Genomic DNA, 72089 nt, shown 5'->3' with positions numbered 1-72089 from the left:
ACAATATTGCGTATGATTAGAAATTTAGAGTAACAGAATATAATGATTATTACTACAGTATTAAACATGTCTATAAATATACCCTAGATTATTGTATTTATGCTAAACTTAGGGATGCAAGATGCAACAGTCCCTCGTCCCAAACCATTACAGTAAGGAACAACAATGTAGCGTTATGCTAAAACACACCAGAAGAGAAACATAGTTTTCGCCGCATTAGATTACTCGCGGGATTTAACTTCGCATCATGCAAATTTTCTGCTTGAGTTGAATATTTAAAATTTGACCGTAAGACGCATTTGAGGCGAAGAGCGCGTGTTTGCTGCAATTGCGCTGTACAATTTCATTCACATAACCCACGTGAATTTGTGTTTCTTCGCGTCTTTGCATTGACTTTGTATGTAATTTTTTGCTCTAGTTGAATTCTTTTAAATTTGTGCAGAAGACGCGCCGTTGGCGAATAACACGTTCACAGCCATTTCGCCACCCAATTTGCGCAATTCGCAGCGCCCAGTGCAAATTCGCATCTATTTACGTCTATGCATTTGTATGTAATCTACTTGTGCAAATAGTTCAATTAGCTTCTGGTACGTACACCTCATAATAGGGCGTACAGACCACATGCAAAGCGTGTATTCACATTGCATTCCTCGCTCAAAATTACTATCGGATTTAACATCTGGTCAGGCAAATTTTCCACTCAAGTTGAATTTGAGGCGAAAAGCATGTGTTCGCAGCAATTGCGTCATCCAATTTGCATCATTCACATCGTCCCATGCAAATTTGCATCTATTCGCGTCTTTGCATTGACTTTGTATGTAATCTACTTACGCAAATAGTTCAATTTCCTTCTGGTGATACGCCCCATAATTGTGTATTTGTATATGTAGTGTATTTGCATCACATTTCTTGCTTTATATTATTTACTGGATTTAATGTTGGGTCAGGCAAATGTTTTCCCTCGGGTTGCATTTTTTCAACTTTTCTGGAAGACGCATTTGAGGCAAATATTGGGTGTTCGCGCCAGTCACGCTACACAATTTGTGTCATTTGCATCGCCCCATGCGAATTTGCGTCTATTTGCAAGTAATTTTCGCTCCAGTTGAATTATTTTTAAATTGTGCAGAAGACGCACCAATGGCGAATAACACTTTCACAGCAGTTGCGCCACCCAATTTGCGCAATTCGCAGCGCCCAGTGCGAATTCGCATCTATTTACGTCTATGAATTTGTATGTAATCTACTTGTGCAAATAGTTCAATTAGCTTCTGGTAAGTACACCTCATAATGGGGCGTACACACCACATGCGAAGTGTGTATTCACATTGCATTCCTCGCTCAAAATTACTATCGGATTTAACATCTGGTCAGGCAAATTTTCCACTCAAGTTGAATTTGAGGCGAAAAGCATATGTGTGCTGCAATTGCGTCATCCAATTTGCATCATTCACAATGCCCCATGCAAATTTGCATCTATTCGCATCTTTGCATTGACTTTGTATGTAATCTACTTGCGCAAATAGTTCAATTTCCTTCTGGTGATACGCCCCATAATGGTGTATTTGTATATGTAGTGTATTTGCATCACATTTCTTGCTTTATATTATTTACTGGATTTAATGTTGGGTCAGGCAAATGTTTTCCCTCGGGTTGCATTTTTTCAACTTTTCTGGAAGACGCATTTTGAGGCAAATATTGGGTGTTCGCGCCAGTCACGCTACACAATTTGTGTCATTTGCATCGCCCCATGCGAATTTGCGTCTATTTGCAAGTAATTTTCGCTCCAGTTGAATTATTTTTAATTTGTGCAGAAGACGCGCCGTTGGCGAATAACACGTTCACGGCAGTCGCGCCACCCAATTTGCATAATTCGCAGCGCCCAGTGCGAATTCTCATCTATATACATCTATGCATTTATATCTACTTACGCAAATAGTTAAATTAGCTTCTGGTAAGTACAACACATAATGGGGCATATACACCACATGCGAAGTGTGTATTCACATTGCATTCCTCGCTCAAAATTACTATCGGATTTAACATCTGGTCAGGCAAATTTTCCACTCAAGTTGAATTTGAGGCGAAAAGCATATATGTGCTGCAATTGCGTCATCCAATTTGCATCATTCACAACGCCCCATGCAAATTTGCATCTATTCGCATCTTTGCATTGACTTTGTATGTAATCTACTTGCGCAAATAGTTCAATTTCCTTCTGGTGATACGCCCCATAATGGTGTATTTGTATATGTAGTGTATTTGCATCACATTTCTTGCTTTATATTATTTACTGGATTTAATGTTGGGTCAGGCAAATGTTTTCCCTCGGGTTGCATTTTTTCAACTTTTCTGGAAGACGCATTTTAGGCAAATATCAGGTGTTCGCGCCAGTCACGCTACAAAATTTGTGTCATGTGCATCGCCCCGTGCGAATTTGCGTCTATTTGCACGTAATTTTTCGCTCCAGTTGAATTATTTTTAATTTGTGCAGAAGACACGCCGTTGGCGAATAACACGTTCACAGCAGTTTCGCCACCCAATTTGCGCAATTCCCAGCGCCCAGTGCAAATTCGCATCTATTTACGTCTATGCATTTGTATGTAATCTACTTGTGCAAATAGTTCAATTAGCTTCTGGTACGTACACCTCATAATAGGACGTACACACCACATGCGAAGCGTGTATTCACATTGCATTCCTCGCTCAAAATTACTATCGGATTTAACATCTGGTCAGGCGAATTTTCCACTCAAGTTGAATTTGAGGCGAAAACGAAAAGCATGTGCTTGCTGCAATTGCGTCATCCAATTTGCATCATTCACATCGTCCCATGCAAATTTGCATCTATTCGCGTCTTTGCATTGACTTTGTATGTAATCTACTTACGCAAATAGTTCAATTTCCGTCTGGTCAATACGCCCCATAAAAGTTTTTGTATATGTAGTGTATTTGCATCACATTTCCTGCTTAATATTATTTACTGGATTTACTGTTGGGTCAGGAAAATTTTTCGCTCGAGTTGCATTTTTTCAACTTTTGTGGAAGACGCATTTGAGGCAAATATCAAGTGTTCGCGCCAGTCACGCTACACAATTTTTGTAATTTGCATTGCCCCGTGCGAATTTGGATCTATTTGCACGTCATTTTTCGCTTCAGTTGAATTCTTTTTCATTTGTGCAGAAGACGCACCGTTGGCGAATAACACGTTCACAGCAGTTTCGCCACCCAATTTGCGCAATTCCCAGCGCCCAGTGCAAATTCGCATCTATTTACGTCTATGCATTTGTATGTAATCTACTTGTGCAAATAGTTCAATTAGCTTCTGGTACATACACCTCATAATAGGGCGTACAGACCACATGCGAAGCTTGTATTCACATTGCATTCCTCGCTCAAAATTACTATCGGATTTAACATCTGGTTAGGCGAATTTTCCACTCAAGTTGAATTTGAGGCGAAAAGCATATATGTGCTGCAATTGCGTCATCCAATTTGCATCATTCACATCGTCCCATGCAAATTTGCATCTATTCGCGTCTTTGCATTGACTTTGTATGTAATCTACTTGCGCAAATAGTTCAATTTCCGTCTGGTCAATACGCCCCATAATGGTGTATTTGTATACATGTATGTAGTGTATTTGCATCACATTTCTTGCTTTATATTATTTACTGGATTTACTGTTGGGTCACGCTACACAATTTGTCTCTTATTTGCATCGCCCCGTGCGTACACACCTAACGCGAAGCGTGTATTCGCATCACATTCCTCGCTCAATATAACCCGGTGGATTTAAAGTTGGGTCAGGCAAATTTTTCAGATCAACAGAATAAAGAAATTCATACAGGGAGTGTAAATGATGACACGATTTTTGTTTTTGTGTAAACTATCTTTTGGGTAAACTAACACAAAGATGTACACTTGTTTTGCCAAATAGTGCTAGGGAACTACCCTGTAAAAGCAGTAAAGCTACTACATTTTCAGTAGCATCAGAGAGACTGAAACTTTTCATAAAGTAGCATAACAAAATATTTTTCCCTTCTTAGTCCAACTATTTTATACCAGTGCTATCTTATATAATCTTATTACTTCAAATAATAAGTAGGGTGGCAAACTACAGTTTTTAAAGTAGCTTTCAACAGTGTTGTCAGCCTGACATTTATACAATTTTATACTGACATTTGCCAGACAAACAAAGTGAGATGTGATTCATCATAACAGACTTTGTACGAATGTCCTTTAAGCGCATGTGACGTAAGTTTATCTTCCCTGACTTGACAACCACGAAACGTACCAGAGCTCTAAAGACCCCATGGAGGATTTAATAACATAAACTGTGAGTGACTGAGTGAGTGCGAATGTATTTTGAGTACATGTAAGTGACAAACTGTGAATTGACTTGCAAACTAAAGAGGTTGTTGGTCATACTAATATGTTTCGGGAATAGCTGCCTTTGAACTTCACGAGTTCACTTTAAGACAGCGATACACAGCGTCGGAAATGTATTTTTTTACTATATGTGTACCTGACAGAGCATTCATCGCCACCTTGACAAGCTGACAAACGTTGACTCTAGCATGCATGCTTTTAGTATGCGTCGACATGTATTAGAAATGCCTTTAATATGAACTGATGCAAATATTTGCCTTCGCCGCCGTCGCACCTGCCTCGAAGAAGCCTCTCGGGGTGAAGTACGTGACAGTACGTGACGAAAGGCAGCACATGCGCGTCCTTCGAGACAGGGCTGCATACCATTAAATATAAGAGCTCTTATACTTGGGTGGCAACAAATCAATTCTGAAGGCCTTTCGAGAAAACCGTAATCTAATTATTGTTTGTTAAAGCTCCCACTGAGAGACCAATCACAGAGTGCGATTCATTGTCAACAGGAAGCTCGCACTACGCTACATTAAGGGTAGACAGTGCGACTTGATTAACGATTAATTAGGCAAGCGCTCACATTAATAACACGCAAGGCAAAACAGATCTGGCAAGGTGTTATCTGCCCTCATCACAATTGCCCAAAATAATGAAGTTCATAACTGAGTGCTGGCTGTTTTGATAGGTATGTTTTTGAGTTACTTTTGATGAGTAAAACGGTGCCGTCTTGAAAACAATATTTTTCAAATAAAAACAAAAATACGCACACACCCACAAGCTCTTCACTACTGACAAAGCTGAGTGATGTAAGGGAGGCAGGCATGGAAAATAAACCATGTAAAACTTTTATGAGCAATCCAAAAGGAAAAAAATCAGTCACTGGTAAATTTATGATATCTTCTCGGGTATCATAAATGTTTTGCAATAGCCCAATAACAAACCAACAGACTATCGTTTTCGCATTTGTATAATCTGCAATGACACCATATATTTTATATATATTACAACACTCGTTTTTATGACTATGGTGCAATACTTGTAAAGCTGCTTTGCAACAATGCAAAAAACTTCTGAATTTATACACTTTTATTTCACTTCAGATTGGCCGTCATCAGAGAAAGGGGCTTTTGGCATCCACATCAAATAGGTTTGACGTTTGCCCTATCCACACAGAAAGAGAAAAACATTGGATTAGACATTGCATTTTGATTATCTTGTTAATGTGATGTCACATTGATAAAGCCCCGCCCACGGCCACTGACTAACGGGATAATTTTTCTAAATGTGTTTGTTAGCATCCTGTAGCGTTAATGAGGCTAAAAATAATATTGTCTTAGACTGTATTTACAGGTATCAGATCTATTTTTAATCGGAAGTGCTCCCTGTCTATTGATAAGGGAGTGATGAGTTGTTGCTCATTTGCATTTAAAGATACACACGCGAAAATTACTTTTTTGCTTCAGCCCAAATAGGGGCATTTTGGACATTCTAGGCACACCTGAGACCAATATTACGGGCCCTATTTCAACGATCTAAGCACATAGTCTAAAGCGCATGGCACACAGTCTTAAAGTGTGTGTCCGAATCCACTTTTGCTCATTTAACAACGGGAAAAAATAGTTTGTGCTCTTAGCGCAAAGTTTAAAAGGGTTGTTCCTGTTCTCATAATGAGTAATGGGTGTGTTTTGGGCATAACGTGCAATAAACCAATAAGAGTCTCATCTTCCATCCCCTTTAATAGCCAGTTGCGCTCGCACCATGCCAATTCCCTATTTAGACGGCGAAATTTGTAAACTGAAAAGCGGAGGAAGAAGACCACCAGTTTAAGATTGATATAAAAAAATTATGTTTTTTCTTGTATTGAAATTTGTATTTTTTGTATTAAAACCTTTGGTTCTCTTTAAAAGTCATTTATTTCAATTTGTTTTATTTCTTTTCAAGTCAGCACGCCCATGGGCGCACAAATGGGCGGGCGCAAATGCATTTGCCATTTAAACAATGTGACGCTGAAAATGTAGAAACTAGCAAAAAACACTTGGGTCGCGCGTTGTGCTGCATTGCGCCGGATGTATGATAGGGCCCTACATCTTGTAAAAATGAGCATAAAATTGGCCCTTTAATATTTATCTCATGAAGCGTGATTTTAGGCCAGTCAGATTTTAGTGGGTGGTGCTACCCAACCCAATGTCACTTCTCCTGTCAGTCACGAATGGTTAGGATAAAGTTAGATGGACAGATTTTTATTTTTCATTTTACTTTACCTTATTTATCACATCATAAAGACACTTATGTGTTTACCTTACATTCATTACATTACAAATGCAATTTGTCGAGTGTTACATGTGTCTGTGTCATCCACACAACCAAAATCTAAGAAAAACTGAAATCTAAGAAAAACTGAAATACTTTATGCTGTCAATTAAAATGAAATATTTCCATACATGAAGAAATAGGCAAAGATGATACAGCACGTGTAAGATTATCCATGTAACTCTATCCAACTGTATTCAAGTGGAAGATTCAGCCGGAGACCCGGATGACAGCGTTTCTCTAAAGCCATAAGCTGTTTCTAAACCCCACCTTTCCAATTTCCCAGCGTACATGTATCAAGACACACAAACCCAATGACTACGCCAATCCTTTCACACTAGGAAATGGCTTTGCATGCTCCGGACCCGAAAGCACAAGGCATTCTGGTGTGAGAAAATGAAATATTTAAAACTTCCCAATAGCTTTCGTAACTGGATTGACGTGGCCATACATTTTCCTCTTATCATCACAAGCCACACTTTATTGCCTGGCTTACCTCAACGAAAATTAAAAGCACCTGGAGTCCTTTGATATGTTCATGGTTGTTTTAATATAATATATTTATATATACACACACTATATAATGTATATCATATACATAAGGCACAATATGCAAATGAGTTCCCTGTCTGTGAAATCCAGGCTAAAGTTTCAATTAAAATACGAGACTAGAAGAATCAAAGTCTGATTTCAATTATCGATATCATTTTAATTTCAATCTTTGCCATGACCTTACTCAGTCAATATTAAAGATATCAAGAATATATTTTCACAGAAAGATCTTTACATTACGTACTGTAGGTTACTTTTAGTAAACAGTAAAATTACTTTAGCTAGGTTTTTACAGGCAGGGTCATGTATTTTCATAAGTTTCCTCTCTTTTCAATTATTAATACTTTTATATTTTTAATGTGTTCTATGTCAATGTCAATCTAAAAGCTGTTGGTGCACAATAAAAAAAGATGCAATTACATTGATTCACATGGACATGTTTTTAATAATGGGGTGCTGGGGGGAGGTGGGTCTCCTCTTTTTTGACATATACAAAAATAAAGCAACAATACACAATAACTAAGGCACGTACTGCACACCCATTATTACAACTAGTCCTTTTTTTACTTGAACTATTACTTTTGCCCTTTACTTCCGCTTGAACTTTTAACCAGTTATACTTAAACAGTAACATGTATATTTAAACTTGTGGCTATGCTAGTAAGCTCAAAGAGTAGCAAACAGCCTACTGGACATAAACTGTTTACCTGTAAACCATACACTGCAAAAAAAATGACTTTCTTACTTACTATTTTTGTCTTGTTTTCAGTAGAAATATCTAAAAATTTCTTATATTAAGATGCTTTTTCTTGATGAGCAAAATGACCTAAGAAAATAAGTCTAGTTTTTAGACAAAATATCTAAAAATAAGTTTTCTTTTTTCTTTTTATATATTTTCCGTCTAAAAACTAGACTTATGTTTAGGTCATTTTGCTCCTCAAGAAAATAAATCTTGATTTAAGAATTTTTAGATTTAGTTTTTTTCAGCAAAAATAATATTACACTGCAAAAAATTATTTTCAAAAAAATAAATTTTTAGAATTTTTGTCTTGTTTTCAGTAAAAATATTTAAAAATTCAAAACGACCCAAGAAAATAAGTCTAGTTTTTAGACAAAAAATATCAAATTTAAGTGATTTTGTGCATAAAACAAGCAAAAAAAAATAATAATAATCTGCCAATGGCGTAAGCAAAAAAATCTTGAAATTTTTTCTTAAACACAAAATTTAAGAAAAATTCTAGAAAAAAAATGCAGATTTTTTTGCTTGTTGATATTTGAAATCACCTAAACATACACGCCCCGACCCCAATAGAATCTGGACTTTCTTTTGATAGACCCGCACAACACATATGCAACCCCAGGATGTCGGTTAGTAGACACGCCCCTTACTGCTTATTGGCTACAAGTGTGTTTTGGTAATCGTCCCCGACTCCCTTTTCCAAAGCGTTTTTTAAACATTGTGCACTCCGCCTTTAATTAAAGAATTTGTAGATATTTTTACTGAAAACAAGATAAAAATACTAAGAATTTTTTTTCTTGAAAATCATTTTTTGCAGTGTAAGAAAGTCATTTTTTGCAGTGTATTGGGAACTCAGATGCAAAAGCCGCTAAACGCCACCTCCGTCAAAAAATGAGATAATGATATCAACCGAATGCTCTTTGCACGTATACGCTCATCAAATACTCAAATTGCTCATCAAATTGCTCACACCGATATTTGAAGGCTCCCCACTCACTCAATTTTTTCCACATAAAATTAAATTGAACTTGGAATGACTAGACAGATGTATATTCGCTAGTAAAATGGCCAAAAAATCTTGATTTTTGCTTGTTTTAGCTCAATTTAATGATTGTTTTGTCAATTTTTTTATAATTTTAAGTCATCTTGACTGGAAATCTGCTGAGGCCCCCCTGTGGGCTCCGGCCCCCTGGTTGGGAACCATTGCCTTAATGCAAAATCCACTAAGAGTCTGATTTACAAAAAAAGCTTGTATGAAGGGTTATGCATCTTAGCTCTAAACTAAAAAAAAAAAAAAAATCTGTTGACAAGTTTGTTGCAAATGTTGGCTTATCAGCTAGCGACAGGGTAGCATTCTCTAAATACATGTAAATCATCCAACAACTGTTAACATAATATCAGCAGTCACTTTCAGTGTTTGCACAGTGAAGCTTATTTAATATAACTGCATGGACACTTATATGAATATGCATGCTCATATGACATGTCATCTGTTTTAATCTGATACTTAGAGCGGGAACATCTGCTTTCAATACATTTCCTTTACACGATTTAACAGTGCTGTGATATATCCATGACTCTTCAAAATGGGATATGGACCTTGCACAAATTACAGTATCTTTTCAACTGTGAAATAAACTTTTACGTTTCCAGCCCGAGGGCACGGGCAGGTGATCGTCACCTTCATTAGCTTTTCTGTAATGTCACTTATCAAGTCACTAAAATACTTCAGTGTTTCCTTAAAGTTGGATTTTGTAGTAATCACATCATTAATATTCAGATTTACAAGCTGCTATGACACATCGGAACTCGTGTGAATTACTTTTCTCTGTTTACAGTTCGATGAGTGCTGTGGATTCATTTTGACAAATTTTGCGAGTGTTTCATTTTGCGTTTTCAACACTTGGTCCCGTCGATCTGCCAGATAGATTTCAATATTACATAACTTATAATACTTTCTAAAGAATATTATAATCCTTTAAGAATAAACCTTTTTCTTTGTTTGATTATTTGTCAAGAATCACTTTCAGAAAAACAAACTAAGTGTGTAAAGTTTCCGGTACTTTAGGGTTAGATATTTTTACTTTTTCTTCGTGACTTGTCAATTGCAATTCAAAATCTACTGGATTTTATTCTTCATGCATTTGAATAAACTGTGAATATTTTAACTGATCATACAGTATATTTACGTAAAATAAAAAAATATTCATCTGTCTTTCATGAAGAATGTGTTTGTCACCCATATTAAACAGTGAAGAGAATAGTCACGTAAACCAAGCAGCACCGCAGTGAAACGTTGATTACGATACATGTTCCTGCGAGAAGCCTTTAATGTATTCTGTGCTTTAGGGATGAGGGTTCGAAAATTAAGATTTCATGGCTGATGACTTAGATTTAGATAAGCCCTAATCCCTATTTAATTCCACCATAATGACTTCACTATTGCACCTTATTGTATTTATTATTCGAGCACCACGCGTCTTGCCTTAGAACTAAAGCGGCGAGTTTTTAAACTAAAGTTCACAAAAGTCATGTAACACGGTAATAGGAACTGCTGGATCATTTTTAAACAAAGCCCGAGGACTGATATCCAGAGCTCAGATCTTAATAAAGTCTATTGAATTAGTGCTGTAGCATAAATCTCATCAGTTCCATATAGACTAGCATGCGGAGTGCAGAGTATGCATGTATTTTTAAGCATGCATGTGTCGGCCCTTTAACAACATTTCAATAAAAGCAATCAGTTTTTGTGGCACAGGTTAGGGCTATTGGGACTGTCCACATGCAGGGTTGCTGACAAGAAAATTATATTGATTCTTAAGTTAACTTGAGACCAAAGTAGGCAGGATAATAAAATGCATAGTCTGTGATAAATGATTAACAAGTTATTATCACCCTGCCCTGATTTGCCCTTTGTTTTGGCATGGAGCTGTGTAACAGACATTCATTTACCAAAAGTCAAAATAACAACAGAAATTACATAAGTGATTCAACCAAAGTGCTTACACACCCTTGAATCTTAAAATCATTGTTCCTTCTTAAATGTAGCTCATGTAGCAATGACAGCTTTGAGAGAAATAAAAAATTATATATCTTGAATGCACTGTAAATTATTTTATATCCAAGTGTCTGCAAAATGCATAAATGTACTGTAGATATATAGAAAAAAAGATATGTAGACAGACAGACCCTGGACAGACAGATGTAACAATGTGGAAAGAAAGAAAGAAAGAAAGAAAGAAAGAAAGAAAGAAAGAAAGAAAGAAAGAAAGAAAGAAAGAAAGAAAGAAAGAAAGAAAGAAAGAAAGAAAGAAAGAAAGAAATAATGAATGAATGAATGAATGAATGAATGAATGAATGAATGAATGAATGAATGAATGAATGAATGAATGAATGAATGAATGAATGAATGAATGAATGAATGAATGAATGAATGATATAGATAAACAGACAGACATGCAAGCAGGCAGATTCATAGAACTGACAGAAAGAGAGACAGATTCATAGATAGACAGACAGACACACATATTGATTGATTTATAGATAGATAGACAGACAGACAGATTCATAGACACAGACAGACAGACAGACAGACTGACTGACAGACAGATTAATATATATAAAGACAGACAGATTCATAGATAGACAGACAGACAGACAGACAGACAGACAAACAGACAGACAGACAGACAGACTGACAGACTGACAGACAGACAGATTAATAGAAAGACAGACAGATTAATAGACAGACAGACAGACAGACAGACAGACAGACAGACAGACAGACAGACTGACTGACTGACTGACTGACTGACTGACTGACTGACTGACTGACTGACTGACTGACTGACTGACTGACAGACAGATTAATAGAAAGACAGACAGATTAATAGATAGACAGACAGACAGACAGACAGACAGACAGACAGACAGATTCATAGATAGACAGACAGACAGACAGACAGATTAATAGATAGAAAGACAGACAGATTCATAGATAGACAGACAGACAGATTCATAGATAGACAGACAGACAGACACAGACAGACAGACAGACAGACAGACAGACAGATTCATAGATATACAGACAGAATTATATATTCTTGGATAGATTGATTCATCCCTAATACTGAATATTAATTTATTTAAAATCAACTTCTTGCAGTGCTTCTTAATGTTTATAGATTTTCTTTCTGTAGAGAAGGATAAAGTGAACACTGTACAAAGAAAATTTCTGCTCAGGTAGCAAAAGTCTCTGACCAATAATAATTGATTTTGGTCAGTAAGAAAAAGCAACAGAGGAAACACTGCCTGGTAGTAAATTTACCTCCACATTTCTATTTTTTCCCTTGGAAACAACACAAAAGAAAAGTTGTAGCCCTTGTTTATGAGAGAGTCACTGGCTGAAACGTGTACATTTTCTGGTGTATATTTCGGGAAAGGAAGCGATTGGGGACACTCGGACTGCAAAACCGAAAGCTGAAAAGAGATTGCTTAAGCCACTCCTACGTATTTGATCACGAAGGGTCTATTCATGAAAATAAAAATGGCTTCTTTGACAGTTTTGAGGATAACTTTGCCCGACGTTGCGTCTCATCTTTCAAAAGGCACAACAATGCCTTTCAGGACGGCTTTGCCTCAGCAGCTGGGCTTGTAGTTTATTCTTCAGACTTACACCACGTACTGGCTTCTCTCCACTTTCCGAGCCCTCTGTTCTCTTCGTGTGTTTCTGTTCTTCGAACAAAACCCTCGTCAGCAGCCTGGCAGAGATCACAGGTGGGGAGGTAATGAGATACATTTGCTTTCCTCTGCTCAGCTACCTGGCGTGGAGAGAGATGTAATTCATTATTGACTCGGCCCAGGAGACTGTTGTTGGGGTGGGAAACTGCGTGAGTGAGCGGCGGGACAAAAAAAGAGAGAGACAGAGCATCCTTTTAAAAGAGGTGACAATTACGACAGACGCAGACAGACAGATAGACAAATAGCTCGATTACAAAGAAACAAAAATAGCAAAGCATGATACATTTACACGAGAAACCATATTTAATCAGATTTATTACTTTTGTGGGCTGAAAGTGTAAATGTTGTTATACTGTGAATGCGTGGCATGAATAATCAATGTGATCTTGTGAGAATATGTGTGTATTTTTACGTAAAGTGGGGTTGTACCGCACATACATTTACTTATGTTTTAAACACACTGAAACGTATAACATCGATGTGTTGACAAGACTAATACATTAATTATTTACGTATTAACAGCTTTACAGATTTTAAACATAATTATTAATATAGCAGGCATTGGCTTTCTTACTCATATTGAAGACTTATTTATTTAAGACACCTTACTGATTTATCTATGAGTTTCCGAGTATTACATAATATTAAACTAGACTACATTTTAAAACTTCAAATGAATCACATTTCTGTAATAATTTAACCATTTTGTAATATATAGTTTGTTTGCAATGACACAAAAACACTTTTCTCCTATGCACCAGAATACAACATAAATTCACTATCATCATTTTATTAATTCACTTTAAAATTCATACAATTGCGAGAAACAGATACAAATACAAAAATTTTGCTCTTTATCCAGCGATCATAATTCCAGTTCTCATCACAACCGTAAACACATTTGCTGCGTCCAAAACCGCCAAACTATATAACACGCGGAAAGCAGTAGGAGGGGCGAGTAGTATGTCCGAATACATAGTATTCCAAAAACAGTATGCGAAAAGTACCCGGATGACCTACTACTTCCGGTTAGATTTTGCAGTGTGCATACAATGGACACTTCACTATCCCATGATGCCCCGGGAGCGGAGTTATGGAACGAAGAAGAAGAGGAGAAAGTGGCGATGAGGCTGTTTTCGCGCTGGTATAACATGATGTGATGACGACGTATGTCACGTGATGGCGGATGTAGTATGTCCGAATCGCATTTATACTACCAGCATTCATACTAAACAGTAAGTAGGTACCTTATCTCATTCAGTACGTACTGTACAGTATGCGGTTTCAGACGCAGTCATTGACTTACGGCACTGATATCAGACACTCATTGGCTCTTGCGTGCTACATCACAGATTTGTGAAATTTTCATCTTTCATTTTATTTATATTTAATGTTTTTAATGTTTTTAATTTATATATATTTAATGTTAATGTAATTGATTAAATATGGTATTTGTTGTTTTGGCCCTTTGTTTAACAGATCTTCTGTTGTGAACTGTGTACATATGGACCTCTGATTCTAAGGCCCTGTTGTTTTGCTTAAAAGGATTAGTCCATTTTCTTAAAAAAATCCGGATATTTACTCACCACCATGTCATCCAAAATGTTCATTTTAATGGACTTTAATGGACTTCAACACGAAACAGTTTCAACGGAGTTTCAAAGGACTCTAAATGATCTCAAGCGAGGCATAAGGGTCTTATCTAATGAAATTATTGTCATTTTTGACAAGAAAAATAAAAAATATGCACTTTTAAACCACAACTTCTCGTCTATCTCCAGTCCTGTGACGCGCCAGCGCGACCTCACGTAATGCATCATCACATCAAGAGAAACTCCGCCCCAGTGTTTGCAAGTGTGGAGAAAGAGGACCGTTCAGACATTGTTGCATGTCGAATGATAATAAATAGGTGGTTGTGTTTTATGAAAGTTACGTTTTAATACTATGTATTAACAATATGACAAGGCTGGAATAATTTACCAACGTGACATCATATGGTCGCATTACATGGACATTTCATTTTAATTTAACATGATTTCTGCTCTCCTTACACAAACTATACTGTCATTAAAGTCATTGGTGTTCGTAAAAAAAAAAATGTGATATTGTTGGTCGAAATAACAGGTTACAATAGTATTACTAGGTACTTTTTGTAATGCAAAACATAATGTACATTTAACATAAGTTTATTGTACATAGTTCTAAGGTATAAAAGATTGTCTGCTCAAGTAACAGAAAGACAGATGCATAGGTTAATCAAACGTAATCTCATGCAATTCGTACGTATTTTATGAGGTGGCTAAATCGTATTAATTCTTACGACCACCTTCAAACATTTCTGTATGATTTGCCTTGACCCCTGTGCCTTTTCGTGACTTTTTGCATTTGAATTAATATCATCATTAGCAAACTCGTAAAACATGTCCAAATTCTCATGAAATCAGTCTGGTTAATCGAGAAAGTAGATAAACGAATTGATAGAAAGACAAAAAGATAGATTTTGATAATTTGATTGACTGAATTACAGATTGATTCTGAGGATAGAAACTAAAGACAGATGATGTCACTGCGGAACAGATGCCAACTTTGTCCTGAGAGAAGATTCAGCCAATAGAAAGTGCCGACTTCCAGACCCTCACAGGTGTGATCCAGCCCAGTCCATTAACATCTTGAGATACGAGAGAGAGAGAGAGATGACAGAATACATGGCGATCGCCCATGCCAACCTTCCATCCAAATGAAGGTATTTGTGTATGTGAATGACTCTCCACAGGCTGCCCTTAATTACTCTTAGGGGGCAGTGTTAGGTTTTGTGTGTTTACCGGCCAAAAAGGAGGTAATAAGTGCTTATGTATTCCAGACGGCCTCTGTCCCTTGGCCACGCTTTATTCATGAGATAGTGTGAGCACTTATAAATGGATCAAAGGACAGAATCAAAGGCAAAGCTCATAAAGCTCTGAAAAACATCTTCTGTTCACAAGTTGAGTGCCTCATCTGCACATTTACCATGACCTGCACAAAAGCACACACCTGATTAAGGTGCTTGTCATGAATGGGGACCAGTCGTGTCACGGAAATAAATGAGATCAATTTAATATCTCAGATGTTTCTCCTAGTACTGGAGAGAGCTAACAGATCACGTTTGAAATTTGTAAGTTGTTGTGTTACAGAATTCATATTTTTTTTCCAAAGAAGGTTGGATTAAGCAGGTCAGTCAATGGTAATGAAACGTTCATGTTGAAAGAAATAATTCATTAAATGCAATGTAATATTCCACTGGAAATGTTCATGTAATGAAGGATTTGATAAATGCCTATGACTAAATTGCGACAACATTTCAACAGCTGAATCACGCACACTTTGGGTGGAAAGCTTGTGGCTGTGTGGGCATGTTTCTGCCAGTATGAATGACTTATAAGACTAAAAGAACAGATGGGTTGTGGGAGACGTTTTCAAGAATCCAGAGTGAGAAATAACAAGAAACGCTAAATGAGTGGGACACTAGCAAGACAAACCATCCTTGAAGGCAGAAAACAACCGGCATCTTGCTCACAGTGCACCTTGTTTTCATTGTCACTGTGGGTAGAAAATACCTCTAAACTAGCAGCTTGGATCTTTCTGATGGCACCAAAATGCTGTGGCTTTCTGAAGCAGGACAGAAGAACAGGGATGTACTGTATGTACTGTAGGGAGGACATGTCAAGGATATAAATCTAAGGGGAGAAGAATTGTGAGAGGATCCGAGACGCTGACAGTCAAAAGGGAAAACAAACATAAAGAGTAGCAGCCGAGTCTGTAGCAAAGCATCATGGGAGATGGCTGACAGGACGTAGAGGGAGATCATTAGAGATGGTAGAACAATAGAAGTCTGGAAATAAGATGGAAGAAGGGGAAGGAAAAGAGAAAGTTTTCAAACAGCGGATCAGAAATTTTCATGCATCTTTTTGTGTATGTAGATGTGTGTGTGTGTTTGTGATGGTGAGGTTACTGTCACAGAGGTGTCTGAACCATGACTTGGTAAACACGTTTCTTGAGAGAATCAGTTGGACTCGGTCTCTCTGGCTCACATCAAAAGACTAGCCTGGAGCAAGATCGCAGCCCAATGTGGACGAAAGATGTGGGAACCCTTCGCTTTTCTGAATTGTTTTCTTGTCCTTTATTAACACGGGTCACAAAGTCCATTTATGTTGGTTTTAAATCTTTTGTTTTATATTTACGTCGTGTGAACAAGTTCCTATACTTTAAAGGTGCAGTGTGTGATTTTTAGAAGGATCTCCTGACAGAAATGCAAAATAATATACAAAACTATATTATCAGTGGTGTATAAAGTCCTTTTAAAATGAACCGTTATGTTTTTATCTACATACACTGAGGGTCCCCTTACGTGGAAGTCGCCATTTTGTGCCGCCATGTTTCTACAGAAGCCCTTAATGGACAAACCTTTTTACTAAGTTGTCTCCAACGATGACATGTTTTTCCGGTGGCGGCTACTGTAGCTTCTCTATGCGTTTCAAAAGCAAGGGGTGAGCAGTGGACTGAGCAGTTGGTTGCAATTCGCAAACTCACCATTAGATGCTGCTAAAATGTACACACTGCACCTTTAAGTGCTACATAATTAGTCACATTTTACTCATGAACATGTACAAAACAACCATTAACTTCCAGTGTTAATGAGATAATCATTAATTTTAAGTTTCACTGAAAAGGTAGCAACTGGTAAGAGTTGTTTAGTGCGAATAAATATCCAGTGAACATTTTAAAATAAATACATTAAAGGTGCAGTGTGTAATTTTTAGAAGGATCTCTTGACAGAAATGCAAAATAATATACACAACTATATTATCAGGGGTGTATAAAGACCTTTTATAATGAACCGCTATGTGTTTATTACCTTAAAATGAGATGCTTTTATCTACATACACGAGGGTCCCCTTACATGGAAGTCGTCATTTTGTGCAGCCATTTTTTTACAGAAGCTCTTAACGGACAAACTTTTTACTAAGTTGTCACCGCGATGACATGTTTCTCTGGTGGCGGCTACCGTAGCTTCTCTATGCGTTTCAAAAGCAAGAGGTGAGCAGTGGACTGAGCCTTTGGTTGCAATTCGCAACCTCACCACTAGATGCCGCTAAAATGTACACACTGCACCTTTAACACATGCATGAACTACAAAGAACCATTAAAATTGCACTTTTTCACCATTTTTTGTTGGTACTTTATCGTTACAAATATGAAAATACTTTTTTGTTTTGTTGATGTATTGAATTAATCATATTTCCCTATTGGATCAGCTGGGATCCAAGTAAAAGTAAAAATGATTATGAGATGGAAATAAAATGCCGGTAACTATTTTGCTGTACATTTACTAGTCTCTTGTTTTTTTAAGGTGCCAAAGAATGCATTGCAATAATATATTCAATTGTTCTCTGATATCTACATAGAAGTTATGTAACTTTATTAACTCATTCGTCGCCAGCCATTTTTATTTTTAAAGTTGCCCGCCAGCATTTTTTGTGATTTTCACAAAATTTTTACAAAATGATTTCCAGGAAAAAAATCTAAAAATATATAAACATACAAATATTTAAAATGAAAGAACAGACCCTCTGCTTTTAAACAAACAATGAAAAAACAAACAAACAAAACGGTAAAAAATTTCATCCTTTCTATATTTTTTCTTATATATATATATATATATATATATATATATATATATATATATATATATATATATATATATATATATTTTAGAAAAAAGCTGAAATAACCGTATTTTTGAGAAGGAAATTTGTTAGAGATCAGATTCAGAATGATTATCAAAACATTAAAACAGTTTAAAATCAGTAAATGTTTTGGCTTCAGTTTTTTTCATAAATTGGATAAGTGTGCGGATAATCGCTGTATTGCAGATTAACATAAAAATTCATCAGGAACACATATTTTTTTTTACATTTTTTTAATGCAAATGTTTTCTCTCAATTCAAGAGATAACTTGTCAATGGCGGGGAAAGAGTTAATTTCAGAAAATATCCAGAGATTGTCTATTTACAACCCTAGGATTTGCCTTTAAATTAAATGGTTTATTATTACCTTATTTGAAAGGTGAATAATAATCTTAAGCTCTGCTCTGATTGGCCTCTGTGTGTGTCTGTTAACAGATCTTATGTTTGAGTCTGTATCAGACAAATATACAGAATTTAAGTAATAATAAATTATAAGGAGATTGTTAATAGACGTTTCTGAGTGGTAAGTTTGTGGGTTTTTTTTCAGTATGGAACTGCATATGGAAATGTAACTGTAACGAATAGTAGAACTTTAGCTTAAATGCTAGCATATAGCATTAACTAGCATATAGCGCTAATTCAACAGTCACAACTTTGTTATTAACACTGTAACAACATAGTAATTCATTTAATGTTCGGTGTACATCTCAAATGTCACAGCTGGTGTTATGTTAAGATTGACCTGTTTTTCAACAGTTTTTTGTATGCACAAGGTTTACATAGCCTTGTTTGAGCCTCACAACGTGTCATTACCATGAACAAGTTATTATTCATCTATGCCTAGATAAATTCAGTTTTATATTCTATGGCACATTTAATATAGATCTCAAATACTTCATAATGGTCAAATGACAGTAACATGGGTTGCGTTTCAAACTTTTCTTTCCCTATTTCTTCCCTACTTCATTGCGAGTGTACCATTACTTTTATACAATAGTTAAAGTTTAGGGCCTATGATTGTTTGTGCCAGAAATAAGTTATACATCACTCTGCAGTGTCTCATGCCCATAACATTGTGACGAGTTGCAACATCTCTTGGTGGGAGGCAGAAATGGGAGTTGCGTCATCTAAAATATTAATCGCAATCAACAACAGATGCATGACAACACCCATTTTGATTGCTTTCCAAATCTGGATGCATTCGGACTCATCATCTACGTCCTTCGTTCAGAGAGACGGTCACTCTGTGAGAATCTGTGATGAAGGGGTTTACATTGATGCTTTTATCCAGATTCAAGGAAGGCTTTACATTTTTATCAATAAGTGTGGGAATCGAACTCATAACTTTTCTTTCGCTAACACAATGCTCTGCCAGTTGAGCTACAGGAACATTTGCTCGCTGTTATATATATTAAAGCCTGTTTTCCAATGGCATTAGCATACACAACCACACTATGGATGTAGACAAGTGTAGTGGAATTAGTGTGAAGTCGAACATAATCTCATAAACTGTGGCCTGCTGTTTAAGCGTCCGTCTTCATTTAGCCTTAGACATGTGACACGCTTGAAAAACTATAAGTGCATTCACAATGCGTGGCTGGGCGAATTAGGGCAGAATACAGATTAGCTACCATTGCAAAAAAAAAAACAATTGCTAAGGCAAAACATGACTGGAAATAACACAATTTTGCTTTTAACATCTCCCGAAGGGAAGAAATACCAGTGGGTACACTGTCAGAAATAAAGGTGCAAAACTGTACCTTCTCTGTCACTGTTGTGGTACCCTCAAAGGTTCATTTTGTACAATATTATACCCTGAGGACCTATTGTGTACCTTTAAGGACCAATTTTGTACAAATTAAATGGTTTTGTTTTTTAAAGGAGCCCTATTTGTACGGTAATTGTAATCAGTTTTTACAATAACATTAAAATCGATAATTTGATTTTCAAAGATTTAATGTTTTTAAAAACCCAAAGATGTCATGTGAAAGTTTTAAACAGAAAATAATGGTTTTCATCTTGCCACTTTCTTGGTATAGAAAACTTGTTTTTAACGAAATTAGTCAAAATGGATTTATTGCGTTTTGGAACCAAAATCTTCATATACACTTTAGAGAAAGGGTTTTCAATAACACTAAAATAAAAATTGAGCATACAGGGTGAAATATTTCAAATGATTGATAAGATTCAACTTGTTACTCACATTTTACATGCTATGACATTACCTCAATTCACCTTCAAACACAGACCATAGTCTGGAAATCAATCAATCTATATAAACCATAGTATTTTTCATTTACATTCTTGCCTTTGGTAGATGCTTTTCTCCAAAGCGGCTTGCAGTGCATTACATTTTTATGTGTGTTCCCTTGAGATCGAACACATGATCTTTAGCACTGCTAACTTTACCCATCTTCAAAATATGCAGAGACGTCAGAAATTCATTTTCTTGTGTGATAGTAATCTGCTGGCCAGTGCTGTCTGATGCATAGTGCTCTACAGGGACAAGAGCTTCAAACGCGTGTAAATGAAATATGTGACATTTCCCAAGGGCCATTGGAGGAAGTTGTCTTAGAAGAGCAATCAATTTTTCCTTCAATCCAACAACAAAAGTACTCACTCATCGTCTTCAGCTTAATTAAGCAATCCATCATGTGACTGTCTGAAGAAGAAAAAGCACAAAACAAACACAGTTTGTTAAACAGTAGTTAGTTACAGAATATACAGCATAATGATGCTCGGCTGCTCCATTTAAAGGGGTCATATCGTGAAGGTGTTGGCATTGCCACTTTGTAGGTGTGAGCAAAAATAGGTCATTGAAATTTGGCTTTCATTATGATGTCATAAGGATATCTTATTAGAATAGTGCCGCCCCCTTGGTGTGCACTGTCCAACCACAGCACTGCCATTTGTGCAGAGAGAAAGAAAGAGATAAAAAATAATTGACAGCACAATTGAGTTTGAATTACAACAAACCACCATCATTGTGATTAGTGTTTGCACTTCATCGGCTCATTTGCATTTTAAAAGACACACCCAAAACGCCACATTTTTGCTCAAACCTACAAAGTGGCAATGCTAACATTTTCACGATATGACCCCTTTAATGCTATGCATGTACTGTATAAGCAATTTTTAAGATTTTCTATTGCAATGTTTTCTGAGTTCATAATGTCTCTCCAACAGGTTTTGTAGATGGAGAATAAAATGCTGATATAATAATAATAAAGTGCATTAACTATATTATACATTCATATCTATGGAGTGAGATATGTGTCTTTATTACATGCGATAAATTAAATGATCTGAGAGAAATAAAACTATTTGAAAGAAAAAGTTATCACACTGATAGCAAAGAAGCATTTCATGAGAAAAAAAAGAATATTTGAAGGAAAAAGTTTTCATACCAATAGCAAAAAATAATTATATTTGAGACTAAAATTTTTTTTGAGAGAAAGTATTTTCTCATGATAGAACATAAAAAATATAAATTTGAAATTTTTTAAATTATTTCTGAGAAAAAAAATCTCTCAAGTATATGTTTTTTGCTATTAGTGTGAAAACATTTTCTCTAAAAAAAAGTGTTTCTATCAAAACGCTTTTCTTTGCTCTCGATGCAATTTCTTGCTCTCGTGTCAGGATTTTGCTTTCTCTGTGAAAATTGTGTCATGGGCGGGGCCACGTTCCTATTGGCCAGTCGGGTAAGCATCGTCTTGTCTTGGGAATCGAACTGAATCATTACACCGTTGTTCGGTTCACCTAGATAGATGCCGTCTCTGCTTTTAGTTGAGCACGGACACTCTAATGTTTGAGTAAGATGATGACACACAACTCGATGGATAGCGGGCTGAGCAAGTTCATAGCACTGAAAATTAAACATTAAAAAATGAAATGGTACTCTTATTCATGAATGAATGTGTATTATATTATTAGCTTGCTAATCGCTAATTAGCCATCATGCTAGGTAAACTTGCAAATGCCAAATGAATGTTTTGATTCACTCCTTATTTAGTGAGTAGTGATCTAGTTTCTACTTTTGCACTTGCTAGCCTCAAAGCACCTGAAGAGTAACTGCTTGTTCATCATATACAACCTCCTGTACAACTTTCAACCAACGTTAGTGTGCATGGAAGGTGGCAATGCCACCTGTCCCGTGAAACACGGAATCGTCCCGTATTAACAGGCAAAATGACGCGTATCAAATCAATACGGGACGCGATTTGTCACGTATTTTACATACACTCTTAAAACGAATGTGTTAAACTGAGACATATATAAGGACAACACCTCTAGTGTTGTATTTACATGAACTCAAAATCAATACGAAATAAAACATAAAGTGTTGAATAGTTTAACACAAAACAATGTGTTAAAATTAACACACCCAGTGTTGTTACAAACATAACACATTATTGATGTGTTAAATTGTGACAAGTGACAAGAATTACATTTATAAAAAAAGTAGGTCTGACATGCTCCAATAGTCATCTCTAGTCCTTTCATTCATTTCAGAAAGCCTCTATAGTCTATTTTCCTTATACTTTTTTGAGTATCAAAGCATATGTTTAATCTATAATTACTAAGTTATGGATCTGTTAATTTAATAAGTTAATAAAAATATGGTTCACATCTCACAAGTTCCTCCAAAGCTTCTTTTTTGTGGTGGTGGTTGAGGAGATTCCCCCTTTTATATGTAAAGCGCTTTGAGTGTTGCAGAAAAGCGCTAAATACGTGTAACAAATTATTATTATTATTATTATTATTATTATTACTTTGTTGCCCTATTTATTATTGTCATAGCTGTGTATTGAATATGACCACTTAAGTTGTGATATTGAGAGACTGAGTGCATCTGTTCACACTGATTTCAATAGCAGCTATCTTATTATAATGGTATTAATGTTAATATTTTTATGAAAACAAAAAACACATTTAAGTTATGATATACCACCACTGGCACGTACGCCATCGGGACTGTGGTCACCGTAGCCCCGACGTGTGTGGCCCCCCGCGCTGCGGCAGCTATAGGCGTCCCTTATTTTTCTGTACTTCCTCCCTGCACACTAACGTTGGTTGAAAGTTGTACAGGCAACCCAGTCTCATGTAAAAACGTACCCTGACTACGTTGGTCCAATTTGCAAAACGTAGAGGAGTTACAATAATGGCCCTAGAATTGTATGACTGTTACATTTTTTTTCGCCTATTCTTTTAATGGCCCTTGAATTGTATGACTCTTACGTTTTTTTTTTCGTCCAAGTCACGTGACTTTCAAGCTACCGGCCGTGAGAACAAAAAACATGGCGGACATTCTCTCATTTTTAATGGAAAAATCTATATTTTGAGTTAGTTTCTGAATAAAAAGAAGTTTTGATTACATTTCTAGCGAGAAATATATAGTTTATTTACATAATATTCACTCAGTGAATTTACATAAACATCGCTAGCTCTATTTTACGCAGATTTTTAATATCTAGCCACAAAAATGTGAAAATGATACGATTTGGTTTCTATGGACACTGCCAGGGCTCGTCACATGACGTCTTTTAAAGACTTTATTAAAACCGCGTTCAGCTACAGGTAAAACAACATTCAGAGGTGATTTTAACAACGCTCCACGGCGCGTGAGAGTAAGCATTTTAAGCGTTTTCTGATCATGTAGGTAAGTGCTTTTATTAGACGTGATGCATGCTGGGTTTTTATCAAAGACTCGTTGATGGTAATTAATATAGATATGAATATACATTTTGCAACCCTGTATCACATGAAATACGTTCTGAGGAAACTATTTTGCAAATCGCAATTACGTTACATGCCAACATATAAGCAGTGCTATTACGTTGGTCCTTAACCTAATATGACCCGTCGCCATGGACACAAGGGGTCGGATATCTAAAGTTAAATATTTTTAACTTACGCGTGAAATGGTTGATTTTAAAAATATATATATTCTAAGTAAACAACAACAGCCCAGGTTTAGTAAACATTTTTTTATTGAAACTATAAATAAATATTCTGCATCCATTTTAGGTGTGCCACTGTGGGTGGCTCCCGCACACCCCCGTGGCTACGCCCCTGCCGTGACCCAAATCTCGTTCTCACATCATCGCGATGTTTATCATCTATTTACAAACGTAGCCAGTCGCCACATCTTTGTGAGTATACCATTAAATTTCTGTTTGTTCGATATTTAATTCATTATATGTTTTTTTATTAAGCCAGATCGGCTTCTAAATGTTGTCTGAATTGTATTGGTCATATTACATTCTTTTTGTTCAAAATAGTGATTAGCGCGTGATTAAAAGTCACCTTATGTTAGTCACCATTAACAATAACGTGACAGATCCTCGATCATTTTATTATATTCATATTTTTGGAATTAACTACCAATGTTCTTCTACTGTGGTATTTTGTGTTTATAGTACACAAATCATACCTTGTTTCTACCGCAGTTAGTTTACTTCTACTGTGGTATTTTGTAGTACAGTAACAGCAAACCTTATGCTTTTACCACAGTAGTTCAGCCTTTTTATACATAGTAAAAAACAGTAACAACAACAACACCATGCTTTTAATACATTTGATGTACAATTCAGAAATCTTTAGACATTCAGATCCTTATTTTTTGGTCAGTTTTAATCTATTGCCGTTTTATATAGTCTTATGATAGTGGGCGGATCTTGGGGTTTGTTGTAAATAGTTATACACATACAATGTTTAGTAAATAAAGAATTTTGAAATATATATATATATGGGCTGGGCATAGATCAATTTAGATTTGAGTATTTAGGTATTGAATGTGATGCTGGAGATTGTATAATTATTTTTCACTTTTCCTCAGTATAAAGTGTTTTATCATTCACATTTTTGTGTTGAAATAGATTAGCCTATCCCCTGTATGTCATCGATGCGCTACTTCAAAGATGTGAGGAAAAGAACATACACCTGCGAGTAGTCTGTTACATTGCCTGTGTTATTGCCTCACATTTGCAGGTAAGTACCCTTTTTTCTGTGTAAAACTGAATTATTGTTTTAAAGAAAAGACCTTTAACTTATTTATGTCATACTATGTTCAATCAGAAATCAGGGGAGGGCATATCACACAACATTGCATTGGCCGTACCAGCATTTCATGTTTATGGACACAAATTGCCCTGCCAGGTAATTCATTGACTTTATAGGGATATCAGGATAACACACATCATTCACTCCCTGTTTGGCCTCAAATTTTCCTGTCTATGCACTACAAAGCTAAAATTAGCCAGAAAGGCCTAAAATAATCTTTAATCTAACAATTTTCCAACCTGACGTTTGTCTAAACTTGTTTCAGAGATGCAATGTATAAGACAACCCGTTTATCTCAAATCTGTCTGGGTCAAACTAATCACTATAAGCAGAGGATTGTTATAACCAAATTGGTTTCCTTTGTTTCTTTTTATGCAGATTACCTAATTTGTATAATAATTACAGTAATATAAAGTAATAAAAAGAACAGCTTTGCTATTTTTACAAATTAAAAGATAAAATACCTTAAGATCACTATAAGCAGTAGGGTCATGCTTTGTGTACAGTATGTGATATTTTACCACTTTGCTTTAATCATAGATCAAGTACAGTACCAGATGGCTTGATGGGTTTGGGCTCACAGACGGGGAAGGAATGGAAAGGCTGTGGTCTTTCCTCCAAAGATTTGCCAGAGTCACAAAGGAGATGACTCCATCTCATCACCTTGACCTACTGACTGATTCCCTTTTGCATTAGGGACGGAGGAAATCAACTGACCTAGGTGTGTCTACTGCTGTATAACCTTTCAAAATTCTGTGCTGGTGGTTCAGTGCTTATACATTTTATATTTTCTGGAGTGAAGCCGATCACACACAAAATGGTAAGCATACTATAAGTAGATTAAACTGTCTTTTCATAGGTGCAGCTACTGCAAAGAGTAGACAAAGCAGAGAAAATATTGATTCTTGCTCAGGAAGATATCTCATGTCATCAGAGAGGCACCAGGTAAACAATGCACATAAGAAGCAGGTAACAATTAGTTGTAGATGAGAGAATATTACATTCCATTTATAAGTGCATTTTGCACAAGAGTATTTAGGATTGATGTGTGTCTTGTTTTCTGTTATTGTTGTTGTATAGTGTTGATTTCTGAAGGAGACATGGAGAGATGGAAAAAGCTAGCCCAACAGAAACCAATAAGTAAGGAACTGAAGTTAAAGTCTTAAATACTGTAAGAATGTCATGAATAATATTAACAAAGAATATTGCAAATGTAATACTTACCTTTCCGTGTACAGTAATAAAATATAATCATGTTAAGAAGTAACATGAAATGAATGACTTTATTAGAGTGGTAGTAATGTCGTCTTTTCTTCAGACACTGTCTGTAGATGGAAAAGGGACTACATCATCAGACTGATTCAGTTCTACAAGTTCAAGTAAGAGTTTAAGGTTTTTATGTAAGACTTTGGTAATTACAGACGTCTTTAAAGGAAAACACCACCGTTTTTCAATATTTTACTATGTTCTTACTGTAGCTCAACTTGGATGAATTAATGCATACCTATCTTTATTCAATGCATGCACTTTTAGTCTTTGTTAAGCACTTTGTGAATGTGTTGGCATTTAGCCTAGCCCCATTCATTCCTATGGCTCCAAACAAAAGTTTTATTTTGTGCCACCATACTTACACGTGTAAATACATGGAAGTGTTTGGTGGCTTCTAAATTCATCCCTGTTTGGAGCCATATGAATGATTGGGGCTAGACTAAATGCTAATACATTCACAAGAGATCAAAAGATTAAAAGTGTACAAAGATTAAAAGTGCACGCATTGAAAAAGATAGGTATGTATCAATTCGTTTAAGTTGAGGTAAGAACATAGTAAAACAGGGCTATTCAAATCTTACCCTGGAGGGCTGGAGCACTACAGAGTTTATGTACCATTAAACACCTGTGATTTTGTAGTGATCATGAAGACCTTGATTAGCCTGCTCAGGTGTGTTTGATCAGGGTTGGAGCTTAACTATGCAGTGCTCTGGCCCTCCAGGGTAAGATCTGAATAGCCCTGTAGTAAAATATTGAAAAACGGTGTTGCTGATGTGCTTCAACGTGTGATTTATAGTAATGGCATCGTTTTGAAGGAAACTGTCACTGGTGGTTATAAATTAAAGTATTGCAGCATTATTGCAAATCTTCATGTGGTGTAATTAGTAATCTATTACCACCAAGGCCTTACTTGTAACATATGTTTGGTCAGGTGTACCACGGTAATGCTTTCTGCTTGCTAGCTACTGAACTTTTGTGCTGTACTTTTTGTAATGTGTAGATATGGGACTCGTGAGTCACACAAAAAGGGTGAAACAGTAATCTGTCTGTTACTGTTCTCTGATCAAGTGTGTACATAACGTTTAATACTAATTATTTGCTAACCATTGTAGAATTGAGGACTCTGCTGAACATTGAGGAAAAAAAAACGTATCGGGAGAAGATGGCAAGAGTCTGATTCAAACTTCCAGTCTACCCTTAAAGATGTGGACCGTGAGCTCAGAGTCCAACTGTAAGGCTAGAACTGAATCAAGGGAGAGAGCAGTCGTCCTCCACCTGAGAAGAATATATCCAGGTATAGTGCTATAAGTGGATAAGTAGATACAATATGACATTATAGGTTTGAACTTAAAAAGGACTATAATACAAACTAATAGATTCATTTTTTTGCATGTGTGTTTCCTAGCTTTGCTTCAGATGGGCAGGGCATTGCCATTAGACTCTCCAAGCAGGTAGCCAATTGATTTTCAGGAATCATGTGATCCCTCTTGGCATGTCTACTTCTGCTTTAATGACACTGTAAGTATAGTTACTTAACCCTAGTAACCACACAGCAGTCACTCTAGTAACCATCTGACAAACTAACTACCTGCAAATCATATTAGAAACCACCTGGTAACATAACATAGCATTTTGTTTTCTTTTGTCTTCTAGATTGAAGAAGATGATGTTTCGAGGAGTCTAAAAAGGCGAGGGATTGATGCCTTACATATGAAGACTCGGGCAGCTGAGAAAAAGTGCGTGCTTTACCAAAATGAGAAGTCTAAGGGGCCAGTCACACCAAAAGCGTTTATGGCAGTTGCAGGCGCCTTTTTTGAATGATATTCTATGGGCAGGGCGCGTTTGCGCGCTGTTTATGAGCGCCTTGCTGTTTTTTGCCGCCTGCCACGCACGCATTTTTGAAGGAGCGCTGAGAGCGGAGAAGCGCCCGACGTCATTCGCGTCTTTCCATTGTCCAATCGAATGAGGGGAGAGGCGGGCCTTACGTTGTGGTGAGTGAAGTTTACAGTTGCTTTGAAGAACCGGAACCACTCGCTCACTCTCTCCTGCGTGTTTGTGCACCCCTCACCCTCAAACAAGGTCAGAGCAAGCGCCCTCTTTTTAAAGTTTCTGCTAATATGACAGTTAACAGCAAAAGAGCGCTCACGCTTCAATATTTGATTGACAAGACAGCTGACTCGGTGGTTGCTTAGCAATATGAAAAGCCGCGTCGCACTGCTCTTTTTTAAAAAAAAAAGGCAGTGCGTCGCGCCTTGCGTTTGCAAGCGTTTAAAGCGCTTTTGGTGTGACTGGCCCCTAACTGAACACCCCATCAGCCGCAGGCGTCTAACCTTTGGGCTCTAACATCAAAGACACTGAGCAGCCTGGTGCAAAAGCTGCTCTCATTCAACACCTCCAACAGCTGGAAAGAAAACTACATCAAGCCATTGTGATGTTTCACCCACATCTATCGGACATTGTTCCTGCAGACAACCCCCACTTGTGTCAGGCCCTCCCCATGCCAAGCATACAGACACTGGTATACAATGATAAGAGTGATAATGATGAAAATGTGGATAAATATGATAACTAGCACTACAGATTTTTTGTTAATTTTTAGTCTGATATTGTATTCTGTAAAAAGAAAGATGTAAAATGTATAGTATATGTTGCAGCATATCATAGAAACCTTTATGGTGGTGTAATATAATGTTCGCCTTACTTGTGCAAACATGATGCTTTACTAGATCTGATTTATTATTAAACGTAGGTACTGTTTTTAAGCACACATATTCACACTAGTCTGTGTGAGGACAAAATTGTGTGTTTACCATTGTGATGTTACTTATTTACTGTAATGTACAAATGTGGTCAATGTGTGTAAGGTGTTTTGTTTTTGAATCTTTTTAAACAAATACTGTAAAAGTTTGTAAAAAATAAAAAGTTTTCCACAATGAGTTATAGTCATGATTTCAGCTATTGTCACAGCACACTTTAGAGGTCAATGAATAGTGATGAACTTAATAAATGACTTATACAATGATTTTACAGTCACAAGACAGACTGCCACATACATGTTCTTACATAACCATTATATTGGCTTAAAATTCTCCCGAACTTAGTTGATGTGGATTAATACTTTTTTCTTCCCATTATATTACCTTTAGTATTATATAGTTCGTTGCTATGGTGGTTGCTATGAGGCTGCTATCACTGAAACCACGTAGCTTGCATGACGTGTTTTCTTTTTAAATGACATTTAACATTTTCCTACAGAAAACAAAATTTGATAACTCAACAATATGATAATTTTCAACAATTTCTCATTCTCGCTTTTGAGAAATTAGTTTTTTTGGTAGCAGAAGGTTACGGAAGTGCATTGTGTTGAAGGCGGGGTTTGCGTGTTCTGCTGTTTCGGCGTTGTGGCTAGAAGGGATACAGCAACAGCAAAATCTCGCGGATGAGCGCTGTTATTATCCTAATCCTATCCCCAAAACCTAACCCTAAACCAAACATTTCACGCGATTTAAGACAAGTTGCATCACATCTAGACAGATCCGCTGTTTCCATCCAAATTCTACCCCAAACATAACCCTAAATTGCGTAGCTGTATCCCATCTAGCAAAAAAACACTGTTTCTGCTAAAATATCTTAAAAAACAACAACTTTTTTACCTTTTTTTAACGTAGATCATCTAGATACAGCATAATTAATAGTTTGTCTGAACTAGGTGTTTATATATTCAGTAGATATATGTTTTTACAGCCCTACTTTGCAAACTAGAAAAACTACAATTTTAGTGCTAATTTGTATCAAGCTGCATTAGACACATGTAGGGAATTGTAGTTTTTTTTAAAACATTTGTGTTTTTCTTATAATTGGAGGTTGTAAATAGTGAGTTGAGAGTAAGGTGTTTAGGGGGATTGTTAACACACTTATACAATCAGATTTTTAAATATTTAATTGTTAAATAGGTTTAAATTAATTTTAACCATATTTGACAGTGTCCCAAGTTGTTGACTACATTGACATTATAACTGAGGCCAAGAGCTCTCATTAAGAGTTTGTCCCATGTCTATAGCCCCTTTTGTTGCCTTATTATAAGCCTTCAAAAATGCACCAAAGTGATGTTTCAAAGGTCCGTATTTCAAAGCAGGAGCCATGTAGATTCTTTATACTGACATGTGTTATTCTGCAGGTCAAGACCTTTCTAACGATGTATTTGGCTTAGCTCTACAACAAACTTTTCATGTTCTCATTTCAAGTACACAAGCCATCTCAGGTGTAGTGTCAGAGACTTTGAGAGCTCAATAAGGTTAGATTTAGATAAAATAAAGCTGTTTGTTTGTTTCTGGCTGTGTAAACAGACCCCATACCTTGATCTGGTGTTGGCCACACACACAAACTGTGCATTTCTGTTTGGGCTTATATGCATATGTTAATGCTGCTATGATAATTAAATTAAAAACATTCAGGTACCATTAATAAATAAGAACATAGTCTGATGGGTAGTCATCTACGATTGTAGGCTAGTAGATGATTATTAGGCCTATTGGTTGTCAAAACCCAGATTAGCAAACATTATACACAATGTTTGCTACATAATGTACATAATGTATGCTCTCTTGCATCTTTTGTAGCTTATTTATTTTTGTTTAAATGTGTTCTTTTGAACTCAACTAAAAATGGCAAACAGGCCTATTTAGTTTATCCATTAGAGTACCATTCCCCTCCTTCCAAACCTGTCACTTTAAGAATAATTTTAGCTATGTGTGCCAAATACAGTATAGGAAGCCTATGTATTGTTTCATGTTCCTTCTTTCTAAGCAGAAAGACAGGCCTGAGCAGTATGCAAACTATATCGTAAATGTATGTGGATCAGGTGTGTCAGTCCAGTCATAAAAATTCTGCCCACATAAAAAGTACTAAAGTAATTTATAGTAAATACCCATTCTATAGTAAAGCGTTGTATACAGTTTATATTATTTCAAACTTTCTTAATGAATGCTACAGCATACTTAATAAATACACTTTAAAAACAGATGTGTTAAAACAACACAATCAGTTTGGAACACCAAATTTTGTTACTTGTGTTGTCACTTTAATTTAAAACACAAAATGACACATAATGTCAAATTACTTAATCATTTCAAAAAAGTCCTTACAACTGAGCATAGCCAGTTTTTTAACTCATGGTGGGTTTCTGGTCTCATTTTTTTTTTATTACTTTCAATTCATATATAAATATATATTTCTGTCATGATGGTTCTTTTCATAACATTAAATGTGGTAATAGAGATTTGCTTAAACTTCATCTGTATGATGGAGGAAAATCACTTTGATAAAGCAGATACACATAACATCATCATCCTCATCATCGTTCATAGCAACCATTATATTTAAATTGTACTGTTCAGTTGTATATCAAAGTATCCACAAGTATCACTACTGCTCTGACATAAACCAACTTTTCAATATCAAATTTGCCAAATACCTCTCAGTGACAACAAGACTGCGAAAAAGTTGTTAAAGTTATGTAAAGTATTTAATCATAACATGAAATCGATCTTTGACTCACTGTATTGAAAAGTATGGTGAGGTCCTTGCCAACACCCAACCATACCGAAGCATTGATAAAAGATGAAACAATAGGCTACTTATCATTTACAACATGTTGCCTAAATTCAGTACAATAGATATTAATTGGTCCCCACATGTCCCAGGTTAAGGGACCACACTTATGGTGCCAACAAATGACAACAATAAATAAAAATTAGAGTGAATTTAAAATCTGTTTTATTCTTATAAGTGTAATCATTACAATACATTTGCATGAAAAATATTAAATTGCACCTAATACATTAAAAAAAATATATATATGTGTGTGTGTTTGTAGGGATGGGGTCATGAACAAAATAAAAACAACTCAAAGTTAAAACATAAAACATCTTGTGTAACTAGCATGTTTCCTATCACTGATGCAGCGCTACAGGCTGTTTGCAATGTGTCTTGACATGCAGTGTGTGACCATGATTGGCACACTGTGCACTGTGACCATGAACGCCACTTCTCTGAAGCATTCTTCTTCCTGTCATCGAAAAGGATGCGGCAGACACAGCACAAATGGCCTCCATCTATCAAAACAAATATATTTAAGTCAAGCCAGTTAGTTGAAATTAATACTCATGAGCATATTTTAAGTAACATTTCAAAGGCAGTTTATTCATTTGTAACTATTGTCAAATTAAAATGTGGGTATTGCTGACGCTCAAGCAGGTCAACAAAGAAGAATTCCTGAGGCAAATTTCAGAAAGTGGAAACAAGGAAAACTCTGGGTTTTCCATTTCAGAAATGTATGTAAATCAAACATGATTCAGTAGTGTAACTCAATTTTAACAAATCTCACCACCACTTTATTCTTCAGTTTTAGCATTACTAACTGTAATGCCATAACTCATACAGTCGTAGGTTGGCCATCATTTTAAAACCAATTGTTGGTGTGCTCACCTTCTATCTCTGTTTGTAATTTAAGACAATGTCCTGGACAACACCCTTTAAGATGTTTTTATACATTAGGTCCCAAATGTATGTACAGAACTCTGTTTATGTATTCTGCATGTTCTGCCTGGAAACTGCCCCTTGAAAGGGTCACAATGTGTCACTGTGTAGTGGATTGGTCTATGGTTCTGTTCCAATATCTGTTCTTGTTAAAGTATTGTAATCTGATGAAACTACCAAACCAGGTCTAATTGGCCTGGTCTACTATGAGGAAGAGCTTATTATTCTCAATGGGACATAAAAATCAGCACAATTTGAAAAGATACCTTAATCTGCAGTCATCACGATAGCTACAGCGGTGGCTGTTTCTGAGGACTGTTCTTCCAGCTCTGTAGAACATAAAACATAATAACAACTTTCTTAATACAACGTTTGAATCTAAATTACAAATTCATAATGCAATGTGTCAACATTTATACTGTCAATAGTTAATTAGCAAATTGTAGGTTAAATACAGATACAGTACCATTCATTGTTTGCATCTAAATATCAACAGCCAATTCAAAGTGTAAAATATCAGAATACCAACCATATAGACCATTTTGCAAGATGTAAACAACACTGGTCCAGAAACACTTCCTGTTTCAGTTTGTAACTGTTTTCTTTATTTCACACATAAAGAAAACATCTTAAAAATGTTTCTTTAACTTTTTGATTAAATTTTCTATGTCCTGTTGGTTGTATTTTATCCCAACGTTTATGATGTGTTAAGAAACTGATACAGAAAGTGCTTCTGGACCAGTGTTGTTTACATCTTGCAAAATGGTCTATAGAAGATGTTAAATGTCACCTGAATAAATATTGTATTTATAAATTGTAATTTTCATACAAGTGAGGTTTTCTCTTTGTGTCCAATATCAATGGCAGACTTTTCAGAAGAGTAGTTTTAAGCTTGAACTTAAGCAATACCATTCAAAATGTATTACAATGAAAAGAAATACAATTTTCACACATGGCCTCTAAACTTTCTTGGCAACATCTGCTGTGTCTGTTGATTTGAAGATACTTTGAAGTTAAACTATCACACACAGATTTCATCTTTTGATTTGATTATTGTTTTAATAATGTGTACAGTGGTAAAATGTACAGTGTAATGACCACAATTACATATCTAGTAAACTATGCTTCTTAAGTTTAATGTTATATATTTATTTAAAGATAAAATAAAAACAACTCAGCGTACCTTCTGCGTCCATCGCCTCTAACATTCCTTCTGCTTTGTCAGTGGAGTTGCATTGTGCTGCATCTAATTAATGTATAGGGAAAAAAGAAACACTTAGAAGCATAACAAATAACTGGTCTTTCTGCATCACACAGCAAGTATTAATGAAGAAATATTATTTTATAGATAAAATTCAACTGTTGCCAAGGTCTATCACAATCACTAGTCAAATTCAACTAAACAGCTATAGGATATTCTGGAGAGGTGCCTTTTTAGAAAATGTGTCCACTTTAATGAGGAAACTGCAACTGAGAAATAGTGTTACATCCCTTACAAACTGTCATAGACACATACAGAATCTATAACCGTAATCTGTTTCAATTGAATTACATTTAATTTTTAAAGTGCCAATTCATAACAAAGTTACCTTACAGCACTTTTCAAACAGAGTAGGTCTAGCACATACTGTACTCTTTATATTATTAGGCTACAAACTCTCAGAAAAAAGGTACATGAAGATAAAAAAGTTGACATTGGGGCAGTACCTTTTCAAAAAGTACACTTTTGTACCTAAAAGGTATATATTGGTACCGCCAAGCTACATGCTGGTACCTTATAGGTACATATCTGTACCTAAATGGTAAATTTTAGGACATTTTTAAAAGGTAGTGTACCAGTGACAAAAAGGTACAACTTTTATACCTTTTTTTTCTGAGAGTGCAATGGCAACTTCCTTTTAATATGCAGCAACCTCGAGCAGAACCATGGTTTATAATGGGCAGCCATTTGCCTCGACTGGTTGAGGTGAGGGGACATGGAGAAATATAGTGGCCCAAACTTTAAAAATGTCTGGGTTCTTTCTTTTACACATGTTGTGTAAATATTGGACAGAACACACCACTGGGTTAACATTGACCCAATGCTGGGTTGTTTTAACCCAACTGCTGGGTTATTATACCCCATGGTTGCATAACAACAATCCAGCATTTGATCTATCCAATATTTCCTCGTTATGGGTCAAAAATTAACCCAACCAGTGCTGCACTATACAAATACTCACATGTAGGCCCGTATTATTGTTTAGTTAACTTATTTTTCCCACTTTGCATAGAGCCAAATGATCTGCCGAAACTCAGCTGGAGAAACAAAACCACTGTTAATCTCACTTACTGATTTCAAATGAAATCTCCTCAGCAGCTTGCAAAATGGCCTCCAACTGGTTCCTTCCATAATAGGATGGCTTTTTGAGGCTGTTGGGCAGTCCTGCAACTTTAACTGTCATGCCATGATTTACCAGGGATTGGTAGGGGAGCCTTCCAGTACCTCCGGCATCCTCTGAAAGACACGGGCAAACACATGCATGTACATGTTACACATTGTAACACAGTTGGACAATTGTGACTCTCCCATCCCATTAAGAGCCAGTGTACAGGCTGTAAACAGTCGGTAATGTGTCATAATCTTATGGTTGATGGACACAAATAAGTTATTGATTTGATAATAATGCCATGAAAACATGAAGGTATATAAGGTTATCAAGACTTAAAAAGTGTTTGGACATATGCTTACTATATTTTTGGTTAAATAGATCTTGCACTTTCTCAGCAGTACATTGACTTCAACTCTGGTTCTCAGTATTGCGGCTGAGAAGCTGGCTACAGATGTAACAACAGACAACAATCAATTTTATAAAACTCTATTATTTTATAAAACTATATTATGTATATTGACACTATTACGGACCTGAGTCCATTTCTGTGGATATACAGATATTTTATATAACCAATATTACCTTTGAAATGCAGTGCAAAGTTCACTGTGTCTGTTGAGTCCAGGAAATCACTCGTTTGGTCTTCTTTTTCAGCTGAAAAAACAATTCGAAATAAACATGTTAAAATAATGCTAAAAGTGATTGAAAGTAAGGACTTGGAAATCTATGAACAGATAAAAATATACATGTATTAAAGCAACTTAAGTGTAAATAAAAAATTAACCAAATGAAGAAGAAAACTGAAGTTCAGCATTGTCAGCTTTCATTTCAAGATGCTTTGAAATAGTTGCAGCTTCCTGACATAACTGGTCAAAACCTGAAGATGCCATATTGAAAGAATGAAGAATGCAAATAGAAATAGGCAAAACAAATTGAAAGAGGGACAAACAGAGAGTGAGAGTGTGTGTGTGAGTGTGTGTGTGTGTGTGTGTGTGTGTGTGTGTGTGTGTGTGTGTGTGTGTGTGTGTGTGTGTGTGAGTGTGAAAGCGTAGGAGAGTAGGGCTGTGCAAAAAAAAAATCGTCTGCAATTCCCATGCGCGCCCCACCAGCAAAGCCGGCCCCGTTTAGATTAGAAGCAAATCGCCACCAGCTGCCCCCAGACGGAGCGGCACCCACCACACAGACACGCAGTTCACAGAGAAGCCAGGCAAAATCGGGTTCAAATCGAGGAAAATCGACTCCGATAATCTATGCAATTTTGCCTAGCTTTTTGGTGAACCACGTGTCTGTGCAACAAATGCCTCTCCATCCGAAAGCAGCCGACGGCGACCTACCTCCAATCACGGAACCCGCTCCACCGATGAAACACGCATGAGAACCGCAGACGACCTTCCCGCACAGCCCTATAGGAGAGTGAGTGAGTGAGTGAGTGAGTTGGAGAGTGAGTGAGTGAGTTGGAGAGTGAGTGAGTGAGTGAGGAGAGCTTTTGCAAGTGATAGCTCTTAAAAGAGCCGTTGGTTTAAATGTTGTGGCGCGTGTAGATGGAGGAGTATGAGATGTATGTGAAGAAACTGCAAGACAAAAAAATTGTGAATTACAAACTTTGGATATATATTTTAAATTCTTTATTTACTAAACATTGTATGTGTATAACTATTTACAACAAACCCCAAGACCCGCCCACTATCATAAGCCTATAAGATAAATAAATAAATAAATAAATAAAACGGCAATAGATTAAAACTGACCAAAAAAGAAGGATCTGAATGTCTAAAGATTTCTGAATTGTACATCAAATGTATTAAAAGCATGGTGTTGTTGTTGTTACTGTTTTTTACTATGTATAAAAAGGCTGAACTACTGTGGTAAAAGCATAAGGTTTGCTGTTACTGTACTACCACAGTAGAAGTAAACTAACTGCGGTAGAAACAAGGTATGATTTGTGTACTATAAACACAAAATACCACAGTAGAAGAACATTGGTAGTTAATTCCAAAAATATGAATATAATAAAATGATCTAGGATCTGTCACGTTATGTTAATGGTGACTAACAAACATAACGTGACTTTTAATCACGCGCTAATCACTATTTTGAACAAAAAGAATGTAATATAGATGACCAATACAATTCAGACAACATTTAGAAGCCGATCTGGATTAATAAAAAACATATAATGAATTTAATATCGAACAAACAGAAATTTAATGGTATACTCACAAAGATGTGGCGACTGGCTACGTTTGTAAATAGATGATAAACATCGCGATGATGTGAGAACGAGATTTGGGTCACGGCAGGGGCGTAGCCACGGGGGTGTGCGGGAGCCACCCACAGTGGCACACCTAAAATGGATGCAGAATATTTATTTATAGTTTCAATAAAAAAATGTTTACTAAACCTGGGCTGTTGTTGTTTACTTAGAATATATATATTTTTAAAATCAACCATTTCACGCGTAAGTTAAAAATATTTAACTTTAGATATCCGACCCCTTGTGTCCATGGCGACGGGTCATATTAGGTTAAGGACCAACGTAATAGCACTGCTTATATGTTGGCATGTAACGTAATTGCGATTTGCAAAATAGTTTCCTCAGAACGTATTTCATGTGATACAGGGTTGCAAAATGTATATTCATATCTATATTAATTACCATCAACGAGTCTTTGATAAAAACCCAGCATGCATCACGTCTAATAAAAGCACTTACCTACATGATCAGAAAACGCTTAAAATGCTTACTCTCACGCGCCGTGGAGCGTTGTTAAAATCACCTCTGAATGTTGTTTTACCTGTAGCTGAACGCGGTTTTAATAAAGTCTTTAAAAGACGTCATGTGACGAGCCCTGGCAGTGTCCATAGCAACCAAAACGTATCAGTTTCACATTATTCTGGCGAGATCTGAAAAATCTGCGTAAAATCGAGCAAGCGATGATTATGTAAATTCACTGAGTGAATATTATGAAAATAAAATATATATTTCTCGCTAGAAATGTAATCAAAACTTCTTTTTATTCAGAAACTAACTCAAAATATAGATTTTTCCACTAAAAATGAGAGAATGTCCGCCATGTTTTTTGTTCTCACGGCCGGTAGCTTGAAAGTCACGTGACTTGGACGAAAAAAAAAACGTAAGAGTCATACAATTCAAGGGCCATTAAAAGAATAGGCGAAAAAAAATGTAACAGTCATACAATTCTAGGCCCATTATTGTAACTCCTCTACGTTTTGCAAATTGGACCAACGTAGTCAGGGTACGTTTTTACATGAGACTGGGTTGGTACAGGAGGTTGTATATGATGAACAAGCAGTTACTCTTCAGGTGCTTTGAGGCTAGCAAGTGCAAAGCTAGAAACTAGATCACTACTCACTAAATAAGGAGTGAATCAAAACATTCATTTGGCATTTGCAAGTTTACCTAGCATGATGGCTAATTAGCGATTAGCAAGCTAATAATATAATACACATTCATTCATGAATAAGAGTACCATTTCATTTTTTCATGTTTAATCTTCAGTGCTGTGAACTTGCTCAGCCAGCTATCCATCGAGTTGTGTGTCATCATCTTACTCAAACATTAGAGTGTCCGTGCTCAACTAAAAGCAGAGACGGCATCTATCTAGGTGAACCGAACAACGGTGTAATGATTCAGTTCGATTCCCAAGACAAGAGGATGCTTACCCGACTGGCCAATAGGAACGTGGCCCCGCCCATGACACAATTTTCACAGAGAAAGCAAAATCCTGACACGAGAGCAAGAAATTGCATCGAGAGCAAAGAAAAGCGTTTTGATAGAAACACTTTTTTTTTAGAGAAAATGTTTTCACACTTATAGCAAAAAACATATACTTGAGAGATTTTTTTTCTCAGAAATAATTTAAAAAATTTCAAATTTATATTTTTTATGTTCTATCATGAGAAAATACTTTCTCTCAAAACATTTTTTTAGTCTCAAATATAATTATTTTTTGCTATTGGTATGAAAACTTTTTCCCTCAAATATTCTTTTTTTTCTCATGAAATGCTTCTTTGCTATCAGTGTGATAATTTTTCTTTCAAATAGTTTTATTTCTCTCAGATCATTTAATTTATCGCATGTAATAAAGACACATATCTCGCTCCATACATATCATTCTTCAATTCAGATTATAGTTCAGATAACAGAAAGGTCACAACAACAAAAAAAGTTAAATTTACTGGATTCAGATCAAGGGTGGGTCTGACCCCTTATTGAGGTCAGAGACCTATAGGTCACCTATCAGTTCTGTACAGTAGTGTAAAAATGACATTGTGTTCGTGATCTTAAAAGAAAATCTTGTAGGAGGACAGAAACGTTTTTTTTTTTTTTTTTTTTTTTTGCAGTATTTGCATCATACATTCTTGCTTCTGATGACACTCATCTCTCCAGCTCCTCAGGGAAATGTTGCAACCATCATACTTCAAAGTAGATACGGTGCTTTTTGAGGTATGACCGGTGTCAAATTTGCACCACATTGAAGTTCGGAGGTTTTTTAAAGTATGACCGGTGTCAGATTTGCACCACATGTACAGTAGGTACAGATGTTTTTGAGGTATGGCTAATGTCAGATTAGCAAATTACACAATCGATCTATAACTACGTCTGCACATCTCCATACTATTTCTACAGAAAAACAGAAAGTGTGCTATGCACAGAGTATGCAAAATACTACATACAATTTGCAGATCTGTGTTATTGGTTTGATATGTGGAACTTATTTCCAAAAAGATAAATGATACATATCAGGTAATAAATAAGCACAATTAGTCAAAGTTAATGATGTAATTATTTGTTTTGTGGTTGACTAATAAAATATCTCTGTTGCATGACTGTGTTGAGTCAATTGAATACATTTATTTCCCCATCAATTATGTAAGGAATAATTGACGACAGTCCGTTAAATTATAAGAAAATAATGTACACTCAAGGTGGTAAAGTGGCTTGTCGTGCATTATTAAAATGTTAACTCATGCATCTAGCAGGAGATATTTTCAATTTTAAAATGTGTCTCAAAATTGCATAGTACACTCTTAAGAAAAATGGTTCTATATAGTACCAAATAAGGGTTCTTCAGCTTGTAACAATAGCAGCACCCTTTCTGGTACTATATAGAACCCTTTCTTAGATGGTTCTATATAGAACCTTGCCTTGAAAAAGTGCTAAATAGAACCTCAGTGGTGCTATAAAGAACCCTTTCATTAATCAGCAGTCAGAAGGATTATTTTTTATTTGTTTTTTTCTTATTTATAGCACTTTATAAGGTTTATCGGTTTAAAAACAGAACAGCAAGACATCAGAACATACTTTTATTTTCACTTTTTCATTACATGAGGTGTCATACAATAATAAATATTTGCATTAAAATCACAATCAGAATAAATATATGAATTATTATGCAAATATAACAAATCACTACTCAAATAAGATATGGATGTTAAATAACAGCTTCAATATTAAATAAAGTAACAATAAAATTTGGCAATTAAAATAATTTTAAATAGACAACAATTACATGAAATCAATAAAATCATGATATGCAACATCAAAACATGCAAATGATAATAAATCCTGAATATTAACATATTATTGACATTACATTCAGATGTATACATTTTAGCACAAACAGATCGATGACATAGAATACAAATGAATGGGATGTTTATAATGCATTATTAACTGTAAAAATAAAAGTCAATAGGATTGTGTCAATCTTTGTAGAATCTCACCAAAAAAGTCCATATTATTTTCTCAACCTGATCTCACGAATTTCCGTGGCATAGTCACGGAATTTTGTGCTCATTTTTCCGTGACATTCTCACGGATCTCCGCATATTTCCGTGGCCCTGCCACGGACTTTCTTTTCCGTGGCATTCTCACGGATTGGTTACTCAACTGTTTTGTCCTATTTTCTTACCATTGTCGCTTCGGTTTAGGGTTAGATTTACATAAATTGACATCCCTACCCAAACCCAACTCTAACCCCAATGCCAGGTGACAATTGATTAAAGTTTAGAAAATATAAAAGAATACATCAGAAAAAAATTGTATAAACCAATACTTACAGTGACAAAGTAACGCAAGCACCAAATCTAACCCTAAACCGAAGCGACAATGGTTTGAAAATAGGAAAAAGCAGTTGAGTAACCAATCCGTGAGAATGCCACGGAAAAGAAAGTCCGTGGCAGGGCCACGGAAATATGCGGAGATCCGTGAGAATGTCACGGAAAAATGAGCACAAAATTCCGTGACTATGCCACGGAACTTTGTGAGATCATGTTGTATTTTCTTTACGGGATCATCCAATACTCCAATACTCCATCCAATGTTCTTTGATTTGTTGCAATGATGCTGAACATTTAGTCAGATAAGAGTAAGTTAAGAAATGGTCTGCTATTGTCATGTTGATCTTGAGACGCAGGCTGTGAATAACACAGATCTCCATCACCTGGCTGTGGTCATCATCATACAAGGTTGAGCATCAGGCTGAACAAGATTTGGATCTGTTTGAGATGGGAGAAAGGATAAGACATGAAGACAAAACAAGTTAATATTAGCCTGGAGTTTGCTTACATACTGTATGTAAAACATGATTTGACAGTTTTAATATGACTCTGCTCAAGATACCTGTTTTGTCCGTAAATAGGTGAATGCTTGGTGAAAGATTTATTTATAAATTGAATTCACTCAATTCACATAAACCACTGTTATCAAGCTAATGGCAGACCTGCAGAGCTTCACTCGTGATCCACCTACAACAGATAGACAAAAATAATTCTGTTATCACAAGTAAATGTGCCACAAGATCACACACACAATCTCCAAAATGTTTGATAACCTGCGCGAGGACGTGGATGTACTGAAGAGCTATTTATTTACATAATTTAAATTACTGTTAGTTTAAATGTACTTACATTAAACAACTATACATCATTAAAAAGTGTTTTGATTTAAGATTTAGTTTTTGACCTTTATTTTAATCTGAGAATCCTAGTAACAGTAATTTCTTCATTTTTGTCAGGCGTTATGAAAATGAAATACCTTTAATTTGAAATATAACCCTCAGCCGCACTCATTGATAAAAACACTCCTCCGTGATCGTCATGAAAGCACTCGATAAAACAACATCTATCGGGGCTTTTAATTCAAAGTATGCATATTTGGAGAAATATTACTTAAATTTTATATGTTTACTTCAAATTTCTGCAGTGGGGGTAATATTTCACCCATATTTATTCCAAATATGGCGATATGAGCAAGCTGGAGTCCTGTAAGCATTCACACTCAGTTTGTTTCATTCATACGTGAAGCCGGAGGGCGCTAAAGTCTGAAACTCTTTCATAAACTTTCATAGAAAGAATAAGACGTCATAGCTCAGCTCAGCAGCAGCTGTCAGTCAGACGTGAACTTGAACAGTGACCTGCAACGAGCGATCGCTGTTTTTATAATAACATGCAAATAAAGATGTTTTGATGTTTTAAAACCATGGAGACAATAAACACGATTAAGATTATATATGGTTTGTCTGTATTTTTAACGTTATGTCTGTTATTTTCATAACAGTACTGTATATTATAATGCTATGCTAAGCTAACAGCATAAATAACATAAAATTGTTTATTTTCGGTCTTATTTTATGATCCAAAGCCACATCAGATCACGCATGATTGTTTAAGCACTCGACTTTTGATGTGATAATGTGAGTTTTATTATAAATGCTTTTATTTGTAGTGTTTTGATGGTATGCTAAGCTAACGTACTAGCTGTTCTGTAAACATCTGCTGTCTGGAGATATGAGATATGTGTTTCTAGGAATAATTTTGACTGGTAAAGCTTCTTTAAGGTAAGTTTCTTTTTGTAAGAAAGGACTTTAATAAAAAGAAAGTGAATTGAGACAAAAGGAGGAAATAAAACACTAAATAGAAATTATGAGCAATTATTATATTGTTTATAATAATAAAATAAACATTTAGACAGCCATATCCCGGATTAAAAGTTGTTAATGACTCATCCGGATGCTTATTTAATGAGTCTGTTTAAAACACGGAGCAATAGGACAATAAACTGAAAGGATGTTGTGAGATATAAATAAACAAACATTAGCTTAGCATTTTTGCTGTTTTCTCTAAATAAATTTACATGACATGGGTCTAAAAAACATTTCATAAAATACAGAGTTTTAGAGGTATCATCTTCAGATTTAAAACAGAACATGGTCAGACCTGTGGCTTTAACTGCAGAGCATTTCTAGATTGCTCCAAGGCCAATTTCATTTAGATTTTCATAACAATATTTCATACATGTTTGGTGGAGTTTATAAAAAAGAATAATTTAAGCTCTCTATAACAACTTTTTTCATTATGAAAGTAACTAATGTTCACCTCTTAATAAACTTCCAAGTGTCTGCTTTCAAATGAGACCAAACTTATGCTTTTAGTGCAAAGACTTTATAAACTGTATCTATTTTAGTTTGGCTATGACAGTTTTTGTGGGGGGGTTCGGAAAATGGAATGAGGGCTAACAGGTTAAACAGTAAATAACTATTTTAATGCCAGCATTGAAAGTAACATGCATACATCACCTTTAAAAACAGGATGTGTCTTTCATATCAAGTGGTCATATGCACTGCCTTCACTCCCAGTAAGATTACCTCACATATGAAAACTCTGAAATAAATATCAATAAAAAAACTAAACACATGTTGTACCACATACTTCTGATAATTATGGCGCTTTTCCATTGCACAGCACTCCACGGCCTAGTCCAGCCTGGGTCGGGTCAGCTCACCTCACTTTGGCGTAGTTAGCTTTTCCATTGAGTTTAGTATCACTTCGCAGTGGGAGGGATTATAGGCGTGTCGTTACGTTTGCGCTGCCTACAGCTGTGACAACATACATCGTTGTACATTCCCATACATTCATTTATTTCTCAGTCTGCCACAAAATTAAAATTGGCCATCCCAAATAGATGTTTGCACATTGCGTTTATAACTACCTCTGTCTCACATGACAGTTTCTGTTCAAACACCCGGCCCGTGGCGTCAGTCGACGGAGCTCCGCTGCCTCATTCAAGTTGCATTTAAGCATATATAATGCGGGCGTGCACGTCGCGAATGTGCCGCCACAAACTGCAAGTCTGGAAAAAACTGTTATGGTGTCCCTGATTCTCAACCTGTGGATGTTTTTCATCGCTAAAAGGGTGTTTGGAAACTTATAACAGAACACAGATAACAACATATTTGCTCGAGACAGCGCAAGCTAGCAGTAAGCTAAAGCTAATATTTACATTATAGCAATGATGCTTCTCTCAGACCAATCAGTGACCTACACTGTTTTTGCGTCACGTTTGGTATCAGCTCGGGTCGCTTGGAACCCCAACCGAGGTGGTACAAAAAAAAGTATCGGGTACTACATATTGCACCCAATGGAAAAGCTCCCAAAAGTAAGCTGACCCGACCCAAACTAAACGAAACCGTGGGGTACTATGCAATGGAAAAGCGCCATTAGTTTAATAAACTTAATGTACACATGTATATGCTTTATAACACTTTAACAAATCATTATCCTAAGTCATTGTTAAAGTAGAGTCCCCTAAATATATCATTTAAAACAATATGAAGCTTACCTGTTATAAATGGAATGAAGCTTACGTATAAAGTTGACCTGTTATAAACGATATAAAGTACACACAAAACTTAAATTTTCAAAATGTTTTTAACAGTAAATAACTATTATTTTAATGTTAGCATTGAAAGTAACATGCATACATCACCTTTAAATACAGTATGTGTGTCTCATATCAAGCGATCATACGCACTGCCTTCACTCCCAGCAAGATTACCTCAAATAAAAAAACTCTGAAATATCAATAAAAAAAACTAAACACATGCTGTACTACATTCTTTTCATAATTAGTTTAATAAACTTAATGTAAAATATACATGTATATGCTTTTGAACACTTTAACAAATCATTATCCTAAGTCATTGTTAAAGCAGAGTCTCCTATCATTTAAAACAATATGAAGCTTACCTGCTTTAAAGGGAATGAAGCTTTCAGTATAAAGCTTACCTGTTATAAAATAAATAAATTACAATAAGAACACACAAAACTTCAATTTTCAAAATGTTTTAACAGTAAATGATGATTATTTTCCTCTCTTACCTGTTTGTGATGATTCAGGGCTTTTACAGGTGAAAATAATCAAGAGGCAGCTTGAAAATAACTGACTAAATTTAAAATCAAAACAGGAGGGAAAAAAAGAACCCTTTTGCCAAGACAAAGAACCATTTCAGCAAAAAGGGTTCTTCAGTAAGCTATGGTTCTATATAGAACCTTTACCATCATTTCAGAACCTTTGAAGAACCATTTTTCATAAGAGTGTATTTTAGTATGCATCCCACTAGAATCCTATTTCGAACATGGTTCATATGACTACAGAACCATTTATTTCAATGCAACTGGGTCACCGTTATGGTTTTCGACACTTCCAGATGGGCCTTCATATGGTTCTTTTTGATTAATGGCTTCTTTTGTGGCACCCTCCAATACAGGCTGCCGTGTGTTGCTGGGCTCTTTATGTGCTTGACTGTTGCGTTTTACTCCATTTTTAGTCACTGAACTGTGTAGCTCCTTCAAAGTGATGGCTGGACTCTGTGCTTTCCGTCACAAGTCTCATCTTTGTTCACACCGGGAGTTTTGAATCGTGACCTTTTCTCGCCGGTGTCTGGGTGTTTTGATATAGCTTCTTTTTCCGATAACACAGCCAGCATTGTGTATTGGGACACCCGAACACTTTTCTTAAAAATAAATAAATGATTTATCGGCCATTTGACTTGATTCTTTTCGCAAAACAACTGGCATTTACAAAGCAAGCAGTGCATGAAGTGTCATGCTCTGAATTCATTTCACTATACAGCACTTTAAAGTCACTAGTTTTGTAAAAATAATTTACTGTAGGCATGACCATAACAACAAGCAGGTAAATTTCGATTAAGCATATGGGAAAAAGCGCAACCACAACACGCTTGGTAATTTGTGTTTATTTTACAATATGGCTGGAACGTCGTGTTATAGTAACGAAAATTTTGATTAATTTATTCGTGTTTTCTGACACAATTTTTTAGGTGTTTTTCATGACTCTGGAGACGATTGTTTTTTCCTCCTTCCCAACACAAATTTCTTGTTAATGGCTTTTCATGTCTGTGCCTCAACTTTTTTTATTGTGTCATTTTTTTTCTATTTTTTATTCTCATCGTTCTTTCTTAATTTTAAATCATTGTCACTTGGGGTTAGGGTTAGATTTGCGGAGTGTGTTAGGATGTGATTTTATGCATTGGTTTCTACATGTTTTTCGTCTGCTTTTAAAACTATTTTCACCTGGAGTTGGGGTTTGGGTTAGGAAGTCGCAGAAAGTGATTCTTACCCAAACCCCAAGCGGCAGTGGGGCGGCAGTGGTCGAGTGGTTCATGTAGGTTGTCTACAAATCGGAAGGTTGGTGGTTCAATCCCCGGCTCCACCTCACCAAGTGTCGAGGTGTCCTTGAGCAAGACACCTAACCCCAGCTGCTCCCGACGAGCTGGATGGCGCCTTGCATGGCTGACACCGCCGTCGGTGTATGAATGTGTGCGTGAATGGGTGAATGTGAGGCAATATGTAAAGCGCTTTGGATGGCCATTGGTCTATGAAAGCGCTATATAAATGCAGTCCATTTACCATTTACCATTTACCCAAACCCCAAGTGACAATGGTCGAAAAAATAGGAAACAACGATAAAAAAAACAAGATAAAAAATGACACGATAAAGAAAGTCGTGGCACAGACACGACAAGTCATTGATAGATATTCGTGCTGGGAAGAACGAAAAAGACATTTGTCTCCACACACTCAAAAAAAAAAAAAAAAGATTCATTGGATTAGCTCAATAAAATTGTGGGCAGGATTTCCATCCAATATGAATGTGTACCCCTAACTCATAAAAAACTGCTTTACACAATAAAATATATTAAGTTAGTCCAACTCAATTTAAGGTAAATGGCAATACTCAATTAGTTGCCTCAACTCAATTTAGTGTAGTCTGAATAACTCGATTTAGCGTAGGATGAATAACTCAATGTAGTGTAGTCTGGATAACTCAATTCTGTTATTTTATATAAAACATTTTTATATCATACTAATTAGCTTAAACAGGTTAGCATGCTAATAATAATAACATATGATATGTTGGATGAGCACGTGAGAAGAGACTGATCTCCAAACAGGCATTAACACAGTTTGTGCTCATTGAGAGAAATATGTCACATCCACAACCTAACCACAAGCACCACTCTTCTGCACAATGGTAACCAAACAATTTGAAAAAAATATAACACAAACGCTTCTAAATCAATAAGATAAATGGACATTAAACACTATTTAGTCTTTCTCTTTACCTAAAAATGCATAAAATAACACTTAATTAAAAAAAAATCTCTCCAAAAGCAGTTGCATGCAAAGCATGCTGGGAAATTATTTTTCCAAAACCCAAACTCAAACTAATTGTGTTAACGCAATTAAAAATAAATCAATAAATTGTAGTACATATTCATTTTGTGGTAGACAAATTAAATATATATATATATATATATATATATATATATATATATATATATATATATATATATATATATATATATATATAAATATTTCTAAGAAGGGCTTGAATCATTTTGAAAACAGCGGAAAGTCGTGTCAGCAAAATGAATAAAAATATTTGTTACTGTAACACGACTTGCCGTGAAAGTGGGTTGGGCTTAATGGTACGAGTCCAACCACAATCTAACGTTTTTCATTAATTTGCTTTCGCCCCATGACGTTGGGATTAGGGGTGGGGTTTCGTTATTGTTTGTTATGATAATATAATACTGTTTTTGTATGATTCGCTAGCCAACTCATAAAATACATAGAAATTATTGTAAGATCAGACTGTGCTTTCTTACTGTCATGCAATTGAACCACAACAACAGTGGTTCAGTAGTTCACTTTAATTTATTACACCATTAAATGTAGAGGCGGTTAGGGTTAATAAATAAAAGATCCTTATTTTACTACCGATCTAGATAAACTAAAGCTATACCACTTAGGTGTTTACTCCTGAAGCCTGAAACTTTTGATATGGTTGTGTTCCTAGCCACAAATCTTTAAAATGCAAAAGGAGTCGTAAATAATTTGTCAAATATTGACTTTTAGTCACTTAATTTATTTATTTTAAGCAAGTTTTTGTGTTAAAATGTTTTCTGTAAAGCTGTTTTGCGACAACGCACATTGTGAAAGTGGTGCGTGATAAATTAAATTGATGAATAATGAGACCTCATTCTAGACGCAAACAAAAACTTAATTTTATTTCCCCCTTAAATTTGTTCAATGCATTTTGGTTGAAGCGAATCCGTGTAAAGGGACAGCAAATTTTCTGTCACAACATACAATGTATGCGTGTTGGGTTTTGGTAACTCGCAGAGACAGATTTATGAGTTTGTGTCACCTGAGTTTTAGATCCAGTCGCCGTAGCCGCTCACAGTTATTCATTTATACAGCGAATATTCCAGCCGCTCCTGTAAGCTGTTATATGAACAATTTAAGAGTCACAGTTGTTAGTAAATACAGTTGACAATTCAAAACACAGACCGTGCTAACACAGCCAAAGTGCCTTTTAAGACAAGCATCCTACTCACCGGTAGTCTTGGGAACGCTTTCTGACCATTTACAGTCATGCATTTAAAGCTCATATCCACGTAAATAGAAAAGGACCGAAAACTGCATGCCTAGTCTACGTTCCAATAATGTTTCAATTCAGAAACTAACAAGAATGGAACCATAAACCATAAAAATGTCAGATTTTTGTCAACTTTACCTGTGGTCAGACTAGACAGAATTTGTTTTTCAATAAACTTCAGTGATGCTGAGAGAGTTATCGAATAGGAAGTGTAGTCATAAAGCCCCAGTTGAAAATTTTGGCTATTCCCTTCAGGGTCTTTTTCCTTTTTTATTACAGCCATATTGAGTGTATCAATGTTTCATGTTCATTTTAATAAAGGTGGCCTATACACTGTATATGCATACCGTCTAGGATCTATGATATATAGCCTATATCTCTAATGTCTTTGGAATGCTCTTTAGTATTCATATTCGCAGCTGTCCTTCAGTTTCACAACATGAATAATAATCGGTCAACTGCCATGAATTTACCCAGAAAATGTGGGAGTTAGTTTAATGGTTTACGAGTAGAGGACAAATGTAAGGCAACCGTGTCCTCCTCAGTTGTTTATCGTTGGTGTACAGCTGCATTGTGAGCTATTGCAATACTGGATTACTGTATTTTCAGCTATACACAAACAGCAAATTATTGCTTTCTCTTTGAACACAACATATGTTTATATTTAAAGTCATCATGAAAAGGAAGTAGCGTTTCATGCTTTTCTTATTTTCCCTGTCGTGATGTATATCTAAGGCTTATGAAACCAGAAAAAAAATAGGGTGGGACTTGATTTCGTCCGACGAGAACTGATTGGATCTTTGTAGGTTGGGTCATGTTGCTAATTTCTAATAATATTTACTGCGCCGTTTCTCGTGACAGGAAGTAAAGAGAGATTGTTTTAAGGAGGGCGATATGCATTTTATTAAGTATAATGATGGCAAAATATTAAAAAAATGAAGCTCACAGATAAGTCATTTGAAGAGCTTTGTTGCAAAACGAGATAACCACCGTTTTTTTAATTGTTCAGAAATCTCGTTTTTTGTTTGTGCATTCCCATTAATTTCAATGCAACTGCAGTTGGTTTGTTTTGATTTAAACCTTCATAACTTAAAAAATACAGCTAAGTAGTAACATAAAACAAAATAATAACATGTCATAGACTAGTTTAAGGATACAGTCTAGAATTCTTCAAACACCACATGGAGGACGTCAAATGCCAATTTGTAAGTTTATTTTTAAGTTCTTCCAAGCCAGTACAGTGCAAGGTGCTCACAGGTGCAAAATCATGATAATTCAAAAAGAAAAAAAAACTTTAACATATACAAAATAATAACCTTGGATCAGGTATAACAATTATCAGCGAACTCAGCATATACTGCTCTTACTACCGGCAGTCATAGACTAACTTGCCCCCTTCCTTGTAACTGAATTTATACACATGGGTACAACCATTTGCCAGCAACAAATTAACCTGGGGAAGTATTAAGGTCATAAACAGGTATTACAGAACAAATAAAAGTACTAGAAGATCAAAAACCCAATTTCCTTCCAACCACAAATTTAAATAGCAAAGCACAAACTTCATTTCACCAATAGTTGTATTAAGAAAACATCAATAACATAATTAAAACAGTTATACCCCTTGACATCATACTTGGTATCTCCCACTCCCATGATGCAACACAGCACAAGTATAAAAAGTACAACAGAAGTTCACTCTAGTCTTTTACTCAAATCAAGATGGCTGCCACCATGCTTGCTGATCCAGGTAACAGTCCATAGTTTGAGGGAAGATTAAATGTCCATTAGGTTTGTGCTCAGGTGGCCAGTCTGAGACACCACAGTCTAGTTGAATATGTATGTTTGGGCAAATGTGGGTGTTATCCATCTCTTCCTTTGCTGGTACTTCAAGGTAAATAAAGAGTCTTTTAAAAACCAAGTATGTGCTCATGTGTTTCTAAAGGGCTAGCCAGGGAAATACAGGGAACAGAGGGCAGCTCTGTGACATAACATAATAATAAACATGTTTTGACAAAACTAAAAAAAAAATGATTTATCTCGTTTTGCAACGAAACTCTTCATTTATAAAAAAAATATTACAATATTCCCCCAAAAAAGTTTTTAATTTTAATTTTATGATGACTTTAACTTTTTTAATTATAAAAAGCTATATAGAAAATGTACATACTGTAAATATAATTGCCAAAGAGCATCTGATCCTTCAAATTTCCATGAAATAGTCACACATTTATTTTGTTCAGTTTTGCGTGGCATTGTCACGTATTTCCACCAGTATGTGCCCCTGCCACGACTTTCTTTTTCATGACAGTTTTACGTATTGGTTACTCAACTGTTTTTCCTATTTTTAAGCAATTGTCGCTTCGGTTTGGGGTTAGATTTGCTGTTTGCGTTAGGATGTCACTTAAAAAATTGGTTTAAACTATTTTCTTTGTTTGCTTTTTAAACCATTGTCGCCTGATGTTAGGTTTAGAGTTGGGTTTGGGTAAAGATGTCATTTTATGTAACAGAAAGTTGTTCTAATCCCAAACTGAAGTGACAATTGATTAAAAATAGGAAAAATGGAAAAGAAAGTTGTGGCAGAGGCACGAAAAATGATGGAAATACGTGACAATGTCACGCAAAACTGAGCAAAATAATGCGTGACTATTTCACGTATTTTGTGGGAACAGGCTGCCAAAGAGACATGTTCACAGTATATAATACTACACTGAAAAAAAGTATTCATTGAATTTAATCAATTTTTTTAAGCTAAGTGGTTGCAATCAATTTATTTAAGCTACATTTAAACACAAAAGATTAGTAACATAAAATTAAATATAAAACTTTTGTTTAAATGTAGCTTAAATAAATTGATTGCAACCACTTACTTTAAAAAAATTGATTAAATTCAATAAATCATTTTTTTAGACACTTACTTATTGTCAAATGTTGGAGTTTACTTTGTGTTGTCACCTGTGGGACTTTGTGGGGTCAATTGATTTAAAAGCAGTTAAATTATAAAGTCAACATTTTAAGAATAGCTGCATCATTATTTGTTAGCAGATTTGCCACTTGGATTGATATTATGTTATGTTTGTATATACATTTTATACATAAGGCTACACAATGTAGATATGTTATGACACACAGATATATTCCCTATTGACTCTTTTACTATTCAACATAATATTTTCTCTTCTGAAAGTTGTGCTTATGTGCTGATCACACATGCTGATTTTCATGGAGACTATTTTCGGCTGTTGCGTTTTGTTATCATGTTGTTCGCTGTCTGTTTTCACTTGCTATACAGAGATACAATATGGCAGGATTTACAAGCAATGCGATTCAACGATTTAAACACGCTGGAGTCATGTTGTCACGCTGATGAGCTCCCTAGAGACACAAGTCGCTCTTTGATCCTCTTTCAGCGTCCAAAAGAATGCTGAGGATCAATGCCTGTGTCCTGAAATAATTTCAGCGTTCCTTTCTCATCCACCTTTTCAATCCCTGCCAGTCACCAAGCAAATGATTCCGCATACGTGGCATATAGGTATTGTTATGTATATTTACAACTCAAACGTTTTAACAAAACCCTGCATGCATTGCTATCTTGCTGGTGTTGTCTGCTGATCTTCATGATAAAAACACTAAATTTCAATGATATTTAATAATTGTATGTTAAAGGGGACATTTCAGATGTACATTTATGATGTGGAATAAATCTTTGATGTCCCTAGAGAACATATGTGAAGTTTTAGCACAAAATACCCCACATATAATTTACTATAACATGTTGAAATTGCCACTGTGTAGGTCTGAACAAAAATGTGCCGTTTTGGGGTGTGTCCCTTTAAATGCAAATGAGCTGATAAAATGCAAACACTGATCCCCATAATGGTTAAAATTGAAACTCAATTGTGCTGTCAATCTCTCTATCGCTCTCTCTCTCTCCACTAATTGGCAGGGGCGTGGTTGAATAGTGCAGATTAAGAGGCGGCATTATTATTATAATGAGATCCCCTTCTGACATCACAAGGGGAGCTAAAGTATTTTCCACATTCCATAACAATTTTGTAGCTCCAGATTTTACTTTCTTCCTGAAACGCACAAATTTGAAAAGCTCTGTGTCCCTGATTGGCCATGTAATCTGTATGTTGTGATTGGCCTGAATACCTCTGACACCATCTGGAAACGTGATGCTCCTTCCCACGTTTGAAAGATTTGGTTGCTAACAGGAGTTAACTTACAGGCTGTAAGTCCGAAGCGGGGGGAATTATGATAATGTTGGTCTTTACTACATCACCGATGCCAGCCTACAATCCGTGTGTTTGTTGTAGTCCAAGAAAAGAGATTTACATTGGAGACGATAATTCGCATCATCATTTAATTTAGGATTTGTACCTTTTGCAAACTGTAACATGTACTAATACATACCTACACACCAAAGGAAATGTAAAAACATGAATCGGACAATAGGTGCTCTTTAAATACAATTTCATTTATTTAATGTAGTTATCATATTTTTCCAGTACTGTAAAGTTAAAGCAATAAACTGATACCGTATGCTTATTTATTCAAACATATGTGAGGCACATGTGCACTTTACGAATAACTAAAATCATCTATTTTTTGGCTCATTGCTGTAAATACAGTCCTGTTACATACTAGCAATATTTTAGTCAGTTGTTAGTTATAAATGTTTGCAGGATGATGTTTACTGTCTTTCTTGTGCTTTTGTGCTTACATTCATGTTTGTCGAGCCGGTTACTTCATCCAACATCTGAAGACCTGATGAAGGAAAACATTATGAGTGACACGTGTCCTGACATACGTTTACATCTGCAAATTTTAATCATGAAATACATGCAACTGCACATAAAATAATTTAACGCAATTACACACATAAACGCACAAACTGTGACTTAGTTGCTTTGATCTTCTAACAAAACAATCAAAATAAATATTTATTTATACATATTTCACAAGCACACCGACGCAAACAGATAGATAATGGATGTCAACACCATCTGACGAAGCCACACATATTGTGTGACTATCAGGTAAAGTGATGTGAAACTAAAAAAGAATCATTACCTTATTCAGTCCTTGCAGATTCCATTTAAATCGGAAGGTGTTTTTTAACATTCCACCTTGGGCACCAAAATCAATTAGTCGAAACAATGAACATTTCTCACAAAGAGTTGTGTGAGGGCACATTTGAATTCCCTCTGTGTCCTCTTCGCTTCATTGTAGTGTGTATCTCCCCACCCTCAACTATATAAAAGCACTAGAGTGTTCATTTCCTGAGAAGAGCAGTCATCCTCTTCACTACAAGAATCACCCTCAGCAAAAATGAAGACTTGCAGAATCTCAGGGATACAGTAATAACCATATAACCGCTCGGCTGTGCCTAATACAGACAAAAGAGGGCCAGATAAACAAAAGGTCAAGAGCATCACTCTTTCCAATTTACTCTTCCCACTGCGCTTATACCGAACCTGTAATCTTGAGATCCTCAATACAATCAAAAGATTGAACCGAATTTGAGTGAATTAAAAAAAATTAATAAGTTCCGGTTTCACAGACAAGGCTTACATTAAAGATGGTGTTTATAATTTGGAAAATGCTAATTTTAGCCTGATAGCACATAAGGCATACGATCCCACCCTCCCTGCAAATCGCCATCCAAAGCCACGCCTCCTCCAAATGCATGAATGTGGAGCGAACCAGAGACAATTGCTGAGTCCCAATTCGCATACTATCCGTCCTAAATAGTATTCGAAACTAGAATTAGTACGTCCCAAAACGTAGTATGTTGAAATGAGTATCCCAAAGATACCCGGATGGTCTACTATTTCCGGTTAGATTTCGAAGTGCAGATCGATCCACACTCTAACGGCTAATATTGCCCACAACCCATTGCGTGCGGGAGGGAGGAGCTTTGTGGTGATGTAAATATGGCAGCCAGACCTAGCAGCGGAGATGCGCCCTCAGCTTTTAAATGTAAGAATTCAAATGTTTAACCCTAATTAAAGTTATCTTTCATTGTCTCGTTATATTTGGTTGATGTTGTGAAAATAAAGTACCATGGCTGTAGTACTGTGTCATGTAGGGTGACCAGACGTCCCGAAATCTAAGCTGCTGTCCCGAATCCCGAATCCTGCTCTAATTGTCCCGAAAATCATACTGAAGCTAAATCTTAATCCCAATCCCGCTTTAATTTCCCCGAAAATTATACTAAAGCAAAATCTTGAGTAGTAGTTGTCTGATAAAACATGAGCGAGGAGGTTAAGGCATCCTGCAGCCAGCCCCCGCCGGCTGCCCATTGGCTGTAGCATCTTGTTTTTATACTGTAGGCTCTCATTGTGCTGCAGCAGTTAAAACCTCCGCGAAATATGCTGACGTTGTATTGTTTCTATTAATGTATCTTATTCATCTATATGCACAAAGACAATAGGACCTTTTTGTTTTATAGAGTTGATTAAGAGAGCGAAAGTTGCAGCAACCGCGAGGACAGTTGAAAGTGCAGGCAGTGACAGTCAGTCGCGTGAAGGAGTCAGATTGGTCGAGGGCAGGCAAGGCACTTTGTTAAAAAAATACTTCTATACGTATTATATAAATTTATACGCATATGTAGTATAAATATGATTAGTTCAGTAACTATTATTGTATAAAGTATAAAATACTATACGTATTATATCAATTTATTTATATGCATATGTACTTATATTAATATGATTGATTCTGTTTGAAATTCATTGTCTTTTATTATTAAATAAAATTAATAAATAAAACTTATTGAATTAACACCCCCCCCGGTTACGTTTGCCCTGCCCCCCCGTCCCGAATTTCAGCCAATCTCATCTGGTCACCCTAGTGTCATGCATGTGTCTTTTTTATGTATTTCTTTTTATGTTTCTGTCTTAGATTTATACCTTACTATAAACCCTTATGAAAATAAACACCTTTTACTACACTAATCATAGTTTAACCACACTGACTTATTTGTAGTAATACTGTGGCTGTACAAATGTTAACATTATTAAGAAATATGGTTACTAAACTTTTACTATAGTAAAAGCATGGTTCATTTTCATCGCGGTATTTTTGATTTGCATACATAAGTACAAAATAAGCATAAAATACGTTAAACAATAGTTATACTATAAACTTGAACTATTTTGACTTTAAAATAAGTACCTTTCGTTACACACATTGTTGCACATGAACATCATAACCAGCCGCCTCACAAACGACCTGCGTTTGGTGTGCGTAACTAGGCAACCACGTTGTCGTTCACGTTGCATGACGTCATCGAAGTACGTCCCAGAACGTGCATACTCTTTTGCTACACACTCAAAAGTACGTACATTTTCCTCACAAAAACAGTACATACTTTTAGGTCGTAGTATAAGTAGGCGAATTGGGACTCAGCAAATATGTGTGTTCGAGACCTAATTGGATTCCATCATGTGTCATTTACTGGTGAGAAAACTTTATAGTCAAAAAAGTCAGAAGTAAGATAGGTAGTTGCTGTTTGTCTGGCATACTAGCTTTGTCTGCACAGCGTACGTTAATGCGCAGGCACTACACGGTATCTGCGCCATAGACTGTAAAAAAAGATGGACGACACCCTTTCGCTCTCTTCCATTGGTGAAAAGTAAAGCTGTCAGTGTCCTGATACGGTGCTGACATCTTGGGTCTTGAGTCTGCACAGTAGCGATTTCGGGACCAGTCCTGCGCAGTGGTGAGCAGGAAGTAAAGCTGCGAAAGCAAGGCCCTGCCCTGGCAGAATGCGCATATCACAGCTGTCAATCATGACGTGACACCACCGTTTTTATACCATTAAATAACTAACTAAAAACAAACTTATTTTAAAAACAAACACTTGAATTTACATCAGCGTGATAAAAAATGTAAATGACAGAAACCAGCTTCTGAAAAAAAGATAATTGAAGTGTAATAAAATTGTTTAGTTGGTCTCAAGTCCCATTGAATAACATGGGGAGGCGGGGTTTATGACCTATACTGGGACCAGTCATTGGGGGGGTGATCAAGACATTTTGGCTTCACTTTTCAGGGCTTGTGTGGTACGCTTGATCTGCGCAGTGAACACACGCTGACTGACAGGGAGCACATAGTATCATAACATTCGAAACGAATACAATGACTGAACAAAATAGTTTTATAATCCTACTGTATGCCTTGGTCCTGGGTTTCCCTAGTGGTTTGCAGGGAAATTGCAGGTGGGTTTGTGAGTTGATAAAAAAAATAATCAATTTACAGGAATTGAAATCATAAAATTAAAATAATTTATAAAAAATACGTATTTTATTTGTTTATTTTGCATGTCATGTGTCCGTTACAACACTACAATATATCAGAAAACTGTTAACTCGTGTAAAATGGACAGATACACTTTTTAGGGTGGTTTGAGACAGGGATTAGCTTTAACCAGGACTTAGTTTAATTAGTTTAATATAACTAGTTTTAACAAACATGTCTTACTAAAAATATTATTTTGAATATTTTGAGGCAAAACAAAGGACACTGTTGTATTTTAAAATATGTCAGTGCAAGCTATTTTTAGTTTGAACAGCTCTTACATTTATTTTAGTCTAGGTCTAGTCTAATCCTTGTCTAGGAAACCACCCCTTTATCTACCATTAAAAGAAAATTACCAGATGTAGGTCCAATAACAGGTAATAATAACAATATGTAAAATACTACTGATATAAATGGATGAAAAATAAATGTTTTAAAGTTAAACATGCAAATGTGTTATTAAATTATTGAAATATTTACTTAAAATCTCAGAGAGGGCTTTAAATAAATAATTTAGATTTAGTTTGGAAACTCCTGCCTTAGATTATATATATTTCTAAAAATGCATAACAAAAAGTGTTTTAGTAGAGAATAACCTATACCAGTTTTAAGCCAGGATTAGGCTTTAGTGGTGACATTTAAGTAGTTTTATAAGAAAAAAACACATTTGTGTGAATCAAAACAATGGCACTGATGTATTTAACAATTTGTTATTAGTTCAGTCAGCTCCATCATGTACTTAATTCTGGGACTATATACACAATATGGACATTAACTAGGTTAATATAAACCAACTGTGGGGTTTGCCCACATTTCATCCAACCATTTTTAGAGTGTAGAGACAATAGCAGCTCTTACAATAACGATGTAATGCTGCATTAATAATGAAACAAGTAACTGGCAAAACTGGCAAAGAAAATTGGAGCATTTGTCGCTATTTTAAACTACGACCACTTAGGTTTAAGCTGCCAAGAAACTGAATTTGAATAAGCTGGAAATTGAGTATCTAGGCTGCGAGGGACCATATGCTACTGATACGCAAGACTGTCTGAATAAATAAGGTAACAAGACCTCTCATATGAGTCATTTTACCTGTTTAATTGAAATATCCCTGCAAGTCGGATTAGACCTGCACTTCTTCGCAACAACATTTTTCCAACATCGGTTTAAGGGGAATGGATTTGTACATGATCAATCCTTTAGGTGTGTAGTGTCTGACCTGATTTTTTCTGCAAGTAAAGGCCATAAATGAGGTAAAATCCATCATAAACTGATTGTACAGATTCACATCCACTTAACATTTCCATCGTATACCCGTGGCACTTTAACATACCAAGTATTTTCCCTCAAGTTTTGTTTGAAATTAAAAAGGCACAAATGAAGCATGAATTTTGGTCTTACAGTACGGGTACACATTTAATTATAGCACAACATTTAGTTTAATTTATACACTAAATATCTTACTTAATTACAGACATTCTCATAAGCAAAATCACACATTAAGTCCACTTTAATATATCAATGATTTCTACTAAAGCAAATGGAAAACTCACAGAAAAAAAACACAGAAATCTCACATATTTCTTGACTTAAGAAGAGATCTTAGCAGATTTGTCACGCCTGCAATCAAAATCCATTATTATTAAATACTTCAATTATGATCTTAAACATTTCTCATCGAATGTATCCAAAACCAGATCATCTTGAGCTTTAAAAAAATGCAGATTCCATGCAGATCCCAAATGTATTTCAACATCTATGTCTGTCATTTAATTTTACGAGAAACATCTAAGACAAGGACCTTTGAATTCCTGATGCATAAAATTGTTAATACAGTAACTTGCCAAATCTGAGCACAGTTTAAGTGAATGTGAAGATTTTCTGAAACTGGTAAAGACAATGGGATCTTTTCCTATTTGGAGAATTTAAATAAAACTCTCAATTTAATCTCCATCAAAACCCATTGTGCACAAATCCAATGGATGGACCCAGTGACATAAGAATTATTTTACATTATTACTCCCCAGTACTATGTTTAAATGCACTACTATGTTTCTTTTTTTAACTTCCCCTCGGAGCCAAAGGGGTTTCATCTCTGTGAGCAGCTAAGCCAGTGTGACACTCCCTTTATGCTGGCCAAAGACATACAATAATTTTGGCCAGATTCTGAAGGGATAGAAGAGAAATATATTGGCTGTGGTAGATGGAGTCGTAGGCGGTTGATGTACACCCTGTGGTTTTCATCCATCTCTTTGCCTGAGCAAACTACAGTCCAACAAACTGAACGGAGCACTAACCTGTGACTCAGGTTTAGTACGTTCAATCTTACACTTGACTATACAGAATGATTGATAAAACCAGTCACGGATATGCTGGTACAAACTGACCTCCCCGGGCCAAACCCTTACCCCTATTTTTATTCTTTATATTTTTTTTTTTTTTTTAAACATGCATTTTCAAAAAAGATCACACATCTTGTATCCAGAATTTTGCCTTTTAATTACTGAAAACTCATATTAAAATTGCAGTTTAACTTTGCAAGAGCCAAATGTTAATAGTTCAACTATGAATAGGGTGACCATACGTGCCTTTCTTCCCGGACGCGTCCTGGCCAGGATTTCGGTGCGTCTTCCGGAAGTTGTATTTGTTGACCGCATACGGCATTCAGTTAAAAACATAAGACATACAATACTCCTCTATGACGTATGCGGTCAACAAATACGAATTCCGGAAGACGCACCCGAAATCCTGGCAAGGACGCGTCTAGGAAGAATGGCACGTATGGTCACCCTAACTATGAATATTGCACAAAAAAAGTGCAAGTGTAAATAATCAACACATGTATTTTGGTATAGCACTAACTGTAATGCAGAGCTCTTAAACATCTTGTGTTTATAACTGTTTAACTTTTATAGATTCTTATATTTAAATTAGTCACAACATACAGCCCAACACAGTATCATGAAATTACGTACCTATAGTCACGTAAATTTGTGAGTGTTTTCCGTGACACTGACATGCTTTTCCGTCTTTTTGCGTGGACATGTCACACATTTCTGTTTTGTCACTGTCACGTTTTTGTTACTCAACAGTTTTGTCCTATTTTCTTACCATTGTTGCTAAGGTTTAGGGTTAGATTTACATAAAATGACATCCTTACCCAAACCCAACTCTAACCCTAATGCCAGGCGACAATGGTTTAAAAATCATAAAATATTAAAAATAAATAATGAAAAAAAGGAAACCAATACTTAAGTGACTTCCTAACGCAAACACCAATCTAACCCTAAACCGAAGCATCAATGCTTTAAAAATTGGACAAAACAGAAATGCGTGACATGTTCACGCCAAAAGACCAAAAAGTGTGTCAGTGTCACAGAAAAGACTTACAAATTTACGTGACTATAGATACATTATTTTGTGATACAGGGTTGCCAGTCTTCGCCTAATGACTAAAATTGCACTTCATGCATTCTTGTTCAATATTTTAAAGATATACTGTATAGGCAAAACCGCCTTTCCATTGTACACTACATTCGGATGAGACTGTCGGTGTTCGCCCCCTAGTGGCAGTCGTAATAAAAATTCTGTTAAATCGTAATTCCGTGCCAACATGGGAGAGAAGCTCTTTCCTATAATCTACGAATATATTTATACTTAATAATGTACTTATCAGTAACTAATAATTAATTGTTACTAATAAAGTTAAACAAAAATACTTGTACGACTACAAATATAAACATTTTCTGTGTTGATTTAACTCAAATGCTGGGTTTGTCTCTTTTTGAACCAATGCTGGGTCGAAAATAATCCAGCATTTTTAGTGCGCACTTTTTGTACAATTCACATCATAAAAAGCGCTATATAAATAAATTGAATTAATTAAAATAAAAAGAATATAAAATCAACAAAAAATATATATAATACACTGTCCAAAAATACACCAAATACAACGACTTAATTATGCAAGTCAATTTAACCTACTTGTGATTAGTTGACTTAACTTAAAAAAGTTAAACAATTTAAACTTGTTTTTTCTAAGTTAACATAACATAAAAAATATATTGATACAATATCATTTTTGTGTATGTTTTTCTATAGGATCTTGTACCACATCAGGTTGTTTATATTCAGTACAACAAATTGATTCTTTCACTCAAACACTTTTGACTATAAGTCCTGTGTTGACCTCTAAATAAGAGACTTCCATTGATTGTCTCGGGTTCTGAATTGAAGACCTCGTTGTACAATGTGTGTCAAAAGGGCTTGAAAAATTGAAGAACCTGGTCTAAGTGCACTCCATACCTCACCTGAAGGTCAAGCATTGAAAGCCCATCACAATAGAAAAGTGTCGGATGAAATTATCATATCGTTCGCCGGGTGTTTCGATGGAGGCGTTCAAAGTTAAACAAGTGAGATGAGAGGTTCTCGAAAAGCCCATCCTTGCGGGCATTTGCCAATAAGCATGCTTCAGTGAGCCTTGAGTGGTTGACTGCAAATTGTGGGATTACCTTACGTAAAAAAAGACAAAATATATAAGAAAAACTTACTTCATGTGGAATATGAAGAGGTATTCTTTGTAGGGATAGCAAAACATTGTTTTGAGACTGAGAGATGTATGATCTTATACTGAACATTAAACATTTGTTCCGGAGTTAAACGGCTTCATTTGCATAACTCATCACCCTCTCAGTAAGACTAATCGGAGAAAGGGATGAGTATGTAGAAACAGGTTCAAGTCAATTATCTTTACTAACAGTTGCAATTACCTGCCCTGGGCGCATTTTTCTATGCATGCACAAAGATGACATATTTATGGTATTTCTATGGAAAGCACTTTCATCATAGGTCCTTGGGGCCAAAACACTTCTCACCAGCTCGGTTTTCTCATACAAGACTCAATGCAGCAAAACCCAGCAGCACAGCTGGAGATACATTTATAAATGCCCCAGCACAACCTCAGTGTTATAAGAACAGACTTAATCAACGCAGGACACAAAACAACTGCAAACTCTTTGGCTCTGGTGGCCTCTGATGGGAATAAACATCCCACAATTTTAAATTAGCGAGGATGGTTTTAGGAAGAGAATGCTTGAGTAAACGCATATTCTCCATTTTCCATAAATTATTCGAAATATCCCTATGGAACAAATGGAGACTTCTGCTTTTCATAATGCACGAAGATGCAGTCATGTGATCTCAGCATGTCGGCTCCCACGAGACGACCCGTTCAGCGTAAAATAAAACAGCTTATATTTGGCTACTGACATGACTGGAGTCACGCAAGCATATCTGATTTAAACAGCACTATAGGGTATTTTTTCTCTAATGAAGGCAAATATACAAGATTTCAATACTGAGCATCATAACACGTTTTCCCATCAGGTTATTGGATAGCTATGCATTATGATTTATCATTACCCATCATTTTATGAAACCCACGAAGGGCTTATATGGCCAGTGAGACTAAAAAGTACTTTATCCATAAAGCATATTTTCGTTCTGAAAAGAAGTCTTTCTAAACAAAATTCGCCACAACTAGGTTTTCGCTTCCAACACCTTACATTATACATGATAAATGAATTACCACTAGCATTGAAAGCTTTGTCCTCACCTTGCCTGCTCGGTACATTATCTATTATCTGTCTCTCTCTTATTCTATTGTAAAAACCCATCAATATGTTTTCAGAGGCAAGAGGACAAACGGGCTTTGAATTCACTACTTGAATAAATGTCTTCAGAAGTAATTGTTTACAAACCATCTTGCTAAAATATGAACATTAAATTCATTTAAAATGTATATTTTGCACTTATATATGAAATAATGCTATTTGACAGATCAATAAATAATTTACATTTTTTATTATTCTATACATCATAAAAGCACATGATGTACTGTAAATCCAACGTAACTTAACCTGTAAATCCAACATGTGTGTGTCTCATAAACCTGAATAAACTATGCCGCCTGTAATAACATCACATGGTACGTACTTGTATTGTACTATAGTGGATGAATATGGCACGTTTCTATAAATAATCCACTCGAAGGCCTGATTTCCAAGAAAAAATGACGCATGTTTAATAGAAAAACCTGTATTAAATAATTATATTCATTGCAATCTTTCTAAGCTTCTGATGGAAGCTGTCACATGCTGATCTTTTATACTCTTGGTCACATCACAAGAGATTTGCCCGCTAGATCTATTTATAGATTTTCAATCCATGTTAGAAATAAAAGCAAGGACAGTAACAAAACAAAATCTATAACTAAAGGGCCCGTATTATGCAAAATACACTTTTACAAGGTGTTTGGACATAAATGTGTGTTGGCAGTGTGTGAACACAAACACCCCAAAATAAAAAAAACAATTTTTTTAATCCCCATTAAACCAAAGCAGTCTTATTAGACATGCTGTTTTGATTCTCCTGTTAATGTGACATCACACAGACAAAGCCCCGCCCACTGCCACTGACTGGTTAATTTTACCCAAAAGTTTTTCTAAATGTGTTTATCTCAGACTGTATTCATAGGAATCAGATCTATTTTTAACTGAAAGCGCTCATAGTCTGTTGGTAAGGCACTGAGATGCTGTACCCTTACGGAAATTAACTATGGTTTCATTGTGGTAAAAGTGTAGTAACCATGTTTTTGTTGTTTTAGTAAATTGATTACTATCAGCTAAACTATGGTTTTAGTACACTAACCATTGCTTAACTATGGTTTTTGAAAACCTTGGTTGTCAAAACCATGGTTATTTTGTGGTTACTATGGTTTTACTACATAACCATGTTTATTTTTTTATTGTAGTAAAACAATGGTTAATTTTTGCAAGAGTAGCTCATTTGCATTTAAAGGTACAGCCACGAAAACAGCTTTTTTATAATTTTTAGTGATTAATTCATGAAATGACACCCTATTGTTCAAAATATTTTATTGCATGGCTGAACATCAGTTTTTGTAATATTTTAATACATGTAATATTGCATTAAAAAGTGACATTGATGGGCGCTGACCAAATGTCAATATGTGACGAGTCGGGAGTAAGAAACGCATTGTCTGGGTTAACTATGAATCTGATATACTGTAGTCCAGATATGAGTAACCCACTTCTAACCAAAATAAACATATGGCATGTATTATAATCCATGCATTTATGGGTACAGACATGAAAATAGCACTTTTTTGCTCCCACCCAAATAGGGTCATTTTTAGACATGCTATAACAAATGATCTGTGGGGTATTTCATGAGCTGAATGGTCTAATCTGCTCATTGTTTTAAATTATACTTGGCAGGCTCTGTTGAAATGGGTTGAAGCTTTTTAAGAAAACTCTTTTGTCCACGGTGACATTAAGCTCAGAACATGAGTGGTACATGTTCTACCCACTTATCCCAATCCATTAAACCTTCCAGACTGCCGTGTTTCGGTTGTCACCACACCTGACAGTAAAAACAAAAGCGGATTTATTTTCATAAAAGAGCATTATTTGTATTCCATGCAGCAATAAGCATTCAATCAGATTATCTTTAAAAACAGAAGTGCAAAACTTTCTGTCTGTAAAAATCTAATATTAAAGTGTGACTCACAGTTCTGAATTCTGAGTAACTGGTTCGGTGACACTTCCCCTAAAGAGAAAAGCAAGCAATAGCAGTCATTTCGTTGTCTAGTTCATCACTTCCAACTCATCACATATTCATGTTTGGTCAGCTCCCATTGGCGTCACTTTGTTAAGCGCATGGTACTTTATTGTTTTTAAATAGAAACTTTTGGCGTCAATACGTGACATGACGGCCATGGAAATTTTACCGTCATTATAAAATTATCTGTATACATTTGATGGGGCATGATTTTTATTTAAACAGTCAGGATATCTGTATTTATATTACACTATTTAAACATTCATAAGCACCTAACCCAACTCATACCCCTAAACCTACTCGTTGTATATAAAATTAAAAACAGGATACAGGAACAATTGTCAAATGGTATTGGCTGCCATGTGTCTTGTGACCGGATGAGTCATGCTAATTCGTGTGTATTTTTTTATGTGATATGATAATTTTCAGCAAGTAAATCATTAAATTACAATATATAAGGTTTTGCATGACTGTAGAAGACAAAACCAGTCCCAGACAACGGATCTCTACTGGCCGGATCTGCACCGGAGCTGCTGACTTCAATGTAAATCCGGTGCAGATCCGGCCCAGAGTCGTATGCTCTTTGGGGTTGTTTGTTATATTTTAATACTGAGTTTTAATGGTCAGTTTTTGCAAAAAATGTATTTGACTGTACACTGTAAAAATCCGTAGAAATTGCAGCTGGGTTGCCGTTAATTTACCGTCGATTTAAATTTATGTTATTTACTGGCAACATTTTGTTCAAAGTTAAATGAACATTAAACATTTACAAGTCTGTGTCTTTAAAGAGTAAAACTAAAAAAACAGCATCAAGCAAAACATTCTGGGAAACAAAATCTGAAGCAAAAAACAGAAAAAGGTTGATGATGATTTCTGGTTCCCAGAATGCTTTGCATGAGGCTGATATTGTATAGTTTTATTCTGTAAAGATAAAGACTTGTTAATATTTAAAATTTATTCAACTTTGAACAAACTCTTGCCTGTAAATAACATAAATGTAAATATACGGTAAATTACCAGCAACCCAGCTGCAATAACATTGTAATTTCTACCGAATATTTTTACAGTGTACTTTATTTGGCTGTTAGGTTTTTTATTGTCGAGAATATTTTAACTCTTTCCCCGCAAGCATTTTTTTTTTAGTTGCCAGCCAGCGCCACAATTTTTTATGATTTTCACAAAAGTTCCAGAAAATGTTTTTCTTTAAAGAGCACGTATTTCATTGCTAAAAAAGTTGTATTGTGTATTTGCTGCAGTATAATACAATGTGTCTGCGTGGTTTATGGTTAAAAAACACATTATTTTCCACATACCGTAATTTTTTTAAGCTCCAGATTTCACTTTCTTCCTGAAACGCATGGATTTGAAAAGCTCTGTGTCCCTGATTGGCCAGCTAATCTGTAGGTTGTGATTGGTCTAAATAACTCTGATGTCAGCAGGAAATGTGACGCTCCTTACCATGTTTAAAAGATTTTGCGCACAATGCAGTGCTAACAGGAATTGTCAACATCACCAATGCCAGGCGGTAAACTGTTGCCTACAATCCATGTGTTTGTTGTTGTCCAAGAAAATAGATTTATGTTGGAGATGATAACTCGCTTCATTGTTTACTTTGGGGTTTGTACCTTTTCCATTACTTGAACATGTACTAATACACACCTACACACCAAGGAAAATGTAAAATTGTGAATGGGACTATTGGTGCTTTTTAAAAAATATAAACATACAATATATCAAATAAAAGAACAGACCATCTGCTTTAGGGTTGTACAATCAGATTTCCACGGTATGATAATCATCTCAGAAACTATCACTGTTTTGCGGTTTGCTGGTATTAAACACTTATTATTATTATTATTATTATTATTATTATCATTATCATTAGCTACAATGACCCTTAAATTAATTAAAAAACAGATAAGGGGTTGGGGCTGAACATATGGTTTATTATATCAAACTTTTTTTAGAAAAAAAATGCACTTTCAAAAAAGTAAACTTTGTTTTTTAATCTTTTTTGATTATTTTAATTTTATTATTTTAAATAAAATGATAAAATACTCATTTAATTCTCTCAGAGCTGCTCTGGATACACTCATTTGTTCACATTGTCATATAGTGAGTGAAATGTATAGTTTTTATTATATGGCCTAAGTATAATCAACTTAAATTGATCTGTAATATAATAATCTGTAATATATGCTTTATTTCCCCCCCAAAACCGTGTATAAGCAAATGTTTACGGTATGATAATCGTAAAATGTAATATCAAGGTTACAACCCTAATCTGCTTTCAAACAAAAATAGTTTCATCCTACATTTATTTGTTCTAATATCACCTCTCAAATATGGGTAGGTTTCTTTAAAAATACAAACTTTTGAGCAAAAAGCTGAGATAATTGCATTTTTGTGACAAACTTTTATTAGAGATCATATTCAGAGTGATTATCAAAACATACATGGAGTTTGAATTCTTTGGCCTTAGTAGTTGCTTTCAAGTTTTATAAGTTGGGTAAGAGCGCCATCTGATGGATAATAGGGAAAATACAGATTGCCGAAAAAAAAACTTGTCATTGGCAGGGAAGCGTTTTCAAATGCAAAGAGTTAACTTTGTGTTGATCTGACACATAAGACAAATTCAACAAAGTGCCCTGCACAGTGAAAAATGCAGCCAGAAGGGTTCCCTGTGCGTTAAAAGTGACGCAGATGGGAGCCGACCAAACGTCAATATGTAATGAGCTCGAAGTAAAAAACAAATTTTCTAGGTTAACAAAAGAACTGATATAGTTCAGCTATGAGTAACCCACTTCTAACAAAAAAAAAAAAACTTATGAGATGTATGCTAATTTATAATGTAAGCAGTTGTCACAAGGTGTTTGGTTTTATTTATTAATGTTATTATATCCTATGGTTAGACATCTATTAAATTTTCAATTTGAAGTTTTACCCTAGACATCTGGGCTATGTTTGGACGACTATTAGACGTCTTTTAAAATGCCAAAATTGCTTGCTTGGATAATGCCAGTGTTCACACATGATTGCTGTGGAAACTACAAGCAGGCACTTTGATTTGCCATTGAAAGTTTCATGGGAATTATTTTAGTACAGACGAGACCTGCAAGACGCTCCAATGATTTGTTTGTTCCACCAGAGTCTGATGCAGCTGCATTTTTTCAATTTAAGCTTACAAATGCTTATAAAACAATAGCTTTCATATTTTCATTAATTTGTGCATGGGGGTTTGATTTTTGTACCTAAGGCATTGTTAAATCATGAAACAAATCAAGTCAGGCCATTAAAATGATATTTTGATATGATTTGAATACCCTAATGCAACATTTCAATTTTGGATCGTATCAGGAAATTATAAAAGATAATCAACACTTTTTATTACATGGCTCTACCTCATTCGAATACATTTCGAGGTCTCCTGATAAACTGTTATAACACACTGCTCATCCGGGTACCGCCAGTCATCTTGACCCAGGGGCGTAGGAATAAGTTTAACATTGGGGGGGACACATATCGGAAACCTGACAGATCTGTTAATGGCTTGAACAGAAATATGTCATAAATGAACTACAGTGCAAAACATTCACCAACATACTTTATTCAGGCATGAAAATGGGTTAGGTGTGAAAATGATGAGAAGGATACCCCTCTAGGGGGGGTCTGGGGGCATGCTCCCCCGCAAGAAAATGCGCTTTCAAAATAAAAGCATGCGAGTCAAATATTTTTCTCCTCCCCAGTAAAATTTTTTTTGGGGGGACAAATGTGACTGTCCTTCCTGGTTCCTACGCCCTTGTCTTGACCTGTACTATACTGTATATGTTTAGTTTATCCCTCCGCTTTCTCTTTTTTATGTTAGGTTCTGAATTAGACACACATGAGCTAATAAAATATTGCAAATCGATTTTTTGTGTCCAATTATTTCCTCGTTTGACAAGCAGCTGTGTAATGAGCGGGATCATGTACATCCAGTCGGTTGTTGTTGAACCCCTTACGTACCAAACACTCCGGCACACCCACATTGATCAAACTCATTTTAGTTAAGCGAGATGCTCATTTTTGTAATTCTCCTGCTGTCATCATTACTCAACAGAAATGATAAAATCAATCATTCCTTTGAGAATGAATGATGTCCATTTGACAGGGAGGCGACATTAGTCAGTCAGCTTTTTGTTTACGCCACGCGACGCTGCCTGCCAAGCCTTCGCCCCCGAGAGCACCACTTGTTTTAGTTGGAATAGTTGGATGTGGAATTTCAATCCATTAGTGAGCTGGCCAGCCCTCCCACCCGCTTTATTGAGAGTAGCAACCATGAGATAAATGTGCATTCATTATCACTAGTGGACATTTTCAAAAGCACGAGCTCCTTGTTAATGTCCAGTCTTTCGTTTGAGGCCTTCCGATTGCTACATGAATAAAATGACGCTTCTTCAAATCGAAGATGTTAAGTGCAAGCCTGAGGGAAACTTCATTACTCAGCTCTTTTATAGCTTAAGAGTTTTCATCTGCGGAGTACTCAAATGTTCAAATGTTTTCCTGTCAGTATTGAATGCATTTCAAATTACATATGAATAATAAAAATAGACACAAATTGGGCAACAGAGCAGAGAAACGTGGGGTGGGTTCATAGTTGGGAAGACAATAAACATAAAATATCTCGAAAGAACGTTTTTTGAATGGGATACAAATAATACAGCCAATATTTGATGTGTAAGGATTTGTGTACACAGAGGAAGTCCTTACTACTATGATGTCTAAACCATCAGATGGGGTTTGTCCTAACCCCCCCCCCCACACACACACACAATTTCTGCCTATTGGTGGCTTAGCTTAGAACGTTTGGTTTTCAAAAATATTGGCAAGACACATTTACATTCATATTGAAATTAAAGTCCCTTAAAGGATAATTCCGGTATTTAACACTTTGAGTCTCATTTCTGGTTTGTTTTGGATGAACTACAGTGATGGACACAGAAATTTTGACAATGGGTCGTGTCTTGACTTTTCGACTTATTTAGAAGCGTCTCTTGACTGCTTCAGAATGGAAGTCAATGGCCATGCACAAACATGTCATTAAAACAACACTTAATGTTCATTTTCAAAACTGTACATTAGAAAAGAAAAGCAACACACATCAAAATCGCACACTTTTATGCTGTTCGGCCCAATTCATTTCAAAACTGTTGCTGTGCCCTGAAGAACATTGAGGTAAAAAAAACATCAAAAACTGACCATAAATGATGAACAAACAGCCAGTAAAACCCCTCAAAACCAACACGACTTCATAGACTAAACTTCCATTTGAATAGGAATATTAAAAGAACAAATAAACATTAAACTCAATATCCAATCAAAATAAAGACCTTACGTACCCAAACGAAAAAAAACATGACATTTTTTTACATTCCAGAAACTGAAACAATTTGTACATTACCACTGTCGTAAATAATTTAGCCTACTGCAGCAAAGCTGGCTCTGATTGGATTGTAGGTCTGCCGTAAAGCAAGTTTTTGTAGTTTTCACTCGAACTACAGGACCGCGACCCGACGGTTGGAAACTTTTTTAGTGCGGTTTTGGCCGATAGGGGGCTGCAAAGCGAATGTGAAAGTGCCGTTCACCCTGTTTCGAGTTAAACTTTTTTGGAAAAGTTATTTTAAGGTAAAAAAAAACTCTTTGGTGTTGCTTTAAGGGAAGTCGCACAACTGGGTGGCCATGTTTGTACTGTCTCCAGGAAGTTGTTTTAGTAATGCAATACTAAATTCCTATTTACTTGAATGGGGGAGACAGATATCTCTAAAATCTTCATCTAAAACATTTTTTAAGTCGTTTCAGCTACTGCACATGTGCACAGTACAGAGCTCCTCCCCTAGAGAATCATCAATCTACCGGTTGATGATTGGTTTTTTAAACTGGAAGGCGGGATTTCTGTCATCAGAGCGGCTATATTGCGGAGTTGGATTCTTCCCTATAGACGCTTTCATCGGACGCATGAACATTGTCGCTGTTACGTGTCTGGACAGAACTTAACTTCTGTCTGTGGTTGTTTATGGTCTGTCTAGTTGCTAAACTGAACTCTGGAACAAATACCTCATCGAAAATACATGTTTTGGTTTCCTAAAAAAGTGGGGAGATGGCAATCATCGATCAACGCTATGTGAAGGGAGGTTTGGCAGCTATTCCGTAGCTAAAATTGTATACATACATTTTTTTCACAGTAATGTTAGCTCAGCGTAGTTTTTGTTAAACTTTAGCTAGATAATTTACGTGTTATTTATTTAGCTTGTTATCAGAAATAAACCACTCTAAAAGGACATAAAAAGTTGTTATTGATTCTATGCGGACGCCTTCCGGAAGTTACATTTGTTCCACGAAAGCCTTTTGTTTATGTTGTTACTGCTGAAACCATCTATAGCAGGGCTCGATCTTGTTATGACCAATATCTTTGGTAAAATTAAATAGTTTTGACCACCGGCAGATCTGAATATAATGAGCCATAGTTAAAATTTCTCAGAAACTTGGGAGAGACAAGTGAGATTAATGGGGGATTTCACAAAAACTGAGAAGTAGGAAACTTTAACAAGAGTCTCCATCTAATATAATGCTGAAACAATTAAGAACTTAGGATTTCATGTGTTATTTATCATTTTTATGGGAAGACTGCTCATTTAAGTAGAGGCTGGTTG

At 35.8% G+C, this 72089-nt stretch overlaps 1 protein-coding gene and 2 long non-coding RNA genes across 15 annotated transcripts; 1 reads left to right on the top strand and 2 right to left on the bottom strand.

The window, feature by feature from the left end:
• Positions 1–23957: 23957 nt before the first annotated feature.
• On the top strand, positions 23958–29752 carry LOC141363535 (uncharacterized). 9 transcript variants are annotated; one of them, XR_012369042.1, is made up of 11 exons: positions 23958–24071; positions 24472–24596; positions 25323–25434; positions 25522–25602; positions 26047–26227; positions 26366–26451; positions 26587–26646; positions 26825–26885; positions 27888–28069; positions 28181–28293; positions 28429–29752. It is a non-coding gene; the product is annotated as an uncharacterized lncRNA (long non-coding RNA). The 9 variants fall into 9 exon arrangements; XR_012369041.1 differs by having other exon boundaries at positions 23958–24099; XR_012369040.1 differs by having other exon boundaries at positions 23958–24103; positions 28429–29751.
• A 2781-nt stretch (positions 29753–32533) lies between these two features.
• LOC141363534 (uncharacterized) lies at positions 32534–38973 on the bottom strand. 5 transcript variants are annotated; one of them, XM_073866249.1, is made up of 9 exons: positions 38402–38967; positions 37905–38029; positions 36469–36561; positions 36267–36338; positions 36044–36129; positions 35645–35807; positions 34496–34558; positions 33579–33641; positions 32534–32888 (listed from the first exon to the last, which is right to left on the bottom strand). In XM_073866249.1, coding segments are annotated over exons 1-8 (666 nt in total). In that variant the 5' UTR covers positions 38404–38967; the 3' UTR covers positions 32534–32888; position 33579. The 5 variants fall into 5 exon arrangements, with proteins under 5 accessions (XP_073722350.1, XP_073722353.1, XP_073722354.1 ...); XM_073866252.1 differs by having other exon boundaries at positions 36469–37255; positions 38398–38962; XM_073866253.1 differs by having other exon boundaries at positions 36469–37255; positions 38430–38962.
• A 3018-nt stretch (positions 38974–41991) lies between these two features.
• Positions 41992–45868, bottom strand: LOC129452264 (uncharacterized). The gene is made up of 6 exons (XR_012360805.1): positions 45735–45868; positions 45475–45559; positions 45328–45365; positions 44285–44369; positions 42331–42455; positions 41992–42206 (listed from the first exon to the last, which is right to left on the bottom strand). It is a non-coding gene; the product is annotated as an uncharacterized lncRNA (long non-coding RNA).
• Between the last annotated feature and the right edge of the window lie 26221 nt (positions 45869–72089).

The sequence above is a fragment of the Misgurnus anguillicaudatus genome, chromosome 3 (genome assembly GCF_027580225.2).
Source record: "Misgurnus anguillicaudatus chromosome 3, ASM2758022v2, whole genome shotgun sequence".
Classification (NCBI taxonomy): domain Eukaryota; kingdom Metazoa; phylum Chordata; class Actinopteri; order Cypriniformes; family Cobitidae; genus Misgurnus; species Misgurnus anguillicaudatus.
The sequence above is the reverse complement of the archived record's forward strand: the minus strand, read 5'-3'. Positions and strand labels throughout refer to the sequence as shown.

Excerpts from the sequence above, each read along its gene's own strand:
- LOC141363534 (XM_073866249.1), bottom strand. Across the intron at positions 36,130-36,266 it reads CTTTGCACTGCATTTCAAAG|CCAGCTTCTCAGCCGCAATA; the intron begins GTAATATTGGTT and ends TTACATCTGTAG. Across the intron at positions 35,808-36,043 it reads TCTATTTAACCAAAAATATA|GATGCCGGAGGTACTGGAAG; the intron begins GTAAGCATATGT and ends TGTCTTTCAGAG.